The 72,089-nt window shown below is 46.0% G+C and overlaps 1 protein-coding gene, 2 long non-coding RNA genes and 1 pseudogene across 3 annotated transcripts; all 4 read right to left on the bottom strand.

Moving 5' to 3' along the window:
• Window positions 1–1,749: 1,749 nt before the first annotated feature.
• LOC136356762 (prolamin PPROL 14E-like) lies at window positions 1,750–2,404 on the bottom strand (annotated as a pseudogene).
• Window positions 2,405–4,310: 1,906 nt separating this feature from the next.
• Window positions 4,311–4,953, bottom strand: LOC136356777 (prolamin PPROL 14E-like). Its single transcript, XM_066311105.1, has one exon. The coding sequence runs from the start codon at window positions 4,876–4,878 to the stop codon at window positions 4,426–4,428; it is 453 nt and encodes a 150-aa protein (XP_066167202.1). The 5' UTR covers window positions 4,879–4,953; the 3' UTR covers window positions 4,311–4,425.
• A 52,350-nt stretch (window positions 4,954–57,303) lies between these two features.
• Window positions 57,304–63,054, bottom strand: LOC136356597 (uncharacterized). Its single transcript, XR_010741604.1, has 2 exons — window positions 62,802–63,054; window positions 57,304–57,467 (listed from the first exon to the last, which is right to left on the bottom strand). It is a non-coding gene; the product is annotated as an uncharacterized lncRNA (long non-coding RNA).
• Window positions 59,820–62,265, bottom strand: LOC136356595 (uncharacterized). The gene is made up of 3 exons (XR_010741602.1): window positions 61,593–62,265; window positions 61,273–61,338; window positions 59,820–60,153 (listed from the first exon to the last, which is right to left on the bottom strand). It is a non-coding gene; the product is annotated as an uncharacterized lncRNA (long non-coding RNA).
• Window positions 63,055–72,089: the final 9,035 nt, after the last annotated feature.

Here is a 72,089-nt window from a genome sequence, read left to right as displayed (position 1 = left end):
AAGTAACTTTTGTGTCCATCACATATACTCCCTCCGTCCCGTCAGGAGAAACCAACATCTAGGGATGAACCTGAACAATCATTTGTCCAGATTCATCCCTAAACCCTAAACCTTGTCCAGGTTCATCCCTAGAAGTTGTCATTTTTGGGATCGGATGGTGTACACGATGGTTAGCAGGCGGGAGATAATGATATGACTCATCGCTCACTTTATACGTTAGTTTGGTAAGGATTGCAACCGTTATCTAGCTATATTTGTTGCGTTTTGTGAGCTATTATTTCACTAATGCATGACACGTTGAACATTAAGGTCGTGTGGCCTCATGCATCTTAAATTACAAATTTCAACAAGAATGACAAAATTATGGTACGCCAGGCGCTTTTTATTGTTCCGTTGATGCGGTACCGAACATTTGATTATAGCAAGGATTTGGTTTGCACTGAATTCTTAAATCACCATTCGAGAGATTTAAGAGAAATCACCACTTTACTCTACTTGTAGTGCAGGATTGATCTAATTCGTATTTCTGTAAACCAACTTGTTACGTATTTTCTTGTCTAAACATTTTGGATAGACTTGGGCTGTGTTTGGAATCCAGGGTTCCCAACCCATCTCCACCGTATTCCGCGCGCAAGCTTCTCAAACTGCTATACGGTGTGTTTTTTGCAAAAGGTTTCTATACAAAAGTTGCTTCAAAAAATCATATGGACCCATTTTTGAAAAAAAAAAGCTAATACTTAATTAATCACGCTCTAATGGAGCGCTCCGTTTTCTGTGCGCAATTCGCATGTTGGGAACAGCTGATTCTAAACATAGCGTTGATTCGTCTTCGAGATGGAAAAGGACTACCACAGATTTGTAGTGTGTCAAGAACCAGTTACCTTTGGGTACATCATGCGTGAGTTCCTGTAGTTTTGTTGAAACATCAGGTTTATTATCCATTTTGTTTGCAGTAAACTATCGACTTGGTATGTTATAATAAACTTCTCATAGAAACGAGGGGTCAGCAAGAACAACCTCAGTGTGTAGGAGCATTCCATAAGTAAGACATCCCATAATTTTCACTTTGGAAGAAGTGTACATTTTTTTAAGTCACTCTTTCGTGGCTGAATAAACTAAGGAACATAATAAATCCTTCTTTCTAGTTTTTACCCTCATTGTAGCTGCTGCAGTTTTTGATACTATAATGAATTACCTATGTCTAGGTTATGCTTCTGTGATGCAAAGTGAGCGAGAGCTCAACTAAATAATGCCTTGTACACTACCTCTTGTTAGGAATGATGGACAACAAGATGTCTTTCAATTGAAATTAATATGCATATATGAAAGTCATTAATATACCAATGTTTAAAATTTTGTAACCATATATTGATGTCGCTTGAAATAACATATTTGCATGAAGTGACACGTTTGCTCGACAAGGGCATGTCATATTCACAATGATCATGCATATGCGGCCTTTCATATGCGCTTGTTGTAGTAGTGGATGAAGAATCAATGTGGATTGCTACATCTTTACCTGCTTTGTATGGTCTATGATTTTGTTGTAGTGGATTTAGTATTTTCCATATGTGCTTTGTGTTTGTTCTTATTGGAATAAAAGGACGGACATCCTTTATACGCTCCATTTCTATCTAAAAAACAAAGTAGCTTCGGATCGAATGTAAGCACACAGTAAAATTGTAGAGTACCGATGATGGTAATTAGTCACGACAACGTACTAGGATATATCCTTATAGAGGCATGGTATTTAAATATGAAAGACAACTTTTTTTCTATTTATATCACCCAAAGTTTCACATGTCACATATGATGATATCTGAGCTTATTTTTATCTTCCGAACCACTATACTGTTAAAACTCATTACAAGACACCGCCAAGGGTGGTAATGGTACTGGGTGCACCATAGTACCTAGGGTAGATACCATATCTAGATGGCACGTTAAAAGCCAACAGAGCTTGAGCTTGAGCCAGATTCCGATCAAAGTAGAGATCACCAAACTACTGGAGTTGTAGCTGCTGCGCTATGGCCTGAACAATGTTAATGTCCTGATAGTGAGATTGTTGCGCCACCAGCGCGAGCTGTTGCCAGACTTGGTTGTTTCTCAGTTGAAACGCAGCTGATTGCAAGAAGGGGCTTGCCGCTATGCCATACTGCTGCCTTACGAACTCATTATATGGGCTAAGCACCTGTTGCTGTAGCAGGACAGGCGACTGCAGCTGATATTGCCTATAACTTTGACCTAAAACATCAAACTGCGCAGAGGCGCTGCATGCAGCAATAGCAAGGAGAGCAAAGACGAAAATGATCTTCATTGCTGCGGGACACTAGATCTTTCTATTTTGCTGTATAATGCTTGAACTGTGTGAACGATGAGGAGGGTTTCCATTGCGCTTGTCCATTTATAGATGCGGTGGCACGTATTTTCTTTCAATTCCTCATCGGTTGCTTTAGAGTGTTAGTTTTTCTTGGATGTCCTATTAGGATATAAGTGAGTCATGCCATTTGGACAGATGTTCTATTAGGTGCCCCAACAAATCCCCTTTGGTTTCATCATGAAAGTAACTTTTGTGTCCATCACATATACTCCCTCCGTCCCGTAAGGAGAAAGCAACATCTAGGGATGAACCTGAACAATCATTTGTCCAGATTCATCCCTAAACCCTAAACCTTGTCCAGGTTCATCCCTAGAAGTTGTCATTTTTGGGATCGGATGGTGTACACGATGGTTAGCAGGCGGGAGATAATGATATGACTCATCGCTCACTTTATACGTTAGTTTGGTAAGGATTGCAACCGTTATCTAGCTATATTTGTTGCGTTTTGTGAGCTATTATTTCACTAATGCATGACACGTTGAACATTAAGGTCGTGTGGCCTCATGCATCTTAAATTACAAATTTCAACAAGAATGACAAAATTATGGTACGCCAGGCGCTTTTTATTGTTCCGTTGATGCGGTACCGAACATTTGATTATAGCAAGGATTTGGTTTGCACTGAATTCTTAAATCACCATTCGAGAGATTTAAGAGAAATCACCACTTTACTCTACTTGTAGTGCAGGATTGATCTAATTCGTATTTCTGTAAACCAACTTGTTACGTATTTTCTTGTCTAAACATTTTGGATAGACTTGGGCTGTGTTTGGAATCCAGGGTTCCCAACCCATCTCCACCGTATTCCGCGCGCAAGCTTCTCAAACTGCTATACGGTGTGTTTTTTGCAAAAGGTTTCTATACAAAAGTTGCTTCAAAAAATCATATGGACCCATTTTTGAAAAAAAAAAGCTAATACTTAATTAATCACGCTCTAATGGAGCGCTCCGTTTTCTGTGCGCAATTCGCATGTTGGGAACAGCTGATTCTAAACATAGCGTTGATTCGTCTTCGAGATGGAAAAGGACTACCACAGATTTGTAGTGTGTCAAGAACCAGTTACCTTTGGGTACATCATGCGTGAGTTCCTGTAGTTTTGTTGAAACATCAGGTTTATTATCCAATTTGTTTGCATTAAACTATCGACTTGGTATGTTATAATAAACTTCTCAGAGAAACGAGGGGTCAGCAAGAACAACCTCAGTGTGTAGGAGCATTCCATAAGTAAGACATCCCATAATTTTCACTTTGGAAGAAGTGTACATTTTTTTAAGTCACTCTTTCGTGGCTGAATAAACTAAGGAACATAATAAATCCTTCTTTCTAGTTTTTACCCTCATTGTAGCTGCTGCAGTTTTTGATACTATAATGAATTACCTATGTCTAGGTTATGCTTCTGTGATGCAAAGTGAGCGAGAGCTCAACTAAATAATGCCTTGTACACTACCTCTTGTTAGGAATGATGGACAACAAGATGTCTTTCAATTGAAATTAATATGCATATATGAAAGTCATTAATATACCAATGTTTAAAATTTTGTAACCATATATTGATGTCGCTTGAAATAACATATTTGCATGAAGTGACACGTTTGCTCGACAAGGGCATGTCATATTCACAATGATCATGCATATGCGGCCTTTCATATGCGCTTGTTGTAGTAGTGGATGAAGAATCAATGTGGATTGCTACATCTTTACCTGCTTTGTATGGTCTATGATTTTGTTGTAGTGGATTTAGTATTTTCCATATGTGCTTTGTGTTTGTTCTTATTGGAATAAAAGGACGGACATCCTTTATACGCTCCATTTCTATCTAAAAAACAAAGTAGCTTCGGATCGAATGTAAGCACACAGTAAAATTGTAGAGTACCGATGATGGTAATTAGTCACGACAACGTACTAGGATATATCCTTATAGAGGCATGGTATTTAAATATGAAAGACAACTTTTTTTCTATTTATATCACCCAAAGTTTCACATGTCACATATGATGATATCTGAGCTTATTTTTATCTTCCGAACCACTATACTGTTAAAACTCATTACAAGACACCGCCAAGGGTGGTAATGGTACTGGGTGCACCATAGTACCTAGGGTAGATACCATATCTAGATGGCACGTTAAAAGCCAACAGAGCTTGAGCTTGAGCCAGATTCCGATCAAAGTAGAGATCACCAAACTGCTGGAGTTGTAGCTGCTGCGCTATGGCCTGAACAATGTTAATGTCCTGATAGTGAGATTGTTGCGCCACCAGCGCGAGCTGTTGCCAGACTTGGTTGTTTCTCAGTTGAAACGCAGCTGATTGCAAGAAGGGGCTTGCCGCTATGCCATACTGCTGCCTTACGAACTCATTATATGGGCTAAGCACATGTTGCTGTAGCAGGACAGGCGACTGCAGCTGATATTGCCTATAACTTTGACCTAAAACATCAAACTGCGCAGAGGCGCTGCATGCAGCAATAGCAAGGAGAGCAAAGACGAAAATGATCTTCATTGCTGCGGGACACTAGATCTTTCTATTTTGCTGAATAATGCTTGAACTGTGTGAATGATGAGGAGGGTTTCCATTGCGCTTGTCCATTTATAGATGCGGTGGCACGTATTTTCTTTCAATTCCTCATCGGTTGCTTTAGAGTGTTAGTTTTTCTTGGATGTCCTATTAGGATATAAGTGAGTCATGCCATTTGGACAGATGTTCTATTAGGTGCCCCAACAAATCCCCTTTGGTTTCATCATGAAAGTAACTTTTGTGTACATCACATATACTCCCTCCGTCCCGTAAGGAGAAACCAACATCTAGGGATGAACCTGAACAATCATTTGTCCAGATTCATCCCTAAACCCTAAACCTTGTCCAGGTTCATCCCTAGAAGTTGTCATTTTTGGGATCGGATGGTGTACACGATGGTTAGCAGGCGGGAGATAATGATATGACTCATCGCTCACTTTATACGTTAGTTTGGTAAGGATTGCAACCGTTATTGTCACGACCGGAATTAACCCAACGGGCGTTCCTTACGTGCGTGCATTAATCCTTGTCCCAGGAGGCAAGGTACACCAAAAGTTGATACAATTCAGAGTTTAACAAGCGGAAGCGTAAATAGTTAACTTATTACATGGGCAGCGAAGGCCCAGCACGCACAAAGACAAACGGGAAACAGCGGAAGACTAGGGCGACGACCACAGGCGCTTGACGGCAGGCACGAGCTAGACACCAAAGCCTTCATCTTCAAGGAGCTCCTCTTCTGGGCTTGGGAAAAATTGAGCAAGACTGAGTACAACCACCGTACTCAACAAGACACACCCACAAATGCAGAATAAATGCAAGGGAGTACAAGGGAATTATAATATAAAGGGTTAGGGTTGCAGTAAACAGCATTTAAAGACATTTAGTTGCTCGAGGCTATTTTGTAAACGCGATCCTAGAACTATACAATATTAATTATCAAGGCCGTGAACCCACACGAACCTGCCTTAACCCAAGGCCTACGATGATTCAGACCGAACTGGCAACCCGACCCTGGGTCCCAGCTCGTCCCAAGCCAACCCAGGCCAACCATTCCACATTTTAGTTGTTAAGCAGGTTTTAAGAATTAAAACACTAACTTGGGTACATTGCTCGGCTTGCCCATAACCGAGGGCGCGGCTATTCGAATAGATTATACTCTGATCAGAGGTGTACATCTTTACCCACAAGACACATCTTCCTCACGTGCAACCACGTGCCACATACCACCACGGTATACAGACGGAAGACGTGACATAGTTTCCAACCCATCCTAGCCATAGACAAGAGTACCGACCCAATCCCGCCTACGGCCGGAACCCCCGGGACAGGCAGGCAGGACTGAGCCCCTAGCAGCAGGACACCGGCCCTGTGCCATGACATCTCGACTACCGGGCCGCAGCTCGTGTAGCCTTCATTTACCCTGGAGAATGTCCATCGACCCCCAACTTCATCCATCTCCAATCCGTGTACTTTTGTTTATGACTAGACTGAGCCACAAACTAAGCCTTACCCACTAGACATGTGGAAGTACGGTAGTGCTTTGCAACAGAGGCCCGAAGACCGGTCCTTATATGGCCGATGTGCTACCATCAAAACCATGCACCCCGAGCCCAGCCTAAAACCATTTTTGGGGATTTTGAATAGAGGGGGAGGTGTGAAGCCAATTCCACAATGATCCAACAATTCCAGAGTGTCCAGGTGATATGAATATCCCAAAGTCTAGAGTTGTAAAACCGCCTAATGTTACCTAATTAAATAGCGAAGCATCTACATAAAATCATACTAGTGGTACCATGAGTAGAGTGTCCACTAGTTGGGGTTTTGTTTACTCTAGGGTGAACAAGGAAATAATAACAATAACAATAATAAGGTCATAACAAAGGTAAATAGGCATGGCTAAATAAAACAGTGCTAACGCGGGAATTTAAATAAAGCGATAATGCAATAATTTAAATCAACATAATTTTACAAACTGGGATTCAATATGTTCAAAGATGATGTGACTTGCCTTGCTCGCTTTCCCAAACGTCGGCTTCAACTTCCACGAAGAGCGGATCTTCCGAAGCTGCAGCGTCTACACGACCAACGGAAAAGAAAAGGCTTTTACTCTAATAAACTCCACATAACAGCAGAAACAAAGCACAAAAATGGGTTCTTGACTTCTTAAGGAAAAATTAGAGACTTGAACGGTCCAATTCCGAGTTCAAATGGCCAAGATATGGCCATTTGAAGTTTATATGCTCTTTAAATGGATATTTGCGAATTTCTTCATTTAAATTTTAATTAAAAATCAGGTTTATTGCGTCAGCCGAGAGAGAGGGCGCGCGGACCGGGTCCACGGGAGTGGGGCCCATGCGTCAGCCTCTCGGTCCACGGCTCACCCCGGGACGACGAGGACGGCGGAAACGACAACCGGAGCGGAGGAAGGCGGCGGCGCGGTTCGGATCGACGAGGACGGCGGCGCTCCGACAGTCGGCGGGCGAAACGAAGGGGTGGACGAGGTCGACGGGGACGCGGCGAAGCCGAAGGAGGTGACGCCGAGTCGGGAGGAGGTCCGGAGCGACGACGGCGGCGAACTGGAGCTCGGCGGCGACGGCGGAGAGAGAGGAAGACGGCGCGGGCACGAATCCGACGGGGAGAGTGAGCGGCGAGTGGCGGAAACGGAGGAGCGAAGCACGAGGAGCGATTATATAGCGTCGGGAGGGAGAGAGGGCGGCCGGAGAGGAAGGAATCGGCCGCGGAAATCTCGGCCGCCATTGATTGCGCCGGCGAGGATTGCGGGAGTAAATCCGAACGAATCCGAGGGAGAGAGAGAGGGAAAAACGGGGGGAAAGGGAGAGGGAATCACGGGGAGTGATTTCCCCCTCTTTATGGCGCGCGGGGACGGCGGGATGCGGCGGATTCGGCGGCGGCGGCGGCGCTAGGGCACGGGCGGGCGGCGGGAGCGGCGCGAGGTAGGGGATGACAGGTGGGCCCCACCCGTCAGCGAGGGTGGCGGGCGGGCCCGCCTGTCAGCGGCGCGCGCGCGGGGAGGAGGCTGATGGGCCGCGGGGGAGAGGACAGAGAGGGAGGGAATTGGGCCGAGCCGGCCCAAGAGGGAAAAGGTGGGGGGAAAGAAGACTTTTAGGGATTTTCTTTTTATAAACCTTTTTAACTTTGTTTATTTCTTCTCAATTATTATTTGTGCTCTGAAAATTCCACTAAAATTTATTTACGCATTTTAGGCTTTTAGGAAATATACAAAAATCCTCCAAGCCTTATTTGACTTTTACATTTGCACATTTTAATTGTTGGAGGCTTTCACAAGAATTTTAATTATTCTCGGCACAATTTCGAGGATGTATTTTAGAGTCGTTTTGGGACGCGACAGTTATCTAGCTATATTTGTTGCGTTTTGTGAGCTATTATTTCACTAATGCATGACACGTTGAACATTAAGGTCGTGTGGCCTCATGCATCTTAAATTACAAATTTCAACAAGAATGACAAAATTATGGTACGCCAGGCGCTTTTTATTGTTCCATTGATGCGGTACCGAACATTTGATTATAGCAAGGATTTGGTTTGCACTGAATTCTTAAATCACCATTCGAGAGATTTAAGAGAAATCACCACTTTACTCTACTTGTAGTGCAGGATTGATCTAATTCGTATTTCTGTAAACCAACTTGTTACGTATTTTCTTGTTTAAACATTTTGGATAGACTTGGGCTGTGTTTGGAATCCAGGGTTCCCAACCCATCTCCATCGTATTCCGCGCGCAAGCTTCTCAAACTGCTATACGGTGTGTTTTTTGCAAAAGGTTTCTATACAAAAGTTGCTTCAAAAAATCATATGGACCCATTTTTGAAAAAAAAAAGCTAATACTTAATTAATCACGCTCTAATGGAGCGCTCCGTTTTCTGTGCGCAATTCGCATGTTGGGAACAGCTGATTCTAAACACAGCGTTGATTCGTCTTCGAGATGGAAAAGGACTACCATAGATTTGTAGTGTGTCAAGAACCAGTTACCTTTGGGTACATCATGCGTGAGTTCCTGTAGTTTTGTTGAAACATCAGGTTTATTATCCAATTTGTTTGCATTAAACTATCGACTTGGTATGTTATAATAAACTTCTCATAGAAACGAGGGGTCAGCAAGAACAACCTCAGTGTGTAGGAGCATTCCATAAGTAAGACATCCCATAATTTTCACTTTGGAAGAAGTGTACATTTTTTTAAGTCACTCTTTCGTGGCTGAATAAACTAAGGAACATAATAAATCCTTCTTTCTAGTTTTTACCCTCATTGTTGCTGCTGCAGTTTTTGATTCTATAATGAATTACCTATGTCTAGGTTATGCTTCTGTGATGCAAAGTGAGCGAGAGCTCAACTAAATAATGCCTTGTACACTACCTCTTGTTAGGAATGATGGACAACAAGATGTCTTTCAATTGAAATTAATATGCATATATGAAAGTCATTAATATACCAATGTTTAAAATTTTGTAACCATATATTGATGTCGCTTGAAACAACATATTTGCATGAAGTGACACCTTTGCTCGACAAGGGCATGTCATATTCACAATGATCATGCATATGCGGCCTTTCATATGTGCTTGGTTTAGTAGTGGATGAAGAATCAATGTGGATTGCTACATCTTTACATGCTTTGTATGGTCTTTGATTTTGTTGTAGTGGATTTAGTATTTGCCATATGTGCTTTGTGTTTGTTCTTATTGGAATAAAAGGATAGACATCCTTTATACGCTCCATTTATATCTGTTGACAGAAAACACGAGGCCTGGGAGATCTGCTTAACTCCAGTATAGGTCCAAAGCTCACCTTCGGGTGTGCTAGCGTGCCAGTTGATTTGATCCTGTAATCAACAAGAAGTAGAAGCAAAGAAACCGCGGTTAAATCTATAAATGATAGTCGATCGGCTAGGCACCGATGACATATCATTTATCTTTGAGCCGATGACATGTGAATCGATCGGCAGTTGTAAATAAGTAATAAAGAACTAAATCTACCCGATCGGCTGTAGATATCAACAATATATAGTTCTTATATCGATGTATACATAAAATCAAGTGATTGGGATAGATCGGTCGCCATACCGAGACAGTATAAATCACTTAGATCGAAATATACATTAATAAAAGGACTATATATGTTCACAGCATAGCCGATCAGATAGATCTAGCATGTATCGGCTAATACTCCGATACAATTCTATATTAAGATGTTAAAACAAGAAGAATATGCTAAACAAAAGCTTAGTATCCTTAGATGCGATAATATCTTGACCAAAAGGGCAGATTTAACGTATCACCAAAGCATATAGAGCAAATATAGTTAAATCAAGTAAGATCGGCTAAAACTCCGATACAACGCTAATCGACAACCAGAAGGTAGGCTAGAGATTGATATTCTAAGCACGACTTAATAGATCAAACTAAGCTGATGCAGCATTAAGTATGAAAAGAAGAACAATATCTAGACAATCAAGCCGCTGGGAGTTTCATAGAGTGGTAGACATCTTACATAATCTAAATCAACGTCGGAATCTAACCTAATCGGCTGTCCTCCACCGACAGATGTTAGCCGATCGTAGGTTAGATAGCGATATTGCCAGAGATTATGTAAAATATATGATAACTCGACGAATTACATAAACAAGATTAGAGTATCATAAAGATGGAAGCACTAATCCTGAGAACACAAATCGTCATAACAAGTTTTACCTCTTATTGAAGATCGAAACCGATGCAGCTCAACCCGAAAGCAAGAACTCGTCGAAACAAAACTAAAGCAAAAGGGTGGCGATGCACCAAAATTGTCTTGAACGTGTGTGTTAAAAAGTTACATAGGGCTCGGGTCTATTTATACTCGAGAATTACAAGATATGTCCATAACGGACATGACTACTATCTCTAACAAACTCTAAGATACCATAAGTCTTTGCGGCAGACTTTTTGCCCAAACGTATCTCTAAGGAAATTACATAAAACATCTAATTAATAGATACAATCGCCTCCTTATGACTCTATCCATGTGCGGCAATCACCTTGAAGCACCTCAATCCAACATGACATCACACATCAAGTCGTATTTTCGGGATCGGCTACATCGGCCCACCTAGTCCGACTCAGACTCAGCCGATGTTATTGTAGTCGAGGACAAATCACATCCACTCTAATGATCGATCGGCTACTTAACCTACCAGGACCTCCTCTGGGCAGCATTGATAATATTGAGTTGGCAAGATTTAGAAGCAAAAACTTTGACAAATGGTGGGGTGAATGGAAGCTGCATCTATTTCATCGATCGGCTACAATGTATATGACAGATCTATTCCCTGACGTCATACCCCAGGTAAACTTTGTCCTTACCAAATTGCATAATCAGTTAGCCGATTCATTACTTGACTAATCTTTTGCTCCTATTCTGCAGACAACAGAGTCCTCCCCTCCTCATCAAAGTAACAGTGGCAAGAATATTGAATATGCTTCAGGTCTAATTCTGAATGGAGGTGAACTATCTCCCCCTGTTATCGGCTACCATGCCCCCAAGACTTCAAATCTCCTTCACGGCCTAACCAGGGAACCAGCCGATGCAGGCAAGAAAAGGAAAACCAGATCATCAGCCGTGAGTACCTTGGTCTTAGCTCCAAAGAAAAAGGCCAAATTCAAGAAAACCAAGCCAACTGATAAGCCGGCTGATGATCTGCCTGCCTTGGATCCATCTATTGAACAAGCCTTAGATGAAGAGGAAATTGGTGAAGATGTTGACCAGGCTGTAGCCGAAATGAGTGACACAGAAAGAACACCATCGGCTTCACCCAAGCAAACGCCTCCAACTCCTTCTGCCCCCGTTCATTTTACAAGGGTAAGTATCTCTCTTTGACTTCTTCTAAAATTACTTCCCTCTTCGGCTAATTACTTATAGAAGTTATGGTTGTAGAAAAAGAAAACTGCTGTGAAGAAAAAGTCAACAGCAACGATTGTCAAGTCGGCTCCACCAGTAAGATGTCTTTAATTCTTTTACTTAATCAAACTCAACTGGCTCTATATAACACTTGTCTATTCTTCAGCCTCCTCCTTCTTCTCCTCCTGTACAGCAACCGTCAAGTGACCAGACTCCATCGGCTGTGAGGAGTCATCACATTGAGGAAGAAGAACAACCAGCTGCCCCTGCTATCCCAGTAAGTTTTCCTTTGTCTCAACCATCTGATCGGCTAAATTTTACTCAGCTCTTACTCTTTCCGGAATTGTATCTGCAGGTTCTAGCCGATCTCTTCTCTTTTGACATCAGAGATTACCTTGATGAAGCAAAAGAAGATACTTCAAGCAAAGCCTTAGCTCCCCTATCCGATGATGTGAGAAAAACACTGGAAGATATTTCTCATCGGCTAGAAGCATCACTAGACAACTTGGTGACCAACTGTGGCTCGATCCGGGCAAGGTTTACAGACATCCAAGCTCTACTCCCAGATGAACTAGCCGATGCCCTTACTCCAGCCGTTTGCCTTGAGCAACACCGATTCAAGCTAGAGAAGGCTAGGCAGAGATTAGCCGATCACCGGGAACGCAAAGATATTAAAGCTACAATCCAGCACAATCGGCAGCTTGTGCATGTAGAGAAGTCCAAGCTTGATCAGCTGTCTGGAGGCCCGATCAAGTCAAATATCGATCGGCTTTAAGCTCGTAAGATTGATCTCATGGCACAACTTCAAGAATGCAACGCCGAGCTGGATATGGAGCACAAAAAGCTAGCCGATCTCCCGCAAGCTGTTGAAGAACAGAAGACAAAGCTAAAATCGGCTATCAAGAATGTCGCTGATATGACCAAGTCCTCGAAAGTTATCCCTGGAACTGACGCTCAAGATGCCCAAGCCATAGAAGAAGTAGAACAGATTAGGCAGAAAGCTATATTGGCTATCTAGCAATACTTGTCTCAATGACTTTCCATGTAGTAGGTCTTAGAAAATTTTGTAGTCGGCTAAGACGTTCTAATACTTTACGGTCTTGACAATCCTTTATGCCGACTAACATGACTTTGAAATTTGCTCAAAAAATTTGCTCAAACAAAATTTGCAAAATTTGCATTGCATTTTGATATATAGTTGCCCCCCTAATTTTACAATGCCAAAAGCATTGAGAAAATTATAAAACAACTAAGGGCGATATAACAATATTGGCCATTGTACATCGGCAAACCACAACCGATTACACCATGGAAAACAACTAAGGGCGATATAACCACATCGGCCATTGTACATCGGCAAACCACAACCGATTACACAATGGAAAACAACTAAGGGCAATATAACCATATCGGCCATCTTAAGGCGATGTAAACACATCGGCTGTCATGCATCGGCAATACGAGCCGCTCATGCGTTAACCCAAACACTTGGGTAATACTTCTTCAAAAATTTGGCATTGAGCGCTCGCCCATAAACTTCACCATCAAGCCCTTGCAACATATATGCTCCCTTAGACACAACCTTATAAATTTGGAATGGTCCTTCCCAATTCGGCGACCACTTGCCGAATCTACTATCACGAGTACCAATCGGCAAAATCAACTTCCATACAAGTTCTCCTTCCAAAAAAACTTTAGGTACCACTTTCTTATTATAATGCCGAGCAACACACTACTTATCCTTGGTAACCTTCGCAAGGGCTCGCAATCGTGACTGAACCAGATCCTCCCTCTCATCGGCCATAAGGTTGTAATACTCATCAGCTGTTAAATCATTTTGTAATTCCGTTCTTCGAGAGCCGATTCTAACCTCCCATGGCAAAACAGCCTCATGCCCATAAACAAGTTTGTAAGGAGGGACTTGGATCGATCCATGACAAGCCATCCTATAAGACAACAATGCTTCGGCCAACCTAGTATGCCATTGCCGAGGATAATCAGAATTTTTCCGCTTAATCAATTTGATCAAACTTTTATTAGACACCTCGGCTTGCCCATTAGCTTGTGCATAATAAGGTGAAGAATTCAACAATTTGATACCCATGCTATCGGCAAACTGAACAAACTCATCGGACACAAAGATTGAACCCTGATCGGTAGTAATAGTTTGAGGAATACCAAATCGGTAGATTATATGTTCTTGAACGAATTGAATGGCATCCCAGAATCAACTTTCTTCAAAGGAATCGCCTCCACCCACTTGCTGAAATAATCAGTCGCCACCAATATAAATTTATGTCCTTTACTTGATGGTGGGTTTATCATACCGATCATATCAATTCCCCGACCTCTGAATGGCCATGGCTTAATAATAGGATTCATAGCCGATGCCGGCGCTATCTGAATTGCTCCAAACTTCTGACAATCTTGACACCCCTTATAATATCTGAAACAATCCTCCAGCATTGTCGGCCAAAAGTACCCTGCACGCCGAAGCAACCACTTCATCTTATGAGCCGATTGATGAGTACCACAAATTCCTTCATGAACTTCGCCGATTGCAATCTTAGCCTGATCGGCACTCAAGCACATGAGTAATACTCCATCAACCGTCCGATAATAAAGCTCATCATCCAACAGTGTATACTTTAATGACTTATATCTCAATTTCCTAGAAGCCGATTGAGACGGATTATGCAAACTAGCTGTCAACCCGTGCCTTGCACGGGTTATTGGTATTGGTAGTATAAAGATCAAAATTTTAACCATACGTTCACTACGTTGGCCATATTCGAATTGTAGCATGTTAGATTGAAATAATAGTTAACTATTCCCTTCGTCCCAGAATATAAGCATTTTTAGAGTTAGACAATGGTTATTAAGAAAGTTGGTACAATTAAATAGGGGAGTGTTGTGGCTGAAGGAGAAGTGGAGATAGCTGGAAAAATTGAATGATGGAGGATTGTGATTCGTTAAGAAGAGAATGTTGGTGGTAAATTGTTATATTTTGGGACAAATTCTAATGGCTAGAAGTTGTTATATTTTGGTACAGAATGAATACTACTTGTTAATTATTAATTTTGAATCAAACAAATGCTAAATTTATGATACATCCAACTTTTTTATTTGATATTGTGGAATTCTGGAATTAATTAAGTATTTAGTTGTGTCTGTGGTCGAGTTTAAATTTAAGTACACCCTGTAATTTAATAATTTTGAAATTAAAAAAAAATAGTTATACTCAGTATGGACCCTAGAAGATATAAGATATATGTAATTAGCTTTTTTGTTTTATCATTCCCAAAACTCATAATAATAATTAGTGATCTATAGTCTCTTCTCTATTTGTACCGGTTAAGTACAAATTAAAGAGTCCACGATATTGCCAATTGCATGTTTTATTTTTTCACAAACCCTAAATAAAACCTAATGTTGTGATTTTGCGATTTTGCCACGATACATGCTATTTAACGTGAATTTGGTCACGTCTATCAGATCAAGCCTAGATTGTTTACTCTTGCTGCAAGTAATACTCATATGAACCTACGTAGTACATGATAAATATTTGTTTACGTGCATGATTATTCGCTTAGTAGGTTTCTAGCTAGTTCAAATGGATAAACCGTGTGTATGATTAATTCTGAATTTCGTTCTCTTTACGTCGCATGATTATCGAGAAGAATATTTATACCAAAGAGTCAGGATTGCTAAAATTACGGGGGTCTTAGTTTCAGTCACGTCATGTATCCTATATGATACTCTAGTAAGTATGCTTCTCTCTCTCTCTCCCATTTCCTCTTCCAAGTAGATAATAATTAAATTAATTTTACTCCTAATTCTTATAAACTGTGTACTAAAAAACAAAAGGTAAATATTGAAACTTATAATGTAATTATAGTTTATGTTTTGAAATTTAGCGTGTAATTAACTACAATGCAAGTGTATGCAATATATTGTAGTTACCCTTCGGTTTTCATAAAAGAAAATGTATCTCCAAATTAGGCTGCTAAATTATACTTGTAAATGAAGCTCTATATATTAACTGAAATACTTGTTAGGAAAAATTGATATAAGGACTAACCCAAACGAATGAACATGAACACTGAACAGTAAGCTGCAAACTACATGTACATATGCATTGCATACGGGATATACCAAGCATATGGAAAATTAAATATAGTTGATTGCATTCAGAGAATTATAGATCAATATATTTTTATCTGCTTCTACTGTCATTAAACAACTTGTGAAAATCAGAATTGACAACTTAGAACTTGCAAGTTTAATGGAATAAAAAAACACATTCAATATGTAAAAGATGATCAGCAAATAGTTGATCATTCCAATCAAAACCATAAATTGAATGCGTCCTAATTAAATAGACTGCTAAATATGTATTGCAAATTGAACATGCAAACCATGCAAATTCAAAGGAATACGTATATATGTATATTGTAGATGCAGCAATAGATCTGTAGCAGATGCAGTGACGGATGTGCAAGTAATTTTTTATTTTGTAGCAAACTTTTTTCTCCCAAAATTCATTTGGTTAAATTTCGTTTCAGGTTAAAATTTATTCAATCTTTATGGAGTAAAAACAGTACGTCAAACCAGAGACTTAACAGGGATGAACGATACCTCTGGAGCGATCACTGATTCACTGGAAACTTTTAACTTCTCCTCGTGATTGAGGCAAATTGTCGCTGATCGGGACCACAGTCTGGGATCAAGGTCGACTGCAGCCTATGCATATCTCGTCGCCCTCGCTCACGTTCTCGATCGCGTTCCTGATTTCTCACGATGGAACTTGGAGATAAATTAGATGGGTTCTGTCCTTCCATCGATAACTGGATAGATAGGATTTGCAAGGAGCCCACTGAGTTTAAGATTGATTGGCCCACGATGTTAAAGTATTACAGGATCTACGGTGTAGATTAAACGACTTATCTAATTGACGCTCAGATCTTTCTGGTTAACGTGAGAGCTTCAAAAAAGTGCCCGATTAGTATAGGTATAGATACTGATGCACATCATACCTCCAATCATCGGCTGTCATTGCTGCAATCTCAACCTTAACATCTTTGATCATCGGCTTATACCCTGATGCCCCTTGGGCCAAATCATTAGCTTCAATATTTTGTTCTCGAGAGACATGCTTTAAAGTAACCAGCCGAAACTCCTTCATTAGTTCTTGGCACTTCTCATTATAAACCATCAATGTATCATTCTTGCATTCATACTCTCCTGCCAATTGACTCATTACTAGCAAAGAATCCCCCATGATTTCAATGGTATCGGCTTTAACTTCCTTGAGTAATTGCAACCCTTTGAGCACTGCCTCATACTCAGCTTGATTATTAGTCGCATACGGTTTAATAGTATAAGCAAACTCGAAACATGCCCCCCTAGGGGAAATTATAACTAGGTCAATACCACAACCATGAGTGCACACCGATCCATCAAAGAATAAAGTCCATGGCACTATTTCAACCGAGCCGATTGAATCATCACGATGTTCCACAATAAAATCGGCTATAGCTTGTCCCTTAATCGCCTTCGGCGACTCATACCGAAGATCAAACTCGGTTAAAGAAAATATCCATTTTCCAACCCTTCCTTTTAATATTGGAGCCAATAGCATGTACTTGACTACGTCGGCTTTGCATATAATAGTACACTCGTTAGATAGTAGATAATGCCTCAACCTTGTACACGAAAAATATAGACACAAGCATAACTTCTCCACAGGGGAGTACCGAGTTTCAGCATCTAAGAGCAGACGGCTGAGATAGAATACAACTCGTTCCTTCCCTTCCAACTCCTGAATCAATACTGAGCCGATTGACTTCTCACCGGCTGATAAATATAGCCTAAATGGTATCCCTTTCTGTGGAGGAATCAAAACATGAGGAGAGCTAAGATATTCCTTAATATTATCCAAAGCCTTTTGCTGCTCTGCCCCCCAAGTAAACTGCTGATCGGCTTTCAATCGCAACAATGGTGTAAAAGGTTCTAACCTTCCAGACAAATTAGAAATAAACCTCCTAACAAAATTTATCTTGCCGATCATCTCTTGTAATTCTGTCTTATCCTCCGGAGGCTGAATCTTCTTCATCGCATTAACATTCCTTTGAGTTACCTCGATCCCTCTTTCATGAACAAGAAATCCCAAAAATTGGTAGGCCGATACACCAAAAGCACACTTTGTCGGATTCATCTTCACACCATATTTTCTGGTTCTCTCAAAAACCCTCCTCAAATTGGCTATGTGGTCCTCTATTTCTTTAGACTTAACAACCACATCATCGATATAGACTTCAACCAACCAGCAGATTAAATCATGATATATATAATTCATGGCTCTTTGATATGTAGCTCCAGCACTCTTCAAGCCGAAAGTCATGACGACCCACTCAAATAAGCCGAATGCACCAGGGCATCTAAAAGTTGTCTTATGGATATCTTCTTCAGCCACAAAGATTTGATTATATCCTGCGTTCCCATCCATAAAACTCAAAATCTTGTTCCCTGATGTAGCATCAACCAACTGATCGGCTACTGGCATTGGGTATTCGTCCTTCGGTGTAGCTTTATTCAGATCTCAGAAATCAATGCACACCCTGACCTTGCCATTCTTCTTAGTAACTGGAACTATACTAGAAACCCATTCAGCGTATCGGCAAGGACGAATAAAACCAGCATCATACAATCATTTAATCTCAGTTCAGAGTTCAACAAGCGGAAGCGTAAATAGTTAATTTATTACATGGGCGGCGAAGGCCCAGCACACACAAAGACAAACGGGAAACAACGGAAGACTAGGGCGACAACCACAGGCGCTTGACGGCAGGCACGAGCTAGACACCAAAGCCTTCATCTTCCAGGGGCTCCTCTTCTGGGTTTGGGAAAAATTGAGCAAGACTGAGTACAACCACCGTACTCAACAAGACACACCCACAAGTGCAGAATAAATGCAAGGGAGTACAAGGGGGTTATAATATAAAGGGTTAGGGTTTGCAGTAAACGGCATTAAAAGACACTTAGTTGCTCAAAGCTATTTTGTAAACACGATTCTAGAACTATACAATATTATTAATCAAGGCCGTGAACCCACACGAACCTGCCTTAACCCAAGGCCTACGATGATTCAGACCGAACTGGCAACCCGACCCTGGGTCCCAGCTCGTCCCAAGCCAACCCAGGCCAACCATTCCACATTTTAGTTGTTAAGCAGGTTTTAAGAATTAAAACACTAACTTGGGTACATTGCTCGGCTTGCCCATAACCGAGGGTGCGGCTATTCGAATAGATTATACTCTGATCAGAGGTGTACATCTTTACCCACAAGACACATCTTTCTCACGTGTAACCACGTGCCACATACCACCACAGTATACGGACGGAAGACGTGACATAGTTTCCAACCCATTCTAGCCATAGACAAGAGTACCGACCCAACCCCACCTATGGCCGGAACCTCCGGGACAGGTAGGCAGGACTGAGCCCCTAGCAGCAGGACACCGGCCCTGTGCCATGACATCTCGACTACCGAGCCGCAGCTCGTGTAGCCTTCATTTGTCCTAGAGATGTCCATCGACCCCCGACTTCGTCCATCTCCATCCGTGTACTTTTGTTTATAACCAGACTAAGCCACAAACTAAGCCTTACCCACTAGACATGTGGAAGTACGGTAGTGCTTTGCAACAGAGGCCCGAAGACCGGTCCTTATATGGCCGAGGTGCTACTATCAAAACCATGCACCCCGAGCCCAGCCTAAAACCATTTTGAGGATTTTGAATAGAGGGGGAGGTGTGAATCCAATTCCACAATAATCCAACAATTCCATAGTGTCCAGGTGATAAGAATATTCCCAAAGTCTAGAGTTGTAAAACCACCTAATGTTGCCTAATTAACCGACGAAGCATCTACCTAAATTCATACTAGTGGTACCATGAGTAGAGTGTCCACTAGTTGGGGTTTTGTTTAACCTAGGGTGAACAAGGAAATAATAACAATAACAATAATAAGGTCATAACAAAGGTGAATAGGCATGTCTAAACAAAACAGTGATAACGCGGGAATTTAAATAAAGCGATAATGCAATAATTTAAATCAACATAATTTTATAAACTGGGATTCAATGTGTTCAAGGATGATGTGACTTGCCTTGCTCGCTTTCCCAAACGTCGGCTTCAACTTCTACGAAGAGCGGATCTTCCGAAGCTGCAGCGTCTACACGACCAACGGAAAAGAAAAGGCTTTTACTCTAATAAACTCCATATAACAAGCAGAAACAAAGCACAAAAATGGGTTCTTGACTTCTTAAGGAAAAATTTGAGACTTGAACGGTCCAATTCCGAGTTCAAATGGCCAAGTTATGGTCATTTGAAGTTTATATGCTCTTTAAATGAATATTTGCGAATTTCTTCATTTAAATTTTAAGTTAAAAAGGGTTTATTGCATCAGCCGAGGGGAGGGGCGCGCGGACCGGGTCCACGGGAGTGGGGCCCACGCGGCAGCCTCACGGTCCACGGTGGACCGGGCGCACCCGGGCTCGCACCGGCCGGCGCCGTGGGCCCCACGCGTCAGCCGCACCTAAGGGCGCGGGCGGCTGACGGCCGGGCCCCACGCGGCAGCCGCTAGGCGCGCCCGGAGGCGGCCACGTCGGTGCGGCCGGCGGGAGGCGGCGCGCCCGCGCCCCTATGGTCGCCGACGGCGGCCATAGGCACGGCGGAGCGGCGGCCGAGAGAGGGGAGGGAAAGGGGGAAACGAAACGGCGGTCCACGGCTCACCCCGGGTCGACGGCGACTATGGAAACGGCGACCGGAGCGGAGGAAGGCGGCGGGGCGGCTCGGGTGGACGGGGTCGACGGTGCTCCGGCGGTCGACGAGCGAAACGGAGGGGTGGACGAGGTCGGCGAGGATGCGGCGAAGCCGAAGGAGGCGGCACCGAGGTGGGAGGTGGTCCGGGGCGACGACGGCGGCGGACCGGAGCTCGACGACGACGGCGGAGAGAGAGAGCGACGGCGCGAGCTCGATTCCGGCGGGGAGAGAGGGCGGTGAGTGGCGGAAACGGTGGTGGGGAGCTCGGGGAGGGTTTATATAGGGTTGGGAGTGAGAGAGGGCGGCCGGAGGAGGGGGAAATGGGCGCGGGACACCCGGCCGCCATTAATGGCGCCGGCGAGGTTAGGGGAGCGGTTTCCAAACGAATCTGAGGGAGAGAGAGACGGAAAAATGGGGGGAAAGGGGGAGGGGATCCCGGGGAATAATTCCCCCCTATTGATTGCACGCGGGGAGGACGGGGGCGGCGGGATTCGCGGCGGCGGCGGCGCTAGGGCGCGGGCGGGGCGGCGGGAGCGGCGGGAGGAAGGGGATGACGGGTGGGCCCCACCCGTCAGCGAGGGTGGCGGGGGGGCCCGCCCGTCAGCGGCGCGCGCGCGGGGAGAGTCCGGATGGGCCGCGGGGGAGAGGAGAGAGGGGGAGAGAGATGGGCCGAGCCGGCCCAAGAGGGAGAGGGAGGGGAAGGGGACTTTTTAAAGTTTTTCTTTTTATAAAATCATTTTAACTTTGTTTATTTCTTAACAATTATTATTTGTGCTATGAAAATTACACTAAAATTTATTTACGCATTTTAGGCTTTTAGGAAATATACAAAAATCCTCCAAGCCTTATTTGACTTTTAACTTTGCACATTTTAATTGTTGAAGGCTTGCACACAGATTTTAATTATTCTAGGCATAATTTTAAGGATATATTTTAGGGTCGTTTTGGGACGCGACAAATAGCAGTAAGAAATTCAAGAATTATGGTAGTCGTGGGTGGTTAGTTTTAATTGTCAGCTCTCTTTGTTTGCTGGTCCTGTGTGGGGTTTTCAGATGGTGACAACCAGGAGAAATGCTGCTACCGGTGAAGGCAGTCACCCCGAGGGCAGCAACCACAACAACCATGGCAGCCCACCTCCACCTCCTCCCCCGCCTCCACCACCACCACCAGACACCAACGTCATCCTCACCCAAATCCTAGCCCAGCAGGCCAACATGATGGCTGCTTTCCTCCACCACATCCAAACTCCGCCACAACATAATGCTCCACCACCACCCCCACAACACTCTAAACTCGCCGAGTTCCTCCGCATCCATCCGCCTACCTTCTCTAGCTCCAATAACCCCGTGGATGCGTTGGATTGGTTGCATGCCGTGGGGAAAAAGTTAGACACCGTGCAGTGCAGCGATGAGGAGAAAGTCATCTTCGCCGCCCACCAACTGCAGGGGCCCGCATCTCTATGGTGGGACCATTTCCAGGCAACGCAGCCAGAGGGGCAGCCTATTACTTGGGCCCGCTTCACCGCCGCTTTCCTGAGAACCCATGTGCCCGCCGGAGTCATGGCCCTTAAGAAAAGGGAATTCCGAGAGTTGAAGCAAGGCAACCGCTCCGTGATGGAGTATTTGTATGAGTTTAACAACCTGGCCCGGTACGCCCCGGAGGATGTTCGTGAAGATGAGGAGAAGCAAGAGAAGTTCTTGGCAGGAATGGACCCTGAGCTGTCCGTGCGTCTAGTCTCCGGGGACTCTCCGGATTTCCAACGTCTGGTGGACAAGAGCATCCGCTTGGAAGTCAAGCACAAGGAACTGGAGTCGCACAAGCATCGCCTGGCGAATTTCCGCCACCAACAGGGGGCTAACCAAAGGATCCACTACACCAATCCCTATCCAGGGGGATCCTCCTCGCAGCAGCAGCAACACCAGCAGCAACCACGCTCCGCGCCCCGACCTCAATTCGTGGTGCGCGTCCCACAGCCGCAGCAACAGCAGAGTCAGCAAGGGACCCGTGCGCCCCGTCCTCCTACGCCAGCCGTGCAGCCTGGACAAGGCCGCAGAGACGTTCAAGGTCAGCAGCGTCTATGCTTCAACTGCTTCGAGCCCGGGCACTTTGCGGATAAATGCCCAAAGCCGAGGCGCCAGCAAGGCCAAGCGCCTCCCCGCCCCAACAACGGTGGTAAGGATGTCATTCGGGGTCGGGTGAACCACGTGACTGCCGAGGATGTGCTGACAACTCCAGACGTCATCGTTGGTACGTTCCTCATTCATTCCATCCCTGCTACCATTTTGTTCGACTCTGGAGCTTCCCACTCGTTTATATCTGTGCCATTCGTGGGGAGAAATCAGTTGGGGGTAGAAAGGCTTAGGAACCCTCTGCTCATCACCACCCCTGGAGGGGTTATGACAGCAAAGTATTATAGCCCTGCCGTTCCTATAGAAATTCAGGGAATTCCTTTTCCCTCGGATCTGATTCTTCTAGACACCAAGAACTTGGATGTGATCCTTGGGATGAATTGGTTGGCTCAATTCCAAGGAGTAGTTGATTGTGCAAGACGCACTGTCACTCTGTACCGAGGGCCGGAACAACCGGTTGTTTTCTTTGCACCCCCAACCTCTGTCAGTAGTTCAGAACTTCATCAGATAGGACTGTCGGAAACCCCCATCGTCAGAGAGTTCGGAGACGTGTTTCCGGAAGAACTACCAGGTATGCCGCCCAAGCGAAAGATTGAGTTCCGAATAGATCTTGCTCCAGGAACCACTCCTCTGTACAAGCGACCCTACCGTATGGCAGCAAATGAACTGGCCGAAGTCAAGAAGCAGTTGGAAGAGTTGAAAGAAAAGGGGTATATATGGCCGAGTACTTCCCCCTGGGGTGCTCCTGTGATCTTTGTGGAGAAGAAAGACAAGACGAAGAGGATGTGCGTTGACTACAGAGCTCTCAATGAGGCTACTATCAAAAACAAGTACTCTCTTCCCCGGATCGACGATCTGTTCGATCAGCTTAAAGGTGCCACTGTATTCTCCAAGATTGATCTTCGTTCCGGATATCACCAGTTGCGCATCCGTGAAGAAGATATCCCGAAGACCGCATTCACCACGCGATACGGACTGTATGAATTCACGGTGATGTCGTTCGGTTTAACCAATGCTCCTGCCTTCTTCGTCAACTTAATGAGCAAAGTGTTCATGGAATACTTGGATAAGTTTGTTGTGGTTTTCATTGACGACATTCTGGTGTACTCACAATCAGAGGAAGACCATCAGCACCATCTCCGTCTGGTGTTGGGAAAGTTGCGGGAACATCAATTGTATGCCAAACTTAGCAAGTGTGAGTTCTGGTTGTCCGAAGTCAAATTCTTAGGGCACGTGATATCTGCTAAAGGAGTTGCTGTAGACCCCGAAACAGTGACCGCCGTCACTGATTGGAAGCAACCCAAGACAGTCACTCAAATTCGCAGCTTCTTAGGTTTGGCAGGATACTACCGGAGGTTCATCGAGAACTTCTCCAAAATCGCTCGACCCATGACAAAGTTGTTGAAGAAAGAAGAGAAATTTGTGTGGAGCCCGCAATGCGAGAAGGCGTTCCAAACTCTCCAGGAAAAGCTGGTTTCCTCGCCGGTTTTAATCTTACCGCATACTCGCAAGGACTTCATGGTGTATTGTGACGCTTCGCGCCAAGGATTGGGGTGCGTGCTCATGCAGGAAGGTCATGTGGTAGCCTATGCCTCACGCCAGCTACGGCCTCATGAAGGCAACTACCCTACCCATGATTTGGAATTAGCCGCGGTGGTTCATGCTCTAAAAATCTGGCGGCACTATCTCATTGGGAATCGCTGTGAAATATATACTGATCATAAGAGTTTGAAATACATCTTCACCCAGTCGGATCTGAATCTTCGGCAGAGGAGATGGTTAGAACTCATCAAGGATTATGATGTGGGAATTCACTATCATCCTGGTAAGGCCAACGTGGTCGCCGACGCTCTAAGTCGAAAAAGCCATTGCAACACTCTTAACGTCCGTGGCATTCCACCCGAACTTAATCAACAGATGGAAGCCCTGAACCTAAGCATAGTTGGTCGTGGATTCTTGGCTACGTTGGAAGCCAAGCCTACCTTGCTCGATCAAATCCGCGAGGCTCAGAAGAATGATCCGGACATGTGTGGACTCCTCAAGAATATGAAACAGGGTAAAGCCGCTGGTTTCACAGAGGATGAACACGGAACCCTATGGAACGGAAATCGGGTATGCGTTCCAGATGACAGAGAACTTAAACAGCTGATACTTCAGGAAGCTCACGAAAGTCCTTATTCCATCCACCCTGGCAGCACGAAGATGTACTTAGACTTGAAAGGGAAATACTGGTGGGTTAGTATGAAGCGGGAAATTGCAGAGTTCGTGGCCCTTTGTGATGTGTGCCAGCGTGTCAAGGCAGAGCACCAACGACCGGCCGGACTTCTCCAACCTCTCCAAGTACCAGAATGGAAATGGGATGAAATTGGGATGGATTTCATCACCGGACTTCCAAAAACCCAAGGCGGATATGATTCTATATGGGTAGTTGTGGACCGACTAACCAAGGTAGCTCGGTTTATTCCTCTGAAGACCACCTATAGAGGGAACAAACTAGCCGAGCTCTACTTCGCTAGGATCGTGAGTCTCCATGGCGTTCCTAAGAAAATTGTATCTGATAGGGGAAGCCAATTCACCTCTCACTTTTGGAAGAAGCTCCAAGAAGAGCTGGGTACCCGATTAAATTTCAGCACCGCGTATCACCCGCAGACAGATGGACAGGCCGAGCGTCTAAATCAGATCCTAGAAGATATGCTTCGCGCATGTGTCCTAGATTTCGGGAAGACCTGGGATAAGAGTCTCCCCTATGCCGAGTTCTCCTACAATAACAGCTACCAAGCCAGCATACAAATGGCACCTTATGAAGCGTTGTATGGACGCAAATGCCGGACACCGCTCTTGTGGGACCAAGTTGGGGAAAGCCAAGTGTTCGGGACTGATATCCTGAGAGAAGCTGAAGCGAAGGTCAGAACCATTCGGGATAATCTAAAGGTGGCACAGTCCCGGCAGAAAAGTTATGCAGATAACCGTCGCCGTAATCTGGAATTCGCAGTGGACGATTTTGTGTACCTTCGGGTCACGCCATTGCGAGGTGTACACAGGTTTCAGACAAAAGGGAAGCTCGCACCTCGGTTTGTGGGTCCTTTCCGTATCATTGCTCGACGCGGAGAAGTCGCTTACCAGTTGGAGCTGCCCGCCTCCTTGGGCAACGTGCATGATGTGTTCCGTGTGTCGCAACTCAAGAAATGTCTTCGAGTGCCATCCGAGCAGGCTGACTCAGAGCAAATTGAAGTTCGCGAAGACTTGACCTACGTGGAGAGGCTAGTGAAAATCCTGGACACCATGGAGCGCAGGACCAGGAATCGGGTATCCGTTTTTGCAAGGTCCAATGGAGCAACCACGCCGAGGAAGAAGCTACTTGGGAGCGTGAAGACGAGCTGAAGGCAGCCCATCCCGATCTCTTCGCCAGTTTTTCCGAATCTCGGGGTCGAGATTTCGTTTAAGGGGGGTAGGTTTGTCGCGTCCCAAAACGACCCTAAAATATATCCTTAAAATTATGCCTAGAATAATTAAAATCTGTGTGCAAGCCTTCAACAATTAAAATGTGCAAAGTTAAAAGTCAAATAAGGCTTGGAGGATTTTTGTATATTTCCTAAAAGCCTAAAATGCGTAAATAAATTTTAGTGGAATTTTCATAGCACAAATAATAATTGTTAAGAAATAAACAAAGTTAAAATGATTTTATAAAAAGAAAAACTCTAAAAAGTCCCCTTCCCCTCCCTCTCCCTCTTGGGCCGGCTCGGCCCATCTCTCTCCCCCTCTCTCCTCTCCCCCGCGGCCCATCCGGCCTCTCCCCGCGCGCGCGCTGCTAACGGGCGGGCCCGCCCGCCACCCTCGCTGACGGGTGGGGCCCACCCGTCATCCCCTTCCTCCCGCCGCTCCCACCGCCCCGCCCGCGCCCTAGCGCCGCCGCCGCCGCGAATCCCGCCGCCCCCGTCCTCCCCGCGCGCAATCAATAGGGGGGAATTATTCCCCGGGATCCCCTCCCCCTTTCCCCCCATTTTTCCCTCTCTCTCTCCCTCAGATTCGTTTGGAAACCGCTCCCCTAACCTCGCCGGCGCCATTAATGGCGGCCGGGTCTCCCGCGCCCATTTCCCCCTCCTCCGGCCGCCCTCTCTCACTCCCAACCCTATATAAACCCTCCCCGAGCTCCCCACCACCGTTTCCGCCACTCACCGCCCTCTCTCCCCGCCGGAATCGAGCTCGCGCCGTCGCTCTCTCTCTCCGCCGTCGCCGTCGAGCACCGGTCCGCCGCTGTCGTCGCCCCGGACCACCTCCCACCTCGGCGCCGCCTCCTTCGGCTTCGCCGCATCCTCGCCGACCTCGTCCACCCCTCCGTTTCGCTCGTCGACCGCCGGAGCACCGTCGACCCCGTCCACCCGAGCCGTGCCGCCGCCTTCCTTCGCTCCGGTCGCCGTTTTCGTCGTCGCCGTCGACCCGGGGTGAGCCGTGGACCGCCGTTTCGTTTCCCCCTTTCCCTCCCCTCTCTCGGCCGCCGCTCCGCCGTGCCTATGGCCGCCGCCGGCGACCATAGGGGCGCGGGCGCGCCGCCTCCCGCCGGCCGCACCGACGTGGCCGCCTCCGGGTGCGCCTAGCGGCTGCCGCGTGGGGCCCGGCCGTCAGCCGCCCGCGCCCTTAGGTGCGGCTGACGCGTGGGGCCCACGGCGCCGGCCGGTGCGAGCCCGGGTGCGCCCGGTCCACCGTGGACCGTGAGGCTGCTGCGTGGGCCCCACTCCCGTGGACCCGGTCCGCGCGCCCCTCCCCTCGGCTGACGCAATAAACCCTTTTTAAATTAAAATTTAAATGAAGAAATTCGCAAATATTCATTTAAAGAGCATATAAACTTCAAATGACCATAACTTGGCCATTTGAACTCGGAATTGGACCGTTCAAGTCTCAAATTTTTCCTTAAGAAGTCAAGAACCCATTTTTGTGCTTTGTTTCTGCTTGTTATATGGAGTTTATTAGAGTAAAAGCCTTTTCTTTTTCGTTGGTCGTGTAGACGCTGCAGCTTCGGAAGATCCGCTCTTCATGGAAGTTGAAGCCGACGTTTGGGAAAGCGAGCAAGGCAAGTCACATCATCCTTGAACACATTGAATCCCAGTTTATAAAATTATGTTGATTTAAATTATTGCATTATCGCTTTATTTAAATTCCCGCGTTATCACTGTTTTGTTTAGCCATGCCTATTTACCTTTGTTATGACCTTATTATTGTTATTGTTATTATTTCCTTGTTCACCCTAGGTTAAACAAAACCCCAACTAGTGGACACTCTACTCATGGTACCACTAGTAAGAATTTAGGTAGATGCTTCGCCGGTTAATTAGGCAACATTAGGTGGTTTTACAACTCTAGACTTTGGGAATATTCATATCACCTGGACACTATGGAATTGTTGGATTATTGTGGAATTGGATTCACACCTCCCCCTCTATTCAAAATCCTCAAAATGGTTTTAGGCTGGGCTCGGGGTGCATGGTTTTAATAGTAGCACCTCGGCCATATAAGGACCGGTCTTCGGGCCTCTGTTGCAAAGCACTACCATACTTCCACATGTCTAGTGGGTAAGGCTTAGTTTGTGGCTCAGTCTGGTTATAAACAAAAGTACACGGATGGAGATGGACGAAGTCGGGGGTCGATGGACATCTCTAGGACAAATAAAGGCTACACGAGCTGCGGCTCGGTAGTCGAGATGTCGTGGCACGAGGCCGGTGTCCTGCTGCTAGGGGCTCAGTCCTGCCTACCTGTCCCGGAGGTTCCGGCCGTAGGTGGGGTTGGGTCGATACTCTTGTCTATGATTAGGATGGGTTGGAAACTATGTCACGTCTTCCGTCCGTATACCGTTGTGGTATGTGGCACGTGGTTACACGTGAGAAAGATGTGTCTTGTGGGTAAAGATGTACACCTCTGATCAGAGTATAATCTATTTGAATAGCCGCGCCCTCGGTTATGGGCAAGCCGAGCAATGTACCCAAGTTAGTGTTTTAATTCTTAAAACCTGCTTAACAACTAAAATGTGGAATGGTTGGCCTGGGTTGGCTTGGGACGAGCTGGGACCCAGGGTCGGGTTGCTAGTTCGGTCTGAATCATCGTAGGCCTTGTGTTAAGGCAGGTTAGTGTGGGTTCACGGCCTTGATTAATAATATTGTATAGTTATAGAATCGTGTTTACAAAATAGCTTTGAGCAACTAAGTGTCTTTTAATGCCGTTTACTGCAAACCCTAACCCTTTATATTATAACCCCCTTGTACTCCCTTGCATTTATTCTGCACTTGTGGGTGTGTCTTGTTGAGTACGGTGGTTGTACTCAGTCTTGCTCAATTTTTCCCAAACCTAGAATAGGAGCCCCTGGAAGATGAAGGCTTTGGTGTCTAGCTCGTGCCTGCCATCAAGCGCCTGTGGTCGTCGCCCTAGTCTTCCGCTGTTTCCCGTTTGTCTTTGTGTGTGCTGGGCCTTCGCCGCCCATGTAATAAATTAACTATTTACGCTTCCGCTTGTTGAACTCTGAACTGTATCAACTTTTGGTGTACCTTGCCTCCTGGGACAAGGAATAATGCACGCACGTAAGGAACGCCCGTTGGGTTATTTCCGGTCGTGACATCTACTGTATCCTTACTGTAGACATTCGAACCCTCCACGACGCCCTCAAAACAATAGCTTGGGTTCTCCATCTTCAATTGGCTGTATATCAGAATCGGACACTTTTAGAAAATCTCCATCCCAGACTTTTCCAGATAAACAATCAAGGCCATCCATCTCCCAAAGAGCTAAATCGGCACTGGCAACATTAACTGACCTGTCGGCTGGCACGATCTCTATCTTGTCGCCTTGCCATTGAATCAAACATTGATGCATAGTTGAAGGAATGCAACAATTAGCATGAATCCAATCCCTTCCAAGCAACAAGCTGTAAGAACCCTTCTCATCGATGACAAAAAACGTAATAGGAATAGTCTTACTGCCGACCGTCAGCTCCACATTCAGAACACCTTTGGTTTCCGATGGATTACCACCAAAGTCTTTGAGCACCATATTTGTCTTGATGAGATCCTCGGCATTTCTACTTAACTTCTTGAACGTAGCATAAGGCATCAAATTTACCGCAGCCCCACCATCAACCATCATTTTAGACATCGGCTTCCCATTGACGTAGCCGTTTATATACAATGGTTTAAGATGCAATGGTTTAAGATGCCGATTCTCTGTCCCCTCGGGTTTCTCGAACACTGCCTGTTCTGGTGACAGAACCAACTTAGCCGATTCCTCTTCCACCTCGTTGACATCGGCTTGATCGATCCGGAATTCGGCTGGCAAGGTAAAGACCATGTTAGTTGGTGCCGTCACAACACTCTTCGCTTTTGCCAACCTCTTTGCCTCATTGGCTGCAACATCATCGGCTACAGGAACTTGATTCTTAACACACCACTCCTGCCTTGGCTTCGCTTTCCTCAGCCGATGATTAATTTCTTGTTCAACCTCCTGGAGGCGCTCCCTGTTCCTCAATCTTTGAACCCTTTGTCACGTCCCAAAACGACTCTAAAATACTGTCACGTCCTGATAAATTCATCCCGAAATTAAAAATCATTCTCTAAAAGGAATAATAGAATTAGTTAAAATTCGAAAAGAAATTGGTAAACACTAAAATACGTACAAGAAAAATTCAAATGTGGCCCGGAGAATTTTTGTTAAGTTCTCCTTGGTCTAAAAGGAGCCCTCAAATTTTAGTGGAATTTTCAGAGCACAAATAATAATTGAGAAGAAATAAACAAAGTTAAAAAGGTTTATAAAAAGAAAAATCCCTAAAAGTCTTCTTTTCCCCCCTTCCCTTCTTGGGCCGGCTCGGCCCAACTCTCCCTCCCTCTCTCTCCTCTCCCCTGCGGCCCATCGGCCTCCTCCCCGCGCGCGCGCCGCTGACAGGCGGGCCCGCCCGCCACCCTCGCTGACGGGTGGGGCCCACCTGTCATCGCCTTCCTCGCGCCGCGTCCGTCGCCCGCCCGTGCCCTAGCGCCGCCGCCGCCGCGGATTCCGCCGCATCCCGCCGTCCCCGCGCGCCATAAAGAGGGGGAAATCACTCCCCGTGATTCCCTCCCTCTTTCCCCCCTCTTTTCCCTCTCTTGCTCCCTCGGATTCGTCCGGATTCATTCCCGCAAAGCTCGCCGGCGCATCAATGGCGGCCGAGATCTCCGCGCCCGTTTCCTTCTCCTCCGGCCGCTCTCTCCCCCTCCCGGTGCTATATAATCACTCCCCGTGCCTCTCTCCTCCGTTTCCGCCACTCGCCGCCTCTCCTCCCCGTCGGATTCGTGCCCGCGCCGTCGTCCTCTCTCTCCGCCGTCGCCGACGAGCTCCGGTTCGCCGCCGCCGTCGCTCCGGACTTCCTCCCGACTCGGCGTCACCTCCATCGGCTTCGCCGCGTCCTCGTCGACCTCGTCCGCGCCTCCGTTTCGCCCGCCGACCGCCGGAGCACCGCCGTCCTCGTCGACCCGAGCCGCGCCGCCGTCTTCCTCCGCTCCGGTCGTCGTTTCCGCCGCCCTCGTCGTCCCGGGGTGAGCCGTGGACCGCTCCGCTCGCTTCCCCCTTCCCTCCTCTCTCTCGGGTGCCGCTCCGCCGCGCCGTTGGTCGCTGGCGGCGACCATCGGGGCGCGGGCGCGTCCCCTACCGTCGGCAGTGCCGGCGAGGCCGCCTTCGGGCGCGCCCCGCGGCTGCCATGTGGGGCCCGGCCGTCAGCCGCCCGCGCCCGCGGGTGCGGCTGACGCGCGGGACCCACGGCGCCGGTCAGCGCCAGTCGCGTGCACCCGGTCCACCGTGGACCGAGAGGCTGACGCGTGGGCCCCACACCCGTGGACCCGGTCCGCGCGCCCTCTCTCTCGGCTGACGCAATAAATCCGTTTTTAATTAAAATTTAAATGAAGAAATTCGCAAATATCCATTTAAAGAGCATATAAACTTCAAATGGCCATATCTTGGCCATTTGAACTCGGAATTGGACCGTTCAAGTCTCTAATTTTTCCTTAAGAAGTCAAGAACCCATTTTTGTGCTTTGTTTCTGCTGTTATGTGGAGTTTAGTAGAGTAAAAGCCTTTTCTTTTCCGTCGGTCGTGTACACGCTGCAGCTTTGGAAGATCCGCTCTTCGTGGAAGTAGAAGCCGACGTTTGGGAAAGCGAGCAAGGCAAGTCACATCATCCTTGAGCATATTGAATCCCAGTTTATAAAATTATTTTGATTTAAATTAATGCATTACCGCTTTATTTAAATTCCCGCGTTATCACTGTTTTATTTAGCCATGCCTATTTATCATTGTTAAGACATTATTATTTGCTATTGTTACTATTACCTTGTTCACCCTAGAATAAACAAAACCCCAACTAGTGGACATTATATTCATGGTTCCACTAGTATGAATTTAGGTAGATGCTTCGCTGTTTAATAGGACAACATTAGGTGGTTTTTATAACTTTAGACTTTGGGAATTCTCATATCATTTGGACACTATGGAATTGTTGGTTTAATGTGGACTTGGACATACACCTCTCTTCCTCTTTCAAAACCCCTAAAACCTGTTTTCGGTGGGGTTTGGGTGCATGCCAGTTGTGGGAAGTAGCACCCCGGCCACTATAAGGATTAAGCTCGGGCCTCTGTTGCAAAGCACTACCGTACTTCCACATGTCTAGTGGGTAAGGCTTAGTTTGTGGCTCAGTCTGGTTATAAACAAAAGTACACGGATTGGAGATGGATGAAGTCGGGGGTCGATGGACATTCTCCAGGGCAAATGAAGGCTACACGAGCTGCGGCCCGGTAGTCGAGATGTCATGGCAGAGGGTTGGTGCCCTGCTGCTTGGGGCTCAGTCCTGCCTGCCTGTCCCGGGGGTTCCGGCCGTAGGAAGGATTGGGTCGGTACTCTTGTCTATGGCTAGGATGGGTTGGAAACTATGTCACGTCTTCCGTCTGTATACCGTGGTGGTATGTGGCACGTGGTTACACGTGAGGAAGATGTGTCTTGTGGGTAAAGATGTACACCTTTGATCAGAGTATAATCTATTCGAATAGCCGCGCCCTCGGTTGTGGGCAAGCCGAGCAATGTACCCAAGTCAGTGTTCTAATTCTTAAAATTTGCTCAACAACTAAAATGTGGAATGGTTGGCCTGGGTTGGCTTGGGACGAGCTGGGACCCAGGGTCGGGTTGCCAGTTCGGTCTGAATCATCGTAGGCCTTGGGTTAAGGCAGGTTCGTGTGGGTTCACGGCCTTGATTAATAATACTGTGTAGCTCTAGGATCGTCTTTATAAAATGGCTTTGGGAAACTAAGTGACTTTTAAATGCCATTTACTGCAAAACTTAACCCCTATATTATTATCCCCTTGTACTCCTTTGCATTAATTGTGCGTCTCCGGTGTGGCTTGCTGAGTACTGTGGTTGTACTCATTCTTGCTCTATCTTTCTCCCCCCCTTCAGTAAGAGAAGCTTTGGAGAAGAAGTCTTAGGTGGAGTCTTGGCTTATACCCCAGTTGAGCGCCTGTGAAGATGGAGCCGTAGGCCCGCTAGTCCGCTGCTGTTTATTTTTGATTGTCAGGCCTTAAGCGCCTTTGTAATAATGTATATATTATCGATATAATAAAGATGTGTGTTTTATATCATGTTTGTGTGGTGTACCCCGGCTTTTCCTGGGACGGGGATTAATACACTAGCGTTCGGGAAAAGGCAATTTTCCCGGTCGCGACAAGATGGTATCAGAGCCATCTCGACTGTAGGATAAGCCAAGTGGATAAAACCTAAGGACATATTTTATAAATAAAACTATTTGCGAAAGTTCCTTTTTCCTCCTTTCCCTAATGCTATTTGCAAAATGTTTACTCCCTTCTTCCTTCTTCGGATTTCAACTAGTACTAGATGGTTAGTTTTGCGAAGAAGAAGATGACGCCAATTGTTTGCCGAAGCTCCAGAAGGCTGTTGGATCCGCTAAGCAAAGGAAGCAGTGAAGCCAGCTGTGAAGCAGGAGTGAAGATCTTGGAGAACCCGTCACAGAACCTAAGCCACCCTCTAGGGTAGAGTCGTTAGTCGTGTGTTTTCCTTGCTTGTGTGTGTAGCGCGTGGTTTGCATCAGTGGGGTGTGATGTAACCATGCTAGGTTGTTTGCTTAATCAACTTGCAGAATAAGCAAAACAAACAACACATCAACAAGAAGAGTTAGTTCCTTTAAGGTCCTGTCTCTAGTTCTGGTCTATTCTTTCCTGGCTTGTTTCCTCTCTCACCTCAATCCCTGTAACAGATGTTTAACAGAGAAAAAGGAAAGAATGTCAGCAGGTATGCCTCAAGTAACTCAAGTTTTCAACTCAATCCACCACTGGCCTCAAGAGAGTTAACAAGGGCACACCCTTGGTCCATTCCGAGCATGCTGCTTGGTTCACAGCTACCATTGGTTGGAAGTCAAGACCAAAATCAGTATGTGTTTGATCGAGCATTTGCCACCCAGGTCAATAAGCTTCCAATGCCAGAAGAGGATGTCCCCTTTTGTCAGGATTGTAGAGAGCAAGGACACTATGCCCTGAATTGTCCATGGGTATATACCAAAGAAGCTCCTTCCTTTGGTTTAGCAGGGCAGACATCGCTAAACCAGCCTCCTCACACCAAGTCAAGCTTGCAGCCTAGTGTGCAAAGTAGAGAGCTCAACGGAGAGAATCCATTGAATCCAAGGAAATGCTTTCCTCCTAGCCTTTCGTACCACGTGGGGTCACGTACGAAGCAAGCCAAAGGCAAGAAGAGTAAGAATCAGAAGAGAAAAGCACCGATGCGAACTGAAGAAGAAGTACGTAAGATGACTATTACCAGCACCGAATGGCCTCCAGCAGGGATAACTATTCCTAGACGTCAAAGAGGAAATACCTTCCGAGGTGCACGACAGTTGACCCAGCACCTCCTAAGCCATGGCGGCAGAGTATCTGATAGTGAAGGGTCAGATCAAGTCTCCTCGGGTGATGAAGATGAGTCTCCCCGACATCTCGGCGAGGAAGAGATGGAATCAAAGGCATGCACCCGTTGTGGAGAAATTGGACACATTGCTAGCATGTGTCTCACACTCTGCCCTCATTGTGAAGAAGACCATCCACCAGGGGAGTGTCCCACCCGCAAGGTCACATGTTTTCTATGCGAAGGTACAAACCATGTGCCCAAGGATTGCCAACTCAGTGTGTTGTTGACCAAGACCGCAGAAATCCAACGAACAACCCTACGATTGTCTCATCAGCTAGTCAGCTCCAACAGCAATATCGACGATATCATCCACAGCACCAATGCTCCTCCTGCTGCACCTGACTCTGTAGTAAATCATAGCGATAATACCTTCAGCACCAACCATTCTCTGCACCGACAGCCTCAGCAAAGAATTGTCGTCGATGGAAGAAGTTGTGTCTCTCCCCGACCTACTCCAGGCCAAGCAAAGGGCAATCAACCTCCGGAGGGCGATACCAAGCAGAAGACCGTCATCCGCTTCAACCAGCAATCAGAAGGAAGCTTCTCCTGTGAATGATAGCATTATGTAGTCCTATCACATCATCACAGAACCAATCAAGGATGCAGTCACTAGAACAATGCCAGCTATATCTCTCCGGAATCAAAATGAGCAGCCATGTTTGTGGTTTACAGTTTGCTACTTATCATTGTGTAATAGAAAGTTTGCAGCAATCATGTAATAAATAAATATATTCATGACTATAAACAGTGAGCTTGCTATGTTTATGGATGATTCCTGTTGAGGATACAATGTACCGATGTTAAGCACCTTCCCTTTTTGTTTAAGGCAGGGCCTTGTATTCATGTAATAAGGGAGACATGTGTAATAAAAGCAAGTTCTAGGAGGGTTATTTTGGAAGATGCTGATATGGAATTATGTGTATAATTGTTTACTGTCAAAGGAGACCTAGGGTCTCATTTCAGAGGAACTATGTTCTAACCTCGAGTTAATAACCAACCTGATGATAGAAAAGAAAATGCCGAGTCCGGGAAGATATCTGTTGCTTCAATTGTCAAGGAATGGGTCATTTCGCCGACAAGTGCCCCAGACCGAGAAACATAGCTGCCAGCACGTCAGTCCACGCAACTCCTTGCAATCAGAAGCTTGCTCCTCAGCGAATTGTCATCCATGCATCCCGAAGCAGTCCTATAGACCGCGTTGCAACAGCTCCAACTCCAGCGAGTGCATTACCACAAGGTGTCAATGCTCAATTTCAGCCCCAGCCATCAGTTGACAAGACAGAGGCCAGTATCGGCATTGTACCTTTGGATGTTCCAGCACAGCAGCCAAAGAAATCAAGTACAAGATGAAGAACCCGAGCGTAAGAAAGTTATTGTCTGTTACAAACTGTAGTACCTGTTAAGGAAGCAGACATGCCAGTCGCCAAGTGGTCACTGGAGCAAATGCAGTACCTGATAAGCCTAGCGCTAGTCAAAAGCAACCATAATACTCTTATATCAGTGTTCAAATACTTTTGTTTTATAGTTGTTCCCCGTCAATCATGTAATAACAGAGAAACATGAGATAATGAATGAGTTTGATAAGCTTATGAAGGATCCATGTTAAGAGTGCAAGTGCTGTGAGTTGTGCACATTTTGTTGTTGATTAGGGAGACCTAGGGTCTCATTTCCGTAAACCCATAATCTGTTAGGAATCAAATAGCCTGGCGATTGATGGCGAAGAAAATCAAGTGATCAACCAAAGAGGCATTTGTTTGGACTAAGAGTTTCAGATGTGTCTCTTCGGATCAAAGGCAACAATCGTCAGTCTAGCTTTTGACGAACTACTTCAAGGTTTCTCTGAAAGACAGCACGCCCAAGCACCTCATTGCCCCAGAAGCATCCTCAACACCCGGAGCGAAGAGTACCTGGTTGAGAAAGGTCGAAAGGTGATTAATGGAAGAGATCGGAAAAGATGTTTGGTTACTGGGAAAAGAAGTAGGTCGAAAGGTGATTGATAAAGGATAACGAGAACCATGATTTGTGTCACTCGAGGAAGACTCCCGATAGCAAACAACCCTACGACAGTTGCCCTGTCATTAAAGTAGGCGAATTCACGAGTAAGAGAGATGACCGCAGGTAGAAGTACTTCTATGGGGACAAGGATGGAAACCTTTGTGACATGACCAAGAAGTCAAGAAGTAAAACCTGAACAGTGGAATCTAAAGCTCGGTTCAACCTTGGGCTTTGTATCAGATGCTACTAGAATATAAGCACTTGCACTAGTATCGCTCAACGCACTTTCCTAGCAATCGATCCATCGAGAAAGAACACATCAAGGCTGAAGGTGCACAGGAATACGTTGAATGCTAAATGATGACAACATGAAGAGAATCGCGGAAAGTAAACTGAACATAAAGAAAGCGAATCTGAGTTGCTTGTTCGTGGGAGCTATTCCCAGTTATGAACCAAGTGATATGTTCGAAGATAGCCTACAAAGGTCAGAGTAAAATCACATCTAACAACGAAGCTTCAAATTTGGCCGGATAACGAACAGACAATAAGAAGTCCAGCAGTAAAACTATTTGGGAAGACGTCAAAGTATATCAAGTGGGATAAGTTGGTTCTCTTGGGAAGCATAATTCAAAGGCAAAGTTATCGACCCTTGCATCAAATAGCAGAAGTAGCTATCACCCGGAGACCAGGAAAGCTAATATGAGGCAGTTGGTGGCGAGTTAGAAGCAAATGACAAGCATGGTATCTTAGTAATGACGAGCTGATCTCGACGCATGACATGAAGTGGGTAACTTGTATGAGGTTGACTCCAAAGATATGAACTATGCAAAGTTCTGGAACTGAAGCCCCATCTTCAAGTGCCGCAACCCAGTCGAAGTCAGCTAAAGGTTCAACCATGGACAAGTCAGGTGAAGAGAAGATTCCATCTGCAATAGGAGATCGAGCCAAGCAGTCCAGAGTGGAGAAGTTTTGCTAGGCAAGTTTGTTATAAAAGACGCGGCGGAAGAAGTCAGACAAGAAGAGAAGACCGCCCAACCTATCTTCTTGCTAGCCTCCTCGAATCTCGGGGACGAGATTCTTGTAAGGGGGGTGGATTTGTCACGTCCTGATAAATTCATCCCGAAATTAAAAATCATTCTCTAAAAGGAATAATAGAATTAGTTAAAATTCGAAAAGAAATTGGTAAACACTAAAATACGTACAAGAAAAATTCAAATGTGGCCCGGAGAATTTTTGTTAAGTTCTCCTTGGTCTAAAAGGAGCCCTCAAATTTTAGTGAAATTTTCAGAGCACAAATAATAATTGAGAAGAAATAAACAAAGTTAAAAAGGTTTATAAAAAGAAAAATCCCTAAAAGTCTTCTTTTCCCCCCTTCCCTTCTTGGGCCGGCTCGGCCCAACTCTCCCTCCCTCTCTCTCCTCTCCCCCGCGGCCCATCGGCCTCCTCCCCGCGCGCGCGCCGCTGACAGGCGGGCCCGCCCGCCACCCTCGCTGACGGGTGGGGCCCACCTGTCATCGCCTTCCTCGCGCCGCGTCCGCCGCCCGCCCGTGCCCTAGCGCCGCCGCCGCCGCGGATTCCGCCGCATCCCGCCGTCCCCGCGCGCCATAAAGAGGGGGAAATCACTCCCCGTGATTCCCTCCCTCTTTCCCCCCTCTTTTCCCTCTCTTGCTCCCTCGGATTCATCCGGATTCATTCCCGTAAAGCTCGCCGGCGCATCAATGGCGGCCGAGATCTCCGCGCCCGTTTCCTTCTCCTCCGGCCGCTCTCTCCCCCTCCCGGTGCTATATAATCGCTCCCCGTGCCTCTCTCCTCCGTTTCCGCCACTCGCCGCCTCTCCTCCCCGTCGGATTCGTGCCCGCGCCGTCGTCCTCTCTCTCCGCCGTCGCCGACGAGCTCCGGTTCGCCGCCGCCGTCGCTCCGGACTTCCTCCCGACTCGGCGTCACCTCCATCGGCTTCGCCGCGTCCTCGTCGACCTCGTCCGCGCCTCCGTTTCGCCCGCCGACCGCCGGAGCACCGCCGTCCTCGTCGACCCGAGCCGCGCCGCCGTCTTCCTCCGCTCCGGTCGTCGTTTCCGCCGCCCTCGTCGTCCCGGGGTGAGCCGTGGACCGCTCCGCTCGCTTCCCCCTTCCCTCCTCTCTCTCGGGTGCCGCTCCGCCGCGCCGTTGGTCGCCGGCGGCGACCATCGGGGCGCGGGCGCGTCCCCTCCCGTCGGCCGTGCCGGCGAGGCCGCCTTCGGGCGCGCCCCGCGGCTGCCATGTGGGGCCCGGCCGTCAGCCGCCCGCGCCCGCGGGTGCGGCTGACGCGCGGGACCCACGGCGCCGGTCAGCGCCAGTCGCGTGCACCCGGTCCACCGTGGACCGAGAGGCTGACGCGTGGGCCCCACTCCCGTGGACCTGGTCCGCGCGCCCTCTCTCTCGGCTGACGCAATAAATCCGTTTTTAATTAAAATTTAAATGAAGAAATTCGCAAATATCCATTTAAAGAGCATATAAACTTCAAATGGCCATATCTTGGCCATTTGAACTCGGAATTGGACCGTTCAAGTCTCTAATTTTTCCTTAAGAAGTCAAGAACCCATTTTTGTGCTTTGTTTCTGCTGTTATGTGGAGTTTAGTAGAGTAAAAGCCTTTTCTTTTCCGTCGGTCGTGTAGACGCTGCAGCTTCGGAAGATCCGCTCTTCGTGGAAGTAGAAGCCGACGTTTGGGAAAGCGAGCAAGGCAAGTCACATCATCCTTGAGCATATTGAATCCCAGTTTATAAAATTATTTTGATTTAAATTAATGCATTACCGCTTTATTTAAATTCCCGCGTTATCACTGTTTTATTTAGCCATGCCTATTTATCATTGTTAAGACATTATTATTTGCTATTGTTACTATTACCTTGTTCACCCTAGAATAAACAAAACCCCAACTAGTGGACATTATATTCATGGTTCCACTAGTATGAATTTAGGTAGATGCTTCGCTGTTTAATAGGACAACATTAGGTGGTTTTTATAACTTTAGACTTTGGGAATTCTCATATCATTTGGACACTATGGAATTGTTGGTTTAATGTGGACTTGGACATACACCTCTCTTCCTCTTTCAAAACCCCTAAAACCTGTTTTCGGTGGGGTTTGGGTGCATGCCAGTTGTGGGAAGTAGCACCCCGGCCACTATAAGGATTAAGCTCGGGCCTCTGTTGCAAAGCACTACCGTACTTCCACATGTCTAGTGGGTAAGGCTTAGTTTGTGGCTCAGTCTGGTTATAAACAAAAGTACACGGATTGGAGATGGATGAAGTCGGGGGTCGATGGACATTCTCCAGGGCAAATGAAGGCTACACGAGCTGCGGCCCGGTAGTCGAGATGTCATGGCAGAGGGTTGGTGCCCTGCTGCTTGGGGCTCAGTCCTGCCTGCCTGTCCCGGGGGTTCCGGCCGTAGGAAGGATTGGGTCGGTACTCTTGTCTATGGCTAGGATGGGTTGGAAACTATGTCACGTCTTCCGTCTGTATACCGTGGTGGTATGTGGCACGTGGTTACACGTGAGGAAGATGTGTCTTGTGGGTAAAGATGTACACCTTTGATCAGAGTATAATCTATTCGAATAGCCGCGCCCTCGGTTGTGGGCAAGCCGAGCAATGTACCCAAGTCAGTGTTCTAATTCTTAAAATTTGCTCAACAACTAAAATGTGGAATGGTTGGCCTGGGTTGGCTTGGGACGAGCTGGGACCCAGGGTCGGGTTGCCAGTTCGGTCTGAATCATCGTAGGCCTTGGGTTAAGGCAGGTTCGTGTGGGTTCACGGCCTTGATTAATAATACTGTGTAGCTCTAGGATCGTCTTTATAAAATGGCTTTGGGAAACTAAGTGACTTTTAAATGCCATTTACTGCAAAACTTAACCCCTATATTATTATCCCCTTGTACTCCTCCGTCCACTCCTCCGTTTCGCCCGCCGACCGCCGGAACGCCGCCATCCTCGTTGACCCGAGCCGCGCCGCCGCCTCTCTCCGCTTCGGTCGCCGTTCCCGTCGTCGTCGTCGACTCGGGGTGAGCCATGGACCGCCCATTTCGTTTCCCCCTTCCCTCCCCTCTCTCGGGCGCCGCTCCGCCGCGCCGGTGGCCGCCGCCGGCGACCATCGGGGTGCGGGCGCGCCGCCTCCCCGTCGGCCGTGCCCGCGGCTGCCATGTGGGGCCCGGCCGTCAGCCGCTCGCGCCCTCGGGTGCGGCTGACGCGTGGGACCCACGGCGCCGGCCGGCGTAAGCCGCGTGCACCCGGTCCACCGTGGACCGTGAGGCTGCCGCGTGGGCCCCACTCCCGTGGACCCGGTCCGCGCGTCCCTCCCCTCGGCTGACGCAATAAACCCGATTTTAAATTAAAAATTTAAATGAAGAAATTCGTAAATATCCATTTAAAGAGCATATAAACTTCAAATAGCCATAACTTGGCCATTTGAACTCGGAATTGGACCGTTCAAGTCTCTAATTTTTCCTTAAGAAGTCAGGAACCCATTTTTGTGCTTTGTTTCTGCTTGTTATATGGAGTTTAGTAGAGTAAAAGCCTTTTCTTTTCCGTTGGTCGTGTAGACGCTGCAGCTTCGGAAGATCCGCTCTTCGTGGAAGTTGAAGCCGGCGTTTGGGAAAGCGAGCAAGGCAAGTCACATCATCTTTGAACATATTGAATCCCAGTTTGTAAAATTATGTTGATTTAAATTATTGCATTATCGCTTTATTTAAAATTCCCGCGTTATCACTGTTTTATTTAGCCATGCCTATTTACCTTTGTTATGACCTTATTATTATTGTTATTGTTATTATTTCCTTGTTCACCCTAGATTAAACAAAACCCCTACTAGTGGACACTCTACTCATGGGATCACTAGTATGATTATAGGTAGATGCTTCACTTTTAATTAGGTAACATTAGGTGGTTTTACAACTCTAGACTTTGGGAATATTCATATCACCTGGACACACTGGAATTGTTGGATCATTGTGGAATTGGATTCACACCTCCCCCTCTATTCAAAATCCCCAAAAATGGTTTTAGGCTGGGCTCGGGGTGCATGGTTTTGATAGTAGCACCTCGGCCATATAAGGACCGGTCTTCGGGCCTCTGTTGCAAAGCACTACCGTACTTCCACATGTCTAGTGGGTAAGGCTTAGTTTGTGGCTCAGTCTGGTTATAAACAAAAGTACACGGATGGAGATGGATGAAGTCGGGGGTCGATGGACATTCTCCAGGGCAAATGAAGGCTACACGAGCTGCGGCCCGGTAGTCGAGATGTCATGGCACAGGGCCGGTGTCCTGCTGCTAGGGGCTCAGTCCTGCCTGCCTGTCCCGGGTGTTCCGGCCGTAGGTGGGATTGGGTCGGTACTCTTGTCTATGGCTAGGATGGGTTGGAAACTATGTCACGTCTTCCGTCTGTATACCGTGGTGGTATGTGGCACGTGGTTACACGTGAGGAAGATGTGTCTTGTGGGTAAAGATGTACACCTCTAATCAGAGTAAAACCTATTCGAATAGCCGCGCCCTCGGTTATGGGCAACCCGAGCAATGTACCCAAGTTAGTGTTTTAATTCTTAAAACCTGCTTAACAACTAAAATGTGGAATGGTTGGCCTGGGTTGGCTTGGGACGAGCTGGGACCCAGGGTCGGGTTGCCAGTTCGGTCTGAATCATCGTAGGCCTTGGGTTAAGGCAGGTTCGTGTGGGTTCACGGCCTTGATAAATAATATTGTATAGTTTTAGAATCGTGTTTACAAAATAGCTTTGAGCAACTAAATATCTTTAAATGCTGTTTACTGCAAACCCTAACCCTTTATATTATAACTCCCTTGTACTCCCTTGCATTTATTCTGCACTTGTGGGTGTGTCTTGTTGAGTACGGTGGTTGTACTCAGTCTTGCTCAATTTTTCCCAACCCCAGAAGAGGAGTTCCTGGAGGATGAAGGCTTTGGTGTCTAGCTCGTGCCTGCCGTCAAGTGCCTGTGGTCGTCGCCCTAGTCTTCCGCTGTTTCTCGTTTGTCTCTGTGTGTGCTGGGCCTTCGCTGCCCATGTAATAAATTAACTCTTTACGCTTCCGCTTGTTAAACTCTGAATTGTATCAACTTTTGGTGTACCTTGCCTCCTGGGACAAGGATTAATGCACGCACGTAAGGAACGCCTGTTGGGTTATTTCCGGTCGTGACACCCTTCTCTTTTGATTCTTCGTGAAAATACCAAAAGGACACCATTGGTTCTTCCTGACGACATCGTCCTCTTGGCCACGATCTTGATTTACCGGACCCAATCTTTGATGAACAGAAACTCTTGTCTGCCTTAGCCGATTACCCCTATTATATGACCGGCTTGAGCTCTCGACGATATCACTGCACCCAGGGCAGTTTTCAATAGATGCAACCTCATTCCTTCATTCCAGCAGAATCTAAAGAACTCACAACCCTAATGAGGATCAAAACCATCATCGTATTCTTCATAATGCTTCTCCTGCTGCTTGTCATACTTCCTCTGATATTTGTTGATAATCTTTGCTGAATTCACCTGAAACCCCTTTGTACGGACCCTATCGGCTGTTTGGCCAGCTGTATGCACCATGTTAACCGGAAAAGGATTACCATCGACCTTCATCGGCTTTTTGAAATCATCAAACCTAATCTTTCCCCCCTCAATGGCCACCTGAATCTGCTGTCTAAAAACTTTGCAATCGTTAGTAGAATGAGACCTAGAATTATGCCATTTGCAATATCTCTTTTTGCCTAATTCCTCAGCCGATGGGATTGTATGACCAGCAGGAAGTTGAATTTGCTTCTCTCGGAGTAGCAGATCAAAGATCTTGTCAGCTTTAGTAATATCAAAGTCATACTTCTCCTCTTTTCCAGAACTTTTTACCCATTGGCATGGTATGACCTTTTTACTCCTGACCCATTCAGCTGCAACTATTTCAGAATCGTCCTCATCATCATCCGACCCATACATGTACGGGCAAACATGATTAACCTTCTTAGAGCTATTCCTAACGTCTGCAAACCTATGCTCATGCAAGGTTACCTTCTGTATCAGATGTGACAAGCTATCAAAGTCTTCAGACGAGAATTTCTCCCTAATCGGAGCAATCATACCCTGAAAGGCCAGATTGGCTAACTGGGCATCAGTTAAACTCAAGCTGAAGCATTTGTTCCTCATCTCCCCAAACCTCTGAATATACTCGTGCACAGGTTCATCATGCCGCTGCTTAATCGCTGTTAAGTCAGATAACTTCATCTCATGAACCCCACTGTAGAAATAGTTGTGGAATTGCTTCTCCAAATCGGCCTAACTATTGATCGACCCATACGGCAAAGAGGAAAACCAAGTAAAAGCCGATCCAGATAAAGATAACCAGAATAACCTAACCTTCAGAGCGTCTACAGCCGATGCTTCACCACACTAGGCCAAGAATCGGCTAATGTGCTCATAAGTTGACACACCATCTTGTCCCGAGAATTTGGAGAAATCCGGAACTTTGAATTGATTGGGGAGAGGAACTCTCTCAAACCACTCAGGGTAAGGCTGCCGATACAAGCTTTCAGTCTCTGTTGGTTTGAGCCCGAACTGTTCCCTCATTACGTCAGCAATCACATCAGCCCACGGTCGTTGCTGAAATGCTCCTTGTGACTGTTGCTGCATGGGCTCGAACTGACCGTATGAAGACGCAAACTGAGGTTGAGCCAATCCCCCTGGCTGATATTGGACTTGCGGAGAAGGAGGCTGATATTGATAATTCAAGTTACCTCCTTGGTAATTGTGAAGGTTCGGCTGGATGTTGTGTACCAAGTGCTCAGGGACAACTTGAGGTATTACTGTGCCATCCGGCTGTACGTGGTGAACCAAATGTTCTGGGACAACTTGGTTTACAAATTGTTGTACAGGCTGACCACCAGGCGTTGCAAACCCGGCCGATGCGTTTATTGAACGTTGGTGCTGGATCAGCTGAACGATTTGCTGTCTTAACAGAGTCTGTTGGATCGGCTGCAGAGGCTGCTGCCTTGGTGGTTTCTGCTGAACTGGTTACACGACCTGTTGCTGGATTGGTTGTACAACCTGCTGAATTGGGGGTGTCTGCTGAATCGGCTGCTGCTGTACTGGATCGACCACATGTTGAGGTGGCAAAAACATAGCAGCAACCTGATCTTGGGTTGGCCAATTCGCAACCTGCCCACTATGCTGTGTATGCTCTCTCATTAACAACCGAGGGTTCATCGGCTGTCCTGGCGCCATAGCTGATGTAGCACGTAGGGGAGTTGATGCCGGCGCCGTCGGCTGAGTCGCGGGTGCAACTGAGGGAACCACCTGAGTAGATGGCTGAACATCGGTGATCAAAGACCGATAATTTGGGAAGACACCTCCTTGCAAATAAACCGGGCCTACAGCCTGATGCTCAGCTATTAAACTATCGGCTATTGACTTCATCATGTTTGATAAGGTATTGACTAATACCCCAGACTGATTGATCAAAGCATGATGCACAGCGTAATCAACCCGATCTTGGAAGTTATTGAAAAAATCCTGTGCCACATTATTATTCTGATTAAGATTTCCTCCTTGCGGCCCCTGAGCACCATCGCCTTGAACTCCATGCGTCCCATCACCTTGTACTCCATGGACTCCTTGAGAATTGTCGCCTTGATTTCCTAGAGAGTCGTCAGTAGCACCTTTGATACTCGGCTGAGCCGAGCCGTCTGGAGCTTGTTTCCCATCTCCATCCTTAGCAGAGCTGGTCCTAGGATCATCAGCAATTACTTTTATTTTGTACTTCTGAACAAGTGTCCCCTTGCGGGTCTGCATGAATGAGTTCAAGAACTGATCCCGTACTTGCTGAAACATTGCTTCAAACTCTTTCTTCTGCTCAGGTGAGAATTTTTCTAGATCGATTGGCACAACGTTTCCTTCATGGACGTCAGTCAATCCTAACTTCAGCATCTTGTCCTTAACAGAGCCTGGGCTAGATGGTGTTGGTGGTTGTTTCTCAGCCATGAGGAAGAATTGTTATCTGACTTCTCAAGTGTCCCACCAGGTGTGCCAAAAGCGTGTTGACAGAAAACACGAGGCCTGGGAGATCTCCTTAACTCCAGTGCAGGTCCAAAGTTCGCCTTCGGGTATGCTAGCGTGCCAGTTGATTTGATCCTGTAATCAACAAGAAATAGAAGCAAAGAAACCGCGGTTAAATCTATAAATGATAGTCGATCGGCTAGGCGCCGATGACATATCATTTATCTTTGAGCCGATGTCATATGTGAATTGATCGGTAGTTGTAAATAAGTAATAAAGAACTAAATCTACCCGATCGGCTGTAGATATCAACAATATATAGTTCTTATATCGATGTATTCATAAAATCAAGTGATTGGGATAGATCGGTCGCCATACCGAGACAGTATAAATCACTTAGATCGAATTATACATTAATAAATGAACTATATATATTCACAGCATAGCCGATCAGATAGATCTAGCATGTATTGGCTAATACTCCGATACAACTCTATATTAAGATGTTAAAACAAGCAGAATATGCTAAACAAAAGCTTAGTATACTTAGATGCGATAATATCTTGACCTAAAGGGCAGATTTAACGTATCACCAAAGCACATAGAGTAAATATAGTTAAATCAAGTAAGATCGGCTGAAACTCCGATACTACCCTAATCGACAACCAGAAGGCAGGCTAGAGATTGATATTCTAAGCACGACTTAATAGATCAAACTAAGCTGATGCAGCATTAAGAATGAAAAGAAGAACAATATCTAGACAATCAAGCCGCTGGGAGTTTCATAGAGTGGTAGACATCTTACATAATCTAAATCAACGTCGGAATCTAACCTAATCGGCTGCCCTCCACCGACAGATGTTAGCCGATCGTAGGTTAGATAGCGATATTGCCAGAGATTATGTAAAATATATGATAACTCGACGAATTACATAAACAAGATTAGAGTATCATAAAGATAGAAGCACTAATCCCGAGAACACAAAACGTCATAACAAGTTTTACCTCTTGTTGAACATCGAAACCGATGCAGCTCAACCCGAAAGCAAGAACTCGTCAAAACAAAACTAAAGCAAAAGGCTGACGATGCGCCGAAATTGTATTGAACGTGTGTGTTAAAAAGTTACATAGGGCTCGGGTCTATTTATACCCGAGAATTACAAGATATGTCCATAACGGACACGACTACTATCTCTAACAAACTCTAAGATACCATAAGTCTTTGCGGCAGACTTTTTGCCCAAACGTATCTCTAAGGAAATTACATAAAACATCTAATTAATAGATACAATCGCCTCCTTATGACTCTATCCATGTGCGGCAATCACCTTGAAGCACCTCAATCCAACCTGACATCACACATCAAGTCGTATTGTCGGGATCGGCTACATCAGCCCACCTAGTCCGACTCAGACTCAGCCGATCTTATCGTAGCCGATCTTAACTCCGGCCGATTCCTGCTCTGTTTTCGAACTCGATCTCCGCCTCCGATTTTGCTTCGATCTAATCTTCTTTCCCGATGCCGATATTACCAATTTTGGTTGTTAACACATGCCCTCCAAGTCCGGAATATTTGGTAATGTTTCGGATTTGCTGTAAATCGACTCCGAGCAAGTTTCGCACTTTGCCGTTTTCCGACCGTTACTGCCATGCTTTAAATACTAACCGTCACCCACGAGAAATCTCACACCGTGACTTCCGTTTTCACCACTCAAGCGAAACTTTATCCTCTTTCTCTCCGGCAATTCCTCCGATGCAAAAGCGACTACCAGGCGACTTCATCTCCGGCGAGATTTCCACCCGCAGCGATGTCGTCCTCCACCAACCCATCTGATACACTATCAGTCGAGTACACTGAGGTAAGTCCCAATCGGCTAAATCCCCTTTCTTAGCAGCAGATCGATTTTCTCCTATCTTACATCGCTCTCTTTTTCTCGGTTGTTTTGGATTTGTAGCATCTTTCCAACCTAGTCGCAGTTCCTAGCCTTTCGCACCAAAACCACTATTTTCTTGGCCCAATCGGCAATCTTGACCCCACTGAGTTCATCATCGGTGAAACCAACCGGATCCCCTTTAGATTAGCCAACCCTAACCTGGGTCACTGGATGAATACCTTCAAGTCTTGGCCATCTCTTGAAAAACCTACACCTAATAAGATCTGGACCACCTGGTACCAACGCGTATCGGCTATTAAGAATGTTCACTGGGATGAGATTGGAATCGGCCAAGCGCTTGCTCTCGCCATAGCCAATTCTGCTAAGGACGAACCTCTGATAACTTCCGCCACCTACTTCTGGTCCAACACCATCAATGCCTTCTTATTCAACCAATGGCCGATGACTCCAACTTTAATTGACATCACCATGGTTACTGGATTAGATGTAACGTCATAGGCTAACCCTATGAGTATGAACACCAAGAACCAATTTGAGTGAAAGACCAAAAGCATAGGTGGCTGGTCTAGCTATGTGGCGGCATATATGGGCCAAGGATCTGTTACCCCTCGAGAGCATGTAGCTTTCTTGCTCATGTGGCTGGAAAAGTTCCTCTTCTGTGGATCCAGTTGTGGCCCTACAACCAACTGGCAGTTTGTAGCCGAAGCCTTACAATCAAAGAAAGAATTTCCTTTGGGCAAAATCCTTCTCGGCTATCTGTACCAAATGTTGAACAATGCATCGGCTAAGATAGCCGTCGGCTCAATAGTTGGAGCAGGTGGACCATGGTGGCTGCTGCAAACTTGATTAAACCTGATAGTCATGAAGGTTGTCAATCGGTGTCGCGACCGAGAAAAATACATTTTCCCGAACGCTAGTGTATTAATCCCCGTCCTAGGAAAAGCCGGGGTACACCACACAAACATGGTACAAAAGGCACATCTTTATTATATCGATAATATTTACATTATTACAAAGGCACTTAAGGCCTGACAATCAAAAATAAACAGCAGCGGACTAGCGGGCCTACGGCTCCGTCTTCACAGGCGCTCAACTGGGGTATAAGCCAGGATTCCACCTAAGACTTCTTCTCCGAAGCTTCTCTTACTGAAGGGTGGGAAAGATTGAGCAAGAATGAGTACAACCACAGTACTCAGCAAGCCACACCGGCAGATGCATGATTAATGCAAGGGGGTACAAGGGGTAATAATATAGGGGTTAAGTTTTGCAGTAAACAGCATTTAAAAGTCATTTAGGTGCCCAAAGCTATTTTATAAAGACGATCCTAAAGCTACACAATATTATTAATCAAGGCCGTGAACCCTCACGAACCTGCCTTAACCCAAGGCCTACGATGATTCAGACCGAACTGGCAACCCGACCCTGGGTCCCAGCTCGTCCCAAGCCAACCCAGGCCAACCATTCCACATTTTAGTTGTTAAGCAAATTTTAAGAATTAAAACACTAACTTGGGTACATTGCTAGGCTTGCCCATAACCGAGGGCGCGGCTATTCGAATAGGTTATACTCTGATCAGAGGTGTACATCTTTACCCACAAGACACATCTTCCTCACGTGTAACCACGTGCCACATACCACCACGGTATACGGACGGAAGATGTGACATAGTTCCCAACCCATCCTAGCCATAAACAAGAGTACCGACCCAACCCCACCTACGGCCGGAACCCCTGGGACAGGTAGGCAGGACTGAGCCCCCAGCAGCAGGACACCGGCCCTGTGCCATGACATCTCGACTACCGGGCCGCAGCTCATGTAGCCTTCATTTGTCCTAGAGATGTCCATCGACCCCCGACTTCGTCCATCTCCATCCGTGTACTTTTGTTTATAACCAGACTGAGCCACAAACTAAGCCTTACCCACTAGACATGTGGAAGTACGGTAGTGCTTTGCAACAGAGGCCCGAGCTTAATCCTTATATTGGCCAGGGTGCTACTTCCCACAACTGGCATGCACCCAAACCCCACCGAAAAACAGGTTTTAGGGGCTTTGAAAGAGGAAGAGAGGGGTATGTCCAATTCCACCATAAGCCAACCATTCCATAGTATCCAAGAGATATGAATATTCCCAAAGTCTAAAGTTATAAAAACCACCTAATGTTGTCCTATTAATCAGCGAAGCATCTACCTAAATTCATACTAGTGGAACCATGAATAGAGTACCCACTAGTTGGGGTTTTGTTTATTCTAGGGTGAACAAGGTAATAATAACAATAGCAATAATAATGTCTTAACAAAGGTAAATAGGCATGGCTAAATAAAACAGTGATAACGCGGGAATTTAAATAAAGCGGTAATGCATTAATTTAAATCAAAATAATTTTATAAACTGGGATTCAATATGCTCAAGGATGATGTGACTTGCCTTGCTCAGAGAGAACGGCCTTCCGAACCTTCGGCGACGACCACGAACCACGCTTCGGGAACCTCCGGAACGACGAAAGCTACGCGAAGCACACAAGCAAAGCTACAAGCCTATAAAGAAGCAATAACAATACATAAAAAGAAAGCACACAGTTCTTTAGGTTATAACAAGCATTAGGAGACTTGAACGGGTCGATTCGGAGTTCGTATGACCAAGATATGATCATCCGAAGTTTAGTGCTGTTATATGGAGATTTGCGGATTATTATAATTAAGCTTTGCAACTATAAAACATGTGTAAGCGCTAGCCTAGAAAAGACAGAAAGGCTGCGCCGTTGACATGCGGACCTCACATGTCAACAAAAAGGACCGCGGTAGACCGAGTATACAGAGACGGTCCACGGGTCGACGGAAGCGGATCCCGTGTGTCAACCGAGGCGAGTGGCCGACAAACGGACTCCACTAGACACCACACGGGTTGCACACGTGGAAACCAAGTGGCTACCGAGCGGGCACACTAACACGGTCACCACACGCACACATGGACGACTACCGACACCGGTATACGGGTACCGGGGCCGACAACCGCACAACGAGCACGGGCGACACCGAAAGAACAAGGACGGGGAAGCGAGGGAGAGGGATCCTTACCACCACGCGACGAGGCGTGGGAACGACAACGACGAACGGGCGCGGCGGAGGCGGCCGGGAACTACGGAGACGAACGGCGAGGGGATGACTTCGGCGGCGATCCTTGGACGAAGGCGAGACGCGGCCGGCACGAGGCTTGATGACGCGGAGCCGAGGACGAAGACGACGACGGCTACAGCGACCTTGACGAAACACCGAGGACGGACGAGAACGGCTCGACGGAGGGACGAACGCCACGATGACCGGGAACGACGAGAGGACGACGACGACGACGACCGGGGCCGGCGAGGGGGTGACGAGGGCAGCCGGCAGCGGCTGCACGGAGACGAGGACGGCGCGGAACACGCCGCTGCGATGCCGACGACGGAGGCAGCGCCGCGAGACGACAAGCCGGCGAGGAGGAACGATGACGACGACGACGAACACTGGCGGGGTTCGGTCGAAGGGGAGGCGAGGCCGAGGGCGACCTTGCCACTGCGATGCCGGAGGTGGTGGTGGCGCTGCGAGCCGACGAGCCGGGGAGGAGGGAGGGGCGGCCGAAGGGACGCCGGCGACGAAGAGGATGGAGAGGCCGGCGTGGGCGATGGCGGTCTCCGGACGAATCAGAGGGTAGGCCGGGGTGGAGGTCGACGCGGCGACGCCGAGGGAGGAGACGGCGTAGCCGGCCCGCACTTGAGCGGCGCGGCAGGGGCGGCTGGAGGCAGTGGGTGGCGGCAATGCCACCGGTTGCCGGCGGGGACACGCCTCCGGCGGTCTTCGCGGGAAACAGAGGGCAGGCCGGCGAAGAGGAGGCGGCTGCGACGCTGGAGGAGGCGACGGCACAGCCGGCCGGCGTGCTAACGCGGCGGCAGGGGCGGCTGAAGACGGCCGGCGGCACGGGAGAGAGGGGACGACGGCGGGGAGGTGGCTAGGGACCACGGGAGATCGCGGGAGGGGGCTAAAACGATAGAACGGAGCGAGGGGATTCCGTTTTATAGCGGAGGGAAGCGAGCCGAGCACGGGAGGAGCGGGGAACGGCGGCGGAAATGGCGGCCGGTGGCCATGGAAGGTGGCCGGAGTTGGCGTGTCCGTTCCCGGCGATTGGGGGAGCCATTCAAGGGGGAAAACGGGGGAAATCAAAGAGGAAGGAATGGGGATTAATTCCCCCCAATCAATTTGGAAAGAACGGTTGGATTCGGGGCGGATTTGGAGGAGGAAATGGCGCTAGGGTTCACGGGAGAGAGAGGAAGGAGGCCGGCGGCTGGAGGTTGGGGGCGCGCCTGACAGGCGGGACCCACGCGGGAGGCGCGCTCAACGCGCGTGCGGCGCACGTGCGCGTGCGGCTAGGGCAGGAGGGCGCTGCGGCTTGGGCCGGGCTGCTGGGCCGAGGCAGGCCGGGAGGAAGGAGGAGGAGGGAGTGGGCCGGGAGGGGGAGGGGAGGCCCGGGAGAGGAGGGAAAGAGAGGGAGGAGACGGAGACTTTGGCCGCGGGCCGAGAGAGAGAGGGGGAGGACTTTGGGCCAAACTTGGCCCAAAGGAAAAGGAGGATTATTTTTAGCTTTTTCTTTTTAATAAACTCTGATAATTGTTTTTGTTGCTTAATAATTATTTCCGGTGCTCTGAAAATTCAAGTAAAATTTGAGGGCTCCTTTTAGACCAAGGAGAATTTAACAAAAATTCTCCGGGCCACATTCGAATTTTTCTTGTACGCATTTTAGTGTTTGCCAAATTCTTTTCGAATTTTAATTAATTCTATTATTCCTTTTAGAAAATGATTTTTATTTCGGGATTATTTTATCAGGACGTGACAATCGGCCATCTGTAACAGAAGCTGAATTCCCATTGCCAGAGCCGATTGTGGAAGATGACGGAGAAGAACGCACCCATCGCAGATGTATGTCATATGGAGAATATGCATCCACACCAACCGATGCTGGAGCAAAGCTATCAGCTGAGCTGCTCAGATGTATCTTTTGCTCCTGTTCTGCAGACAACAGAGTCCTCCCCTCCTCATCAAAGTAACAGTGGCAAGAATATTGAATATGCTTCAGGTCTAATTCCGAATGAAGGTGAACTATCTCCCCTTGTTATCGGCTACCATGCCCCCAAGACTTCAACTCTCCTTCACGGCCTAACCAGGGAACCAGCCGATGCAGGCAAGAAAAGGAAAACCAGATCATCAGCCGTGAGTACCTTGGTCTTAGCTCCAAAGAAAAAGGCCAAATTCAAGAAAACCAAGCCAACAGATAAGCCGGCTAATGATCTGCCTGCCTTGGATCCATCTATTGAACAAGCCTTAGATGAAGAGGAAATTGGTGAAGATGTTGACCAGGCTGTAGCCGAAATGAGTGACACAGAAAGAACACCATCGGCTTCACCCAAGCAAACGCCTCCAACACCTTCTGCCCCCGTTCATTTTACAAGGGTAAGTATCTCTCTTTGACTTCTTCTAAAATTACTTCCCTCTTCTGCTAATTACTTATAGACTTTATGGTTGTAGAAAAAGAAAACTGCTGTGAAGAAAAAGTCAACAGCTACGATTGTCAAGTCGGCTCCACCAGTAAGATGTCTTTAATTATTTTACTTAATCAAACTCATCTGGCTCTATATAACACTTGTCTATTCTACAGCCTCCTCCTTCTTCTCCTCCTGTACAGCAACCGTCAAGTGACCAGACTCTATCGGCTGTGGGGAGTCATCACATCGAGGAAGAAGAACAACCAGCTGCCCCTGCTATCCCAGTAAGTTTTCCTTTGTGTCAACCATCTGATCGGCTACATTTTACTCAGCTCATACTCTTTCTGGAATTGTATCTGCAGGTTCTAGCCGATCTCTTCTCTTTTGACATCAGAGATTGTCACGTCCTGATAAATTCATCCCAAAATAAAAATCATTTTCTAAAAGGAATAATAGAATTAATTAAAATTCGAAAAGAAATTGACAAACACTAAAATACGTGCCAGAAAAATTCGGATGTGGTCCGGAGAATTTTTGTTAAATTCTCCTTGGTCTAAAAGGAAACCTCAAATTTTACTTGAATTTTCAGAGCACCAAAAATATTTATTAAACAACAACAACAATTATCAAAGTTTCCTAAAAAGAAAAACAAAAAAATAAATCCCCCTCCTCCCTTTGGGCCAAGTCTGGCCCAAAGACCTCTCTCTCTCTCTCGGCCCGCGGCCAAAGTCCTCTCTCCCTCCCTCTATTTTTCCTTCCCTCTCTCTCTTTTGGGCTGGCCCGGCCAATCTCCCTCCCCTCTCCCTCCTCTCCCCGCGGCCCACTCGGCCTCTCCCCGCGCGCACGCCGCTGACGGACGGGCCCACCCGCCACCCTCGCTGACGGGTGGGGCCCACCTGTCATCCCTATCCTCCCGCCGCTCCCGCCGCCCGCGCCCTAGCGCCGCCGCCGCCGCGAATCCCTCCGCCTCCCGTCGTCCCCGCGTGCAATAAAGCGGGGGGAAATATTCCCTGTGATCCCCTCTCTCTTTCCCCCATTTTTCCCTCTCTCTCTCGCGTTCAAACGGGCGGATTTGCCCCCGCAAATCTCGCCGGCGCCACTGATGGCGGCCGACCTCCCGTGGCGGTTTCCTTCCTCCCCGGCCGCTCTCTCCCCCTTCCAACCCTATTTAAACCCTCCCCGCACCTCCTCCGTCCGGTTCCGCCTCTCGCAGCCCTTCCTCCTCGCCGGATTCGAGCTCGCGACGTCGCTCTCTCTCTCCGCCGTCGCCGCCGAGCTCCGGTCCGCCGCCGTCGTCGCCCCGGAGCGCCTCCCACCTCGGCGCCGCCTCCTTCGGCTTCGCCGCATCCTCGCCGACCTCGTCCACCCCTCTGTTTCGGTCGCCAACCGCCGGAGCGCCGCCGTCCCCGTCGACCCGAGCCGCGCCGCCGCCTTCCTCCTCTCCGGCTGCCTTTTCGTCGTCGCCGTCGGCCTAGGGTGAGCCGTGGACCGCCTCTTCGTTTTCCCCTTTCCCTCCCCTCTCTCGGCCGCCGCTCCGCCGTGCCTATGGTCGCCGGCGGCGACCATCGGGGCGCAGGCGCGCCGCCTCCGGCCGATCGCGCCGGCGTGGCCGCCCTCGGGAGCGCCAAGTGGCCGCCGCGTGGGACCCGGCCGTCAGCCGCCCGCGCCCTTGGGTGCGGCTGACGCGTGGGGCCCACGGCGCTGGCCGGTGCGAGCCCGGGTGCACCCGGTCCACCGTGGACCGTGAGGCTGCCGCGTGGGCCCCACTCCCGTGAACCCGGTCCGCGCGCCGCTCCCCCTCGGCTGACGCAATAAACTTTTTTTTAAATTAGAATTTAAATGAAGAAATTCGCAAATATTCATTTAAAGAGCATATAAACTTCAAATGACCATAACTTGGCCATTTGAACTCGGAATTGGACCGTTCAAGTCTCTAATTTTTCCTTAAAAAGTCAAGAACCCATTTTTGTGCTTTGTTTCTGCTTGTTATATGGAGTTTATTAGAGTAAAAGCCTTTTCTTTTCCGTTGGTCGTGTAGACGCTGCACCTTCGGAAGATCCGCTCTTCGTGGAAGTTGAAGCTGACGTTTGGGAAAGTGAGCAAGCCAAGTCACATCATCCTTGAGCATATTGAATCCCAGTTTATAAAATTATTTTGATTTAAATTAATGCATTACCGCTTTATTTAAATTCCCGCGTTATCACTGTTTTATTTAGCCATGCCTATTTACCTTTGTTAAGACATTATTATTGCTATTGTTATTATTACCTTGTTCACCCTAGAATAAACAAAACCCCAACTAGTGGGTACTCTATTCATGGTTCCACTAGTATGAATTTAGGTAGATGCTTCGCTGATTAATAGGACAACATTAGGTGGTTTTTATAACTTTAGACTTTGGGAATATTCATATCTCTTGGATACTATGGAATGGTTGGCTTATGGTGGAATTGGACATACCCCTCTCTTCCTCTTTCAAAGCCCCTAAAACCTGTTTTTCGGTGGGGTTTGGGTGCATGCTAGTTGTGGGAAGTAGCACCCTGGCCAATATAAGGATTAAGCTCGGGCCTCTGTTGCAAAGCACTACCGTACTTCCACATGTCTAGTGGGTAAGGCTTAGTTTGTGGCTTAGTCTGGTTATAAACAAAAGTACACGGATGGAGATGGACGAAGTCGGGTGTCGATGGACATCTCTAGGACAAATGAAGGCTACACGAGCTGCGGCCCGGTAGTCGAGATGTCATGGCACAGGGCCGGTGTCCTGCTGCTGGGGGCTCAGTCCTGCCTACCTGTCCCGGGGGTTCCGGCCGTAGGTGGGGTTGGGTCGGTACTCTTGTTTATGGCTAGGATGGGTTGGGAACTATGTCACGTCTTCCGTCCGTATACCGTGGTGGTATGTGGCACGTGGTTACACGTGAGGAAGATGTGTCTTGTGGGTAAAGATGTACACCTCTGATCAGAGTATAACCTATTCGAATAGCCGCGCCCTCGGTTATGGGCAAGCCTAGCAATGTACCCAAGTTAGTGTTTTAATTCTTAAAATTTGCTTAACAACTAAAATGTGGAATGGTTGGCCTGGGTTGGCTTGGGACGAGCTGGGACCCAGGGTCGGGTTGCCAGTTCGGTCTGAATCATCGTAGGCCTTGGGTTAAGGCAGGTTCGTGTGGGTTCACGGCCTTGATTAATAATATTGTATAGCTCTAGAACCGTGTTTACAAAGTAGCTTTGAGCAACTAAGTGACTTTTAATGCTGTTTACTGCAAAACTTAACCCCGATATTATTACCCCTTGTACCCCCTTGCATTAATCATGCATCAGCCGGTGTGGCTTGCTGAGTACTGTGGTTGTGCTCATTCTTGCTCAATCTTTCCCCCCCTTCAGTAAGAGAAGCTTTGGAGAAGAAGTCTTAGGTGGAGTCCTGGCTTATACCCTAGTTGAGCGCCTGTGAAGATGGAGCCGTAGGCCCGCTAGTCCGCTGCTGTTTATTTTTGATTGTCAGGCCTTAAGTGCCTTTGTAATAATATAAATATTATCGATATAATAAAGATGTGCCTTTTGTACCATGTTTGTGTGGTGTACCCCGGCTTTTCCTGTGACGGGGATTAATACACTAGCGTTCGGGAAAATGTATTTTTCTCGGTCGTGACAGAGATTACGTTGATGAAGCAGAAGAAGATACTTCAAGCAAAGCCTTAGCTCCCCTATCCGATGATGTGAGAAAAACACTGGAAGATATTTCTCATCGGCTAGAAACATCACTAGACAACTTGGTGACCAACTGTGGCTCGATCCGGGTAAGGTTTACAGACATCCAAGCTCTACTCCCAGATGAACTAGCCGATGCCCTTACTCCAGCTGTTTACCTTGAGCAACACCGATTCAAGCTGGAGAAGGCTAGGCAGAGATTAGTCGATCGCCGGGAACGCAAAGATATTGAAGCTACAATCCAGCACAATCGGCAGCTTCTGCATGTAGAGAAGTCCAAGCTTGATCAGCTGTCTCAAGGCCCGATCAAGTCAAATATCGATCGGCTTGAAGCTCGAAAGATTGATCTTAAAAACAAAGTATCTTCGGATCGAATGTAAGCACACAGTAAAATTGTAGAGTACCGATGATGGTAATTAGTCACGACAACGTACTAGGATATATCCTTATAGAGGCATGGTATTTAAATATGAAAGACAACTTTATTTCTATTTATATCACCCAAAGTTTCACATGTCACATATGATGATATCTGAGCTTATTTTTAACTTCCGAACCACTATACTGTTAAAACTCATTACAAGACACTGCCAAGGGTGGTAATGGTACTGGGTGCACCATAGTACCTAGGGTATATCCTATATTTAGATGGCACGTTAGAAGCCAACAGAGCTTGAGCTTGAGCCAGATTCCGATCAAAGTAGAGATCACCAAACTGCTGGAGTTGTAGCTGCTGTGCTATGGCCTGAACAATGTTAATGTCCTGATAGAGAGATTGTTGCGCCACCAGCCCAAGTTATTGCCAGACTTGGTTGTTTCTCAGTTGAAACGCAGCTGATTGCAAGAAGGGGCTTGCCGCAATGCCATACTGCTGCCTTACGAACTCATTATATGGGCTAAGCACCTGTTGCTGTATCAGGAGAGGCGACTGTAGCAGATATTGCCCATAACTTTGACCTAAAACATCAAACTGTGCAGAGGCACTGCATGCAGCAATAGCAAGGAGCGCAAAGACGAAAAGGATCTTCATTGCTACGGGACACTAGATCTTTCTATTTTGTTGTATAATGCTTGAACTGTGTGAACGATGAGGAGGGTTTCCTTTGCGCTTGTCTATTTACAGATGCGATGGCACGTATTTTCTTTCAATTCCTCATCGGTTGCTTTAGAGTGTTAGATTTTCTTGGATGTCCTATTAGGATCTAAGTGAGTCGTGGCATTTGGACAGATGTTCTATTAGGTGCCCCAACAAATCCCCTTTGGTTTCATCATGAAAGTTACTTTGGTATCCATCACATATACTCCCTCCGTCCCGTAAGGAGAAACCAACATCTAGGGATGAACCTGAACAATCATTTGTCCAGATTCATCCCTAAACCCTAAACCATGTCCAGGTTCATCCCTAGAAGTTGTAATTTTTGGGATCGGATGGTGTACATGATGATTAGCAGGCTAGGGAGATAATGATATGACTCATCGCTCACTTTATATGTTAGTTTGGTAAGGATTGCAACCGTTATCTAGCTATATTTATTGCGTTTTGTGAGCTATTATTTCACTAATGCATGACACCTTGAACATTAAGGTCGTGTGGCCTCATGCATCTTAAATTAAAAATTTCAACAAGAATGAAAAAATTATGGTACGCCTGGTGCTTTTTGTTGTTCCGTTGATGCGGTACCGAACGTTTGTTTATGGCAAGGATTAGGTTTGCACTGAACTCTTAAATCACCATTCGAGAGATTTAGAAGAAATCACCATTTTGCTCTACTTGTAGTGCAGGATTGATCTAATTCGTATTTCTGTAAACCAACTTGTTACGTGTTTTCTTGTCTAAACTTTTTGGATAGACTTGGGCTGTGTTTGGAATCCAGGGTTCCCAACCCATCTCCATCGTATTCCGCGCGCAAGCATTTCAAACTGCTAAACGGTGTATTTTTTGCAAAAGGTTTCTATACAAAAGTTGCTTAAAAAAATCATATGGACCTATTTTTGAAAAAAAAAATAGCTAATACTTAATTAATCACGTTCTAATGGAGCGCTACGTTTTCTGTGCGCAATTCGTATGTTGGGAACAGCTGATTCGAAACACAGCGTTGATTCGTTTTCGAGATGGAAAAGGACTACCACATATTTGTAGTGTGTCAAAAAACCTGTTTCCTTCGGGTACATCATGCGTGAGTTCCTGTAGTTTTGTTGAAACATTAGGTTTATTATCCATTTTGTTTGTAGTAAACTATCGACTTGCTATGTTAGAATAAACTTCTCATAGAAACGAGAGGTTAGCAAGAACAATCTCAGTGTGTAGGAGCATTCCATAAGTAAGACATCTCATAATTTTCACTTTGGAAGAAGTGTACATTTTTTAAGTCACTCTTTCGTGGTTGAATAAACTAAGGAACATAATAAATCCTTCTTTCTAGTTTTCACCCTCATTGTTGCTGCTGCACTTTTTGGTTCTATACTGAATTAGCTATGTCTAGGTTATACTTCTGTGATGCAAAGTGAGCGAGAGCTCAACTAAATAATGTCTTGTACACTACCTCTCGTTAGGAGTGATGGACAACAAGATGTTTTTCAATTGATATTAATATGCATATATGAAAGTCATTAATATACCAATGTTTAAAATTTTGTAACCATATATTGATGTTGCTTGAAACAACATATTTGCATGAAGAAGTGACACGTTTGCTCGACAAGGGCATGTCATATTCACAATGATCATGCATATGCGGCCTTTCATATGCGCTTGTTTAAGTAGTGGATGAAGAATCAATGTGGAGTGCTACCTCTTTACGTGCTTTGTATGATCTATGATTTTGTTGTAGTGGATTTAGTATTTGCCATATGTGCTTTGTGTTTGTTCTTATTGGAATAAAAGGATGGACATCCTTTATACGCTCCATTTATATCTTAAAAACAAAGTAGCTTCGGATCGAATGTAAGCACACAGTAAAATTGTAGAGTACCGATGATGGTAATTAGTTACGACAACGTACTAGGATATATGTCACGCCCGGAATATCTATCCAAAATTCCAAACGCTTACATGTGTGTTAAATCCTCGTCCAGGAATCAGCCGAGGCACACAATAACAAATTGATAATAGAGAACTATCAAACTACTAATTCATATTCGCAAAATAATAAATTATTACAGAGGTGGATAGTTCCTCTCAAAAGAATAAAATTCTACGCAGCAGAGAAAAAACAAAAGACTAAACAGCTATGGCGACTCCACTCCACAAGCAACTTGACCCGAACAAAGCCTAATCCTCCTGACCATCATCTTCACTGAAGTACTCCTCCTCTGATGAATGAATATTGCACGAATGAGCATATGACATACTCAACAAGCCACACAGCAAATATGCAAGTGCACAGGATAGCAAAGGATGGCATAATAAAACTCATTTGCATATACAGCATTTAATAAACATTTGAGAGAATAGTAAAACAGTTAAGTAATTAAGCAATATTAAATAAACACTATACAACACACCCGTGTTGCATAGGCCCAACCTCATCTGAACAACCAACCCTGGTTGTACAAATCAAACCACCATACGAGGAATATACCATTCCAAACCAGGAGTCAAATTAATTATCACAGTATTATCATTAATGAGTAGTGTGAGACCAATCACGAAAAACATTGTAAGACCTGCCCATAACCGCGGGCATGGCTATTCGAATAGTTTTACTCTGGCCAGAGATGTACCACTGTACCCACAAGACAGCTCCACGACATGTCACCATGCGCCTCAATACCACCACAGTACCTCAGAAAGGAACTGTGACAGTACCCCTCGCACAACACAACTCACCATAGTGCACCAATCCTGGATCATAATCACCCCCCTACAACCAGAGGCATGTACTCCCCAGCGACCCCCACGGACTTCTCGCTGCTTCTCAGTCTAGCACCCCATAATGAACCATACTATACAAAAGGTAAAGCCGTTGCCCACGCTGGCTTGTGGTTGGCACGGTTAATGTTTCACAACAGTAGCTCGCAAACCAGTCTTTAATTATCATGAGCACGACCATCAAAACCATGTACTCACAACCCATCTTTAATCAGGTTTTAATGATAAATTAATTATCATAACACGATTAACCATCGTAAGCTACCATTAAATCTAACCATAAGTAATAATGTAATATGATTCATCCCATTAATGAGCAAATGTTTCTAAGCATGGCTAAGCAATTAGATATATAGCATTTAGTTGAACCAAACCAATGTATAAGATTCTAGCTAATCAATTTATTACCCATAGGAAAATAAAGTCATTGTTAGCCATAATTGAATGGGAAAGGCTCACAACCCGATGACATTCGAAAATAATGCATAAGTGGAAATAAAACATTAGCTTTAAACGGGTTCAACATGCTCAAAGGGTTGTTTGGGATCTGTGTGACTTGCCTTGACCTTCTTCAAACGCTTCTGAACCTTCCTCAACGTAAACGCTCTCCTCCGGAACGTTGGAAACTAAAGCAAATGAACAAAATCAACAAAACAGTACAAAAACAAGCATAAACAGTACATGTGGATATTTTTTACATGTAGATCTCGATATTAGATGAATTTAGCAACTTGAATCACTTGAATCCGAGTTACGATGATTTAGTTATGAATTTCTGAAGTTTAATCGATTTTCATCTAATACAGAAAAACTAATAAAAAGGAAATTATGATGTCATCACGACATCATCGCCGGCCATGGCACAGGACCACGAGGTTACCAGTGCTAAAGAGCTCGGTTGTGCTTTCCGAAGACACCAACATGAAGAGGACGACGATGCGAACTCAACGAAGCAAAGAACTACGACAAACGACGACCGACGACGAGGTCCGATGGCGGCTCGGCTCGGGTCAACGTCGGCGACGGCGCTCCGGCGAGATGCAGCAGCAGCAAAGGGGTGGACAGGATGCTCCTCCACCTGGCGAACCCGACGATGGCGACGGAAAGCGGCGGTGGCGACGACCACAGCAGCAGCGCGGCGCGGCTGAAACGGCTACGGCGGCGACGGTGTTAGGGTTTGCGCGGCGGCGGCGCTATAGGCGACTGCTGCGGCTTGGACTTGACGCAAACGGAAGAGGACTACTAGGGGATGCTATTTATAGGCTCGGATTAAAGAGATCGAACACGGAATGAAAGGAATCGAATCTGGAAAATCCGATGGTTTGGTTGGAGAGATAAACTCTAAACGAGTTTGATTCGGGTAAAATACAAGGAATTAAAATCCGGTTTTTTGAGGGAAAAGATAGAGGATAACGGGTAGATAAATTCCCCTCATCCAATCGAATTTAGGAGCAACCGATGAAGGCGGATTCAAAGGGGGGAGGCGGCAGCAGCTCGGGCTCAGTCGGCTGGCCTGAGGTTGAAGATGAACAGTGCCAAGGGAGGCATTGTACACTTTCAGAGAAAAAGGAAAAAGAAAAGAAAAGAAAGGAATGGAGCAGCAGGCTTTGTGGGCCGAAAATGACCCACGGCCTACAGAAAGGTTTTCAAACTTTTCCTTATTTGAATAATTCGTGAAATGCTATTTCGTTGATTAAAAATACTTCCCTTGCTCAAATAATTCCCAGAAAAATCTAGAAAATAGATCAACAAGCAAAGTATTTGATGAAATTTTATCTAACTCAGTTTTTTGTTGCGATTTTTCCTAGATTATTAGAGTTTAACTTGCAAGCTTTTAAAATAATTTCTAAAAATGCATTAAAGAATGAATTATTCAATTAGGCGATTTTCAGAGCGTGACAATATATCTTTATAGAGGCATGGTATTTAAATATGAAAGACAACTTTATTTCTATTTATATCACCCCAAGTTTCACAAGTCACATATGATGATATCTGAGCTTATTTTCAACATCCGAACCACTATACTGTTAAAACTCAGTACAAGACACCGCAAAGGGTGGTAATGGTAATAGGTGCACTATAGTACCTAGGGTAGATACCATATCTAGATGGCACGTTAAAAGCCAATAGAGCTTGAGCTTGAGCCAGATTCCGATCAAAGTAGAGATCACCAAACTGCTGGAGTTGTAGCTGCTGCGCTATGGCCTGAACAATGTTAATGTCCTGATAGTGAGATTGTTGCGCACCAGCCCGAGCTGTTCAAAGACTTGGTTGTTTCTTAGTTGAAACGCAGCTGATCGCAAGAAGGGGCTTGCCGCTGTGCCATACTGTTGTATTACGAACTCATTATATGGGCTAAACACCTGTTGCTGTAGCAGGAGAGGCGACTGCAGCTGATATTGCCTATAACTTTGACCTAAAACATCAAACTGCGCAGAGTCGCTGCATGCAGCAATAGCAAGCAAAGACGAAAATGATCTTCATTGCTACGGGACACTAGATCTTTCTATTTTGTTGTATAAGGCTTGAACTGTGTGAACGATAAGGAGGGTTTTCATTGCGCTTGTTTATTTATAGATGCGATGGCACGTATTTTCTTTCAATTCCACATCGGTGGCTTTAGAGTGTTAGTTTTGCTTGGATGTCCTATTAAGATCTAAGTGTGTCATGTCATTTGGACAGATGTTCTCTTAGGTGCCCTAATAAATCCCCTTTGTTTCATCATGAAAGTAACTTTTGTGTCCATCACATATACTCCCTCCGTCCCATAACGAGAAACCAACATCTAGGGATGAACCTGAACAATCATTTGTTCAGATTCATCCCGAAACCTTAAACCTTGTCCAAGTTCATCCCTAGAAGTTGGATGGTGTACATGATGGTTAGCAGGCTAGGGAGATAATGATATGACTCATTGCTCACTTTATACGTTAGTTTGGTAAGGATTGCAACCGTTATCTAGCTATATTTGTTGCGTTTTGTGAGCTATTATTTCACTAATGCATGACACGTTGAACATTAAGGTCGTGTGGCCTCATGCATCTTAAATTACAAATTTCAACAAGAATGACAAAATTATGGTACGCCAGGTGCTTTTTATTGTTCCGTTGATGCGGTACCGAACGTTTGATTATAGCAAGGATTAGATTTGCACTAAATTCTTAAATCACCATTCGAGAGATTTAAGAGAAATCGCCATTTTGCTCTACTTGTAGATGCGGTACCAAACGTGTTTTCTTGTCTAAACTTTTTGGATAGACTTGGGCTGTGTTCGGAATCCAGGGTTCCCAACCCATCTCTATCGTATTCCGCACGCACGCTTTTCAAACTACTAAACAATGTGTTTTTTGCAAAAAGTTTCTATACAAAAGTTGCTTAAAAAAATCATATGGACCCATTTTTGAACCATATATTGATGTCGCTTGAAACAACATATTTGCATGAAGTGACACGTTTGCTCGACAAGGGCATGTCATATTCACAATGATCATGCATATGCGGCCTTTCATACGCGCTTGTTTTAGTAGTGGATGAAGAATCAATGTGGATTGCTACATCTTTACGTGCTTTGTATGGTCTTTGATTTTGTTGTAGTGGATTTACTATTTGCCATATGTGCTTTGTGTTTGTTCTGTCGGGTCCCAAAACTAATGATTTGGAAACCGACATGTTTAGACTGTATCAAGCCCTGGATCAGTAGATTGATACAGGTTTAACGATCTGGATCTTCATTGCATACAATTGATCAAGGTTTCAAAGGAGATATTATTACAAAATATAAGGGTATTTACAAGTTTGTGGCTAACTAACACAGCAGAAGCTATAGGATGTCTTAACTCTAATGTTTGGCTATAGACTTAAACCATCTATCTAATCTATACTTGAGAACTAAGTTAAAATGAGATTAACTTATATGATTGAACTCCCGGCTTCGGCAAGACTCCAAATTAACTCTGAAAAAGGGGTTGAAGCAAGGATGAGTACAACGTACTCAGCAAGCTATTATATTCAATTATAAATGTATGAAATGGTAATATTTGAGTAGAGCTAGGTTTAATTGCAGAAAGCTGAGAATAAAGAAGTAGAAATCCTGAAATGTTTGATATGCAACAGTATTTAATAAAGTTTGAAATTATGTTTCTAACCAAGATGCCATTGTGAGTCCCAATGCTCGATAACCGCGAGCACGGCTATTCGAATAGTTTTAATAATTTTCATACTGCAGTAGATGTACGCTTTACCCGCAATCCATGACATGCTAATATTCATCAGCTTAGTCATGGCAAAGCTTTTGGGTTACTAACATCAGTGGTACCTGTTCCATGAACTATAGTCCTCATACGCTCTGAACGTAACGTTATCAGCAGCGAGAGGAGTTCTGGCGTTCCTGAGGTTTTTAGAGAGAACTGGTTGAGAGATCCCCGTCATCCCAACTAGGTTTTCACAATATACACACAGCGCGCAATAATCAATATATTTACCTGCGCCTCGGTAAATATTATAATCGCCCTGCTCGGCGTAAGTTGCCTCTTGCAAGAGGACTTAAGAAGAACCACTATACAGAGGTACCACCTTTGCTAGATAACTTAATCAGCTAGGTCTATGCCCATATGAGAATTGCGGTCGTACTCGTATATTCTTCACATGTACTTGGCAATCTTATGTCGGTTGGAACAGTACTAGCCACCCGGAAATCAACCATTTCTACCGTATTGTCCCAATCTAAGTTCATTATATTTTATGCAGTCTAACTAGACAGAGCTCAGCAAAAGCTAGTATATCCGGTTTACTATGTTCAGGTTATGCATTTGAAATCATATATGACTAATGCATGAGGTATCAGAGATACAGAATATAGGGCATTTATGTTCAAAGTAGAGGAATAATAACTTGCCTTGCTCCAACGCAAATAAATCCGAAATAGACAACCTGATTATCCGATCCTTGAAATACCACAGGTTGCCATCCAAAATATAACAGATTCTACTGTAGAAGAGGAAGATCCAAATTCAATAAAAGCCATAGAATAATAAGAAAACGACAAACGGTTAAGAGGGCTAGGGTTTAGGGTATAGCCTATCTCTTTTATGCAGGTATATGGATTACTGCGCTGATATTTTATATGTGGATTCTAAAAAGTTGGTGGCTGGGGTAGAGAGGGAATTAAGCGGCTAAGGTCACCTATATTTTATGTGCAGACTCTGACTGGTTGGTGGATAGGGAGTATAGTGGATAATTGAACTGGTTGAGCAGATATGTGACTGGTATTGGCTGATAGTGGGTTTGGGTAGGATTATATCTAGGGTTCGGTTATATTTAGGCCGATTGAGGAGTAGGGCAGTATATCGGCCAGGTTCTATATTTTATGTATAGGTTCTGGGTAGATGGAGAGTAGGTGGCTAAGATATGGCGGATAAGTAATATTGTAGTGGATGTGGGATTTGGATGGTAGGCTGATTAAGGTTTCAGTTGTCTAAGCCGATATCGAGGTAAGATAAATATCGGCTAGGGTTTGGGTGTTCTCTATTCGTCACTAAAGCATGACGACTAGGTTTGGTATCTTCTCCGGCCGGTGTCAATAGACAATATAACGGCTAGAGGGATGGGAGGTTTGTGCAGGTTTAGTGGGGCGGAAGTGTTACTCCGACAACCATGAGTGGCGGCGGAGCGGCTAGGATCACACAGGGCTCGAGAGCAAACTGTGCGGCGTGCTATGGAGGTCGAGGAAATAGTGAAGCTCCAACCGCTGTACGCATCGAGGCATGGGGTGCCAGGAGCAGCACTTCGACCTTGGGTTTGATTTTGCCGGGCTTTACAACTAACGGTTCGACGTCGGGGCCAATAGACCGCAAACGTCCCCATGGAAGGTGTAAAGTTCCAACCGGCGGCTTTTTAGTGGCTAAAGGGTATTTTGGGATAAAAGAAAATATTTAAAAAGACAAACCTAAATTCAAATAAAATAGCAAATTGAGCATCAAAATGAAGCATTTGAATTTATATGAATTTAGGTCCAGGTTTCACTGAGATCGGATCTACGGTTTAGGAGATATGGGCTTCTAAAAAATAGGATTTGAATAAAATCTAGAAAATATAAATCTAGAAAATATGAAAGGTTACTATTCATGGGCCTACCTGTCAGTGTCTATTCCCTTTTCTCTTCTTTCTCTTCTTCTCGTCTTCTTCTTCCTCCCGCTTCACAGAGAGCCGAGAGAAGGGAGAAGAGAGGGAGAAAGGGGCGCTGGTGCTCCGGTGGTCGAGAGGCTGCTACGTCGGCGGAAAAACATGTTCCCGAGCGACGCGCATCCGGGGAGGGTGGTAGCTAGCTAAGGTGGAGAGGGAGATGGCCGGAACGGCGACGGCAGGAGCTCAACCATGGCCGGCATGGATGGTGGCGGTGATGGCTTGTGGTGGTGGCTAAAGGAGAAGGGAAAGGGGAAAAACGGATTCATCTCGCCGAGGCAAAGCCGATGGCGCGATGGTTTGGGTTGTTGAACTATGGTGAAGGAGATCGGCCGACGGTAGGCGGCGGCCGGACATGGCAGGAGAGAGAGGAAGAGCTCGAGGCTCTGATGATGTGTGGGGGAGAAAGGGACGGGCTCGCCGGTATTTATAGGCTTCAGAGGTCAGTTGCTCAAGTCGGTTCGCAGAGGAGGAGGGCGACGAAGGCACGGCTGCGGCAACGTGAAGGAAAGAATGACGGCGCCGATTTCTTAGCGGCGACGTACGGCGTTGGCGGCGGCGTGCGCACCTGGAAGAGGATGAGAGAGGCGGTTGCCTCCTGGGCCAGCTAGGCCATAAGAGAGAGGAGGGCCGAAAGAGAGAAAAGAAGATCTCGGCCCATAAAGAATTATTTGTGAATTTTGGAGGGAATTTGAATAGAGAATTTTGAAAGGAAATTATATTTGGATATAATTTCCAAAAGGGTTCTAGTTTGAGTGCAATATTTTTGGGAATGTGGTAGGAAAATAGGTTGAGGCAAAAGGATAGGATTTGAACCCTAAAATATATGGCAAGGGTTTCAAGGAATTGTTTGAGGCTAAAAGGAAATTTAGGTGACAAGGATATAATTTATTTTCTTAGCACAAGAGCAATTATTCACAATATTTGTAATAATATTATTCTTGTGCCGAGAAGGAAATCAAGCCACAGGAATTAAATTAGCGGCTAGATCAAAAGGAAGAATTTAGATATTTGGCAACAAATAAGAATAGGTTTGGAATTAAAGGATAGGTTTAAAATCAAAGGATGGGTCGACAATTAAATCCAATAAAATTGGAATCGTTTGGTTTGGGTTCTAGGACAATAGTGGAGAATTTCTTGGACCATAATTCATAAAAATAGAAAGGGGTTTTCAAAATAAATTTGAATAAAAGAATTTTAGTCAAAAGAAGGTTTTAAACCAAATCAAGAAATACCTCAATTTAACCAAATATATTTTAAATGAAAACACAAAAGAAATTAAATACCGCATAAGGATTCTGTGCAAGTTAGTTTTAGGAGGTCCCTCTAATTATATTATCCTAAGTTTAGGAGGTTATTAAAAACATAAGAGTCGGCATGATGCAGGATTAGAAAATGACACATTTTCAGGATGTTACATTGTTCTTATTGGAATGAAAGGACGGACATCCTTTATACGCTCCATTTATATCTTAAAAACAAAGTAGCTTCGGATCGAATGTAAGAACACAGTAAAATTGTAGAGTACCGATGATGGTAATTAGTTACGACAATGTACTAGGATATATCCTTATAGAGGCATGGTATTTAAATATGAAAGACAACTTTATTTCTATTTATTTCACCCCAAATTTCACATGTCACATATGATAATATATGAGCTTATTTTTAACTTCCGAACCACTATACTGTTAAAACTCATTACAAGACACCGCCAAGGGTGGTAATGGTACTGGGTGTACTATAGTACCTAGGGTAGATACCATATCTAGATGGCACGTTAAAAGCCAACAGAGCTTGAGCTTGAGCCGGATTCCGATCAAAGTAGAGATCACCAAACTGCTGGAGTTATAGCTGCTGCGCTATGGCCTGAACAATGTTAATGTCCTGATAGTGAGATTGTTGCGCCACCAGCCCGAGCTGTTGCCAGACTTGGTTATTTCTCAGTTTAAACGCAGCTGATTGCAAGAAGGGGCTTGCCGCTATGCCATATCGCTGCCTTACGAAGTCATTATATGGGCTAAGCACCTGTTGTTGTTGTAGGAGAGGCGACTGTAGCTGATATTGCCTATAACTTTGACCTAAAACATCAAACTACGCAGAGGTGTTGCATGCAGCAATAGCAAGGAGAGCAAAGACGAAAATGATCTTCATTGCTGCGGGACACTAGATCTTTCTTTTTTGCTGTATAATGCTTGAACTGTGTAAACGATGAGGAGGGTTTTCATTGGGCTTGTCTATTTATAGATGCGATGGCATATATTTTCTTTCAATTCCTCATCGGTTGCTTTAGAGTGTTAGTTTTGCTTGGATGTCCTATTAGGATCTAAGTGAGTCATGTCATTTAGATAGATGTTCTGTTAGGTGCCCCAACAAATACCCTTTGGTTTCATCATGAAAGTAACTTTTGTGTCCATCACATATACTCCCTCCGTCCCGTAAGGAGAAACCAACTTCTAGGGATGAACCTGGACAATTTACAGAGTTCCTCTAGTTTTGTTGAAACATCAGGTTTATTATCCATTTTGTTTACAGTAAACTATCTTTTGCGACTGAATAAACTGAGGAACATCATAAATCCTTCTTTCTAGTTTTTACCCTCATTGTTGCTGCTGAATTTTTGCTTCTATACTGAATTAATTATATCTAGGTTATACTTCTGTGATGCGTAGTGAGCGAGAGCTCAACTAAATATTTTTTTTGTACACTACCTCTTGTCAAGAATGATGGACAACAAGATGGTACAAATTTTTTTTCAATTCCTTATCGGTTGCTCTAGAGTGTTAGTTTTGCTTGGATGTCCTATTAGGATCTAAATGTAGTTTTGCTTGGATGTCCTATTAGGATCTAAGTGTTGTTTTGCTTGGATGTCCTATTAGAATCTAAGTGTGTCGTGTCATTTGGATGCATGTTCTATTAGGCACCCCAACAAATCTCCTTTGGTGCCATCATGAAAGTAACTTTTGTCTCCATCACATATACTCAGCTGCACGGGTCAAATTAAGCAACATAGGCATGCCATTACTATGTAGGTACTCCCTCCGTTTCACCTTCCGTTTTAGATTATATCTAAGATTAGATGACACATTACCTACTACAATGTGTTTAGATAGCACATCTAATTCTAGATTGTTATATTCTAGGATGAAGGGATCATATTAGCTAGGATAAACACTCAAATTGAGTTTCAAGTTTACAAGAACTTTAATCCTTTGTGCAGCTTGCTTTCCTCACCTTGGCCCCGTCCCATGTGGAGAATGCCCCCCCCCGCCCCCTACGGCACGGCTTAGTCTGTTATATTTTTGTTGTCAGAGTGGATTCGGATATATTAGAGATGAAGCTCTAGAATGTCATTGTCACGCCCGGAATTTCTATCCAAAATTCCAAACGCTTACATGTGTGTGAACCCTCGTCCAGGAATCATTCGAGGCACACAATAACAAATTGATAATAGAGTACAATTATTACTCTAATTAATAAGCGAATAAAATGTCATTACAGAGGTAGATAGTTCCTCTCAATCAATAAAGATCTAAGCAGCGGAAAGATAAGATAAAAGGCGCAGACGACTCCACTCCACAGGCAGCTTGACCAGGGCTACGCCTAATCCTCCACACCATCAGCATCACTGTAGAACTCTTCCTCTGATGAATGATTGCAAGGTGAGTGTATGACATACTGAGCAAGCCACGCAGCAAATATGCAAGTGCACAGGATAACAAAGGATGGCATAGTAGGGTTTCATTTGCATAAACAGCATTTAATAAACATTTCAGAATTTAATAAAACCGTTAAGTAATAATTAAACAATATTAACCAGCAAATACGGCTCGGCGGCTCGGGCGCGCAAGCTCGCCGGCGAACGACGGCGCTTCGGCACGAACGGAGGGCACCAGGACGATGCGGGCATCGCGGCGAACTCACCGGTGACCAAAGCAACAGCGGAGGAGCAACGGACGACGTCAGCGACGAGGTCGAAGCGGCGGAGACCTTCGGCTTGACGACGACGGTGGTGCTCCGGCGGTCTACAGCGACGGCAAAGGGGCGGACAAGGACGGCGGCGACTTGGCGACCACGATGGCGACCTCCCCGAGCGACGACGACGACCGGAACGGCGGCGGCGCACGGCTGGAGCGGCGGCGACGACTGCGGCACGAGATCCACGGCGCTAGGGCTCTTCCGACGGCGAGAGACGAAGGCGAGGGTGGCGGCGGGTAGAGGAGACACCGGGGATCCTTTTAAAGGGGCAAGAAGGTAGCGGCGAAGGCCCACGGCGACCGACGACGAGAAGGAAAGGTTAGGGTTCGGAGAGAGGGAGACCGATCCGAATCGACCTCGAATCCACGGATTTCCAAATGAAATTAGCCGATGATTCCAAAAGAGAAAAGGTAGAGGAGATCCCGAAGATCATTTCCCCTCTATTGATTTCACCGGAGAAGGAAAGGGGCGGCCGAATTTGGGAAGCGGCGGCGGCGGCGCGGCGCTAGGGTTTCGGCCGGAGGAAGACGACGACTCCGACAGGCGGGACCAACCTATCAGCGGCAGCGAGCTCGCGCGGGCGGCTGCGGCTGCGGACTTGGCCGGGCCAGGGAGAGAGAGAGAAGGTTTTGGCCCGACTTTCGGCCCAAAGCAAAAAGAGACTTTTAAAAACCTTTTTCAATTTAAATTATTCATGAAATGCAATTCCATTTATTAAAAATACTTCCTTAGCTCAAATAAATCCCAGAAAAATTTAGGAATTATAGAATTAAGCAAAGTATTTAATGAAATTTTATTTGGCCCCATTTTATATTGGAATTTATTAATTAAAATTAGATCTTCTCTTCTAGGCTTTTAAAATAAATTCTAATAATTCCATTTAAACAACAATTTATATATTTAGGATTTTTAGGGTGCGACAAACCTACCCCCCTAAACAGAATCTCGTCCTCGAGATTCGGAAGAACTGGCGAACAGATGCGGATGAGCTGACTTCAATTCATCTTCTCGTTCCCAAGTTGATTCTTCTTCCGAGTGATTACTCCATTGGACTTTGCAAAAACGGATAACTCGATTTCTGGTTCTTCTCTCATCTATTTCCAAGATACGGATTGGTTTCTCAACATAGGTCAGATCCTCTTGGACTTCTATTTGTTCAAGATTAGCTTCTTCGGTAGGTACCCTTAAACACTTTTTTAGTTGCGACACATGGAAC

Source organism: Oryza sativa, chromosome 5 (genome assembly GCF_034140825.1).
Source record: "Oryza sativa Japonica Group chromosome 5, ASM3414082v1".
Classification (NCBI taxonomy): Eukaryota; Viridiplantae; Streptophyta; class Magnoliopsida; order Poales; family Poaceae; genus Oryza; species Oryza sativa.
This window is presented reverse-complemented; position numbering and strand designations above follow the sequence as displayed.

Coding starts and splice junctions, on each gene's coding strand:
- LOC136356777 (XM_066311105.1), bottom strand. CDS start 4,878: ATGAAGATCATTTTCGTCTTTGCTCTCCTTGCTATTGCTGCATGCAGC.